The 72,089-nt window shown below is 34.6% G+C and overlaps 4 protein-coding genes across 5 annotated transcripts; all 4 read right to left on the reverse strand.

The window, feature by feature from the left end:
- Positions 1 to 21,364: 21,364 nt before the first annotated feature.
- On the reverse strand, positions 21,365 to 23,067 carry LOC122293201 (dof zinc finger protein DOF3.6-like). The gene is made up of 2 exons (XM_043101704.1): positions 22,779 to 23,067; positions 21,365 to 22,615 (listed from the first exon to the last, which is right to left on the reverse strand). The coding sequence occupies exons 1-2, from the start codon at positions 22,827 to 22,829 to the stop codon at positions 21,740 to 21,742; spliced, it is 927 nt and encodes a 308-aa protein (XP_042957638.1). The 5' UTR covers positions 22,830 to 23,067; the 3' UTR covers positions 21,365 to 21,739.
- A 19,290-nt stretch (positions 23,068 to 42,357) lies between these two features.
- LOC122293557 lies at positions 42,358 to 44,193 on the reverse strand. The gene has a single exon (XM_043102113.1). The coding sequence runs from the start codon at positions 44,191 to 44,193 to the stop codon at positions 42,358 to 42,360; it is 1,836 nt and encodes a 611-aa protein (XP_042958047.1).
- Positions 44,194 to 53,735: 9,542 nt separating this feature from the next.
- LOC122293903 lies at positions 53,736 to 56,671 on the reverse strand. 2 transcript variants are annotated; one of them, XR_006237390.1, is made up of 4 exons: positions 55,762 to 56,671; positions 55,437 to 55,623; positions 54,943 to 55,092; positions 53,736 to 53,911 (listed from the first exon to the last, which is right to left on the reverse strand). XR_006237390.1 is itself a non-coding variant. In XM_043102352.1 (3 exons), exons 1-3 carry the CDS (start codon positions 55,851 to 55,853, stop codon positions 55,021 to 55,023), a joined length of 351 nt encoding a protein of 116 aa, XP_042958286.1. In that variant the 5' UTR covers positions 55,854 to 56,670; the 3' UTR covers positions 54,735 to 55,020. The 2 variants fall into 2 exon arrangements, 1 of the variants encoding a protein (XP_042958286.1); XM_043102352.1 differs by lacking the exon at positions 53,736 to 53,911 and having other exon boundaries at positions 54,735 to 55,092; positions 55,762 to 56,670.
- A 5,690-nt stretch (positions 56,672 to 62,361) lies between these two features.
- Positions 62,362 to 64,080, reverse strand: LOC122294765. The gene has a single exon (XM_043103700.1). The coding sequence runs from the start codon at positions 63,511 to 63,513 to the stop codon at positions 62,599 to 62,601; it is 915 nt and encodes a 304-aa protein (XP_042959634.1). The 5' UTR covers positions 63,514 to 64,080; the 3' UTR covers positions 62,362 to 62,598.
- Between the last annotated feature and the right edge of the window lie 8,009 nt (positions 64,081 to 72,089).

Genomic DNA, 72,089 nt, shown 5'->3' on the forward strand with positions numbered 1-72,089 from the left:
TCTCACCATCGGGTAGAGCCACTACCATAGACTTCAGCAACGGTTCCGTGACCAAATTACACACCCGAGCAAACGTGGAAGATACAAACGACTGTGAAGCACCGGAATCAAACAAAGTACAAGCATAAAACTCATACAAACGGACTCTTCCTAAACCAAACACACCAACCCATGAAATCCAAAAAGCAAAGAATAAACCACATACACCAAAAATTAAATCCAACTTAAAATTAAATTAAATTAATCCATACCTGTAATTACTCCAGCATCATGGGTCGCTGGTGCCTCATCATCCACTTCTCCGGGTGTGACAGCATAAACCCGGGCTTGCACTGCTTGTCTCGGGTTGGTTCTTCCACCGTGTCTACCTCAACGGCTTCCTTGAACTCTGATAGAGCAATCCCGAGCGATATGTCCCCCTTGGCCGCACCGGTAACACTGGGGTCCGCTACTCATCCGGCACTCGCCCTCATGAGCTCTATTACAAGCTCCACAAATAGGCACCCGTCCTCCCATACGAACACCTGAGGACGTTTGAGGTCGAGTTCTGGTCCGCTGAACAAACTTCTGGGGCGAACCCGAACTGCTTCCTTCACCAGAAAAACTCCACCTCTTATGCCCTGGAGGGGAGCCCACACTTAGATTATTTTCCCGCTCCACAATGGTGGCCACATCCACTAATTCCTGAAAAGTGGATATCCGATGGCTGACCACCATACGGCGTATGTCATGGCGTAGCCCCTCCTGAAAACGATCTGCTCGCATCTCCTCAGTGGCGACAAGGTGAGGAGCAAATCGCTCAAGTTCTATGAACCTCCGGGCGTATTGTTCCACTGTCGCGCCCTCTTGGACCAGATTTGAGAACTCTCTTGCCTTTTGCTTCCTTACCGATGCGGGAAAGAAGCGGTCATTGAACTCCTTCTTGAAACGCTGCCAGGTCACCGCAGCGAAAGATCCCAGTTCAGATTCCAGCATCACCCTCTTGGTATCCCACCAATCAGAAGCAGTTCCTTGCAAGAGATAACTGGCGTAGAGTACTTGTTGTGCCTCCGTGCATCCACACACCTCAAAGGTTTTCTCCAGATCTTTGATCCATTTTCCAGCCTGAAGTGGATCCTCATTTCCAGTGAAGTGTGGAGTCCTATGCGCCAGGAAGCGCTCATAGGTGCATCCGGCTTGCACCATGCTACTGGACCCTCCTGGATACATCAAAGGCCCTCCCTAATATGGCCAAGGACCTCCTGGTTGTGGCCAAAACCCTCCTTGTTGTGGACAAGGCCCTCCTGATGGTGGACAAGGCCCTCCTGATGGTGGCCAGGGACCCCCTTGTTGTGGCCAAGGTCCTTGTTGTGGCTAAGGCCCTGTCTGTTGAGACCTCACACTCTGCTGCATAAATTCCGTCATCTGTCGTATTGCTTCGGCTATGGAGTCATCCCGGGAGGTATAGTCCCGTGGTTCCTGGGTAGACTTCCTTGGTCTCCCCATTTTCCTGCCACAACACCACACTTGACCCTCCTTTAAGAAAACAAATAAAACCATCATAAAACCAACAAAAACAAAACCAACACCACACAGCAAGAAACAAAAGAAACCAGCTTGCAAAAACATAACCAAATAAATACAAACAAACAAACAAGCTCAAACAAATAAAACAAATAAAACAACTGTACTTAACATAATTTTCAAAACACAACTTTAAAAAGCATTCTGGTACTGCCTACGGGACATGTGGTTTTACGCAGAGCCAAACCGCTCTGATACCACCTGTGACGCCTCCAAATCCCCACGCCCGAACACGGGAAAATCGAGAAGTCCGGATGGTGACAACCCGGGTCACCATCCTATCGACGGGTGCCAAGTGTGTGCAAGGCAACATAAGTGTACAAAGAAACACGCAGTGGATAACGAAAGTCATAACTAAGTACCAGAATTTTTCTTAACGTAATACAAGCTGTTTAAAACATACATAAATAAAATATTACAAAAACACAAATACAGTTTTAAACCAAATATAAAGCATAGCATCAGCAACCCGGTGGAGCCGCATCCTCGGGCTCAGCCTCCTCCTCTTCGTCCTCCAACTCTGCACCAAAAGCTACGGAACCAAAAATGGTACCGCAGGTAAGTAAAACCCAAACACTACCAGATAAAAACACATAGAACTCAAACAATATGCATGAAACATGCCCAATGCACAAAGCCCATAAAACACGATTTTTCCACACACGCCAAAAAACCCATTTGGCCCAAAAACACATCCTTCCAGAAAAACAAGCCAAAAGTCACATTTGGCCTTTATCCGACTCAAACCAAAATCCATTTTATCCGTATGCACCATGACCTCCCCTAGGGGTCATCCGCACACCCTGGCTCCAGTGCCACACCGCAAAGTACCACTACGCATGTGACACCTAACGAGCGATGCCCAGTTCAGCGCCCCACGCGTTCGTAGCCAAGCATCCTCTAGCCCTCACCAGCGAAGGGCCACGGAGTCGGTGCGTAGAGCGATGCCCGGTTCCGCGCCCAGCGCGTTCGTAGCCAAGCAACCCCTAGCCCCCGCTCCCGTCGTCTAGCGACAACCCAGGGGACATCACTCAGTTTATTCCGCTCCCGAGTGACCAGAGGAGCTCCACCGGGATAATACCCAATCTCGGTTTGGGGTCGTGATACACACGCACCCGTAAGACCACTTACGCCAATACACAGGCTTTTCACACTATTTCACAAACACACGTGCATGCACCATGCAATGCCATAACAATGCATAATAAAATAATCCAACAACATAAATCAAGTAAACAGGCAACTCCATCCTCCATCCATCCGACCCCCGAACTCCTCGGACTCAGTCCGGAATCAACCAACCAACAGCAGATAAAATAAATTGAATGAACAATATATATTTAAATCTGAAAATAGGGTTTGAAAAATACTTACAGCGCTATATGGCAATTTTAGAAAACACGAGGCGTTGCAAACAGCGGCGAAAAAGCAACGCCACAGTGAAAATTCACTGTGGCCGTGGGTTGTGAAAAACCCACTTTTGAACGGGGACAAACTAGGGCTTGGGATTGATAGGGAATGGTCTAGGGATGATTGTGAAGCTATTGGAAGTGGTGGTTGGCCGTGGGTGGTGGCAGAAACGGCGATGGGAGGTCGGATTTCCCAAAAAGGAAAGCTAGCTCGTGGGAGCTGTTCCGGTGGTCGTTGGTGGCCGGAAATAGGTGGGTTAGTACGGCAAGGGACCGGTGATGAAGTGGTGAAGAAATGAGGGGCGGAGGTGGAGCGACGGCGGCGGATCGAAGCCAAAGCCGTGCGGGCTTCAAAGGGATTTTCCGGCCAAACGGCCGGCCGGTTGGGGGTGAGTTTCAGTGGGGAGGTGCGCCGGAGGGAGACGAACCGAACAGTACCGGCGGTGAGCCGCACGGTGGCCGGACGGCGGTAGATCCGGGGTGAGAGGCTTCCGGCGTGAGGGAGAGAGAAGAGAGAGAGAGGCCGAGGGGGTCGACGCGGGGAGAGAGAGGGAAAAAAAAAGAAAAGAAAGAAAAAAGAAAAAAGAAAGGAAAAAGAAAGAAGGAAAAAGAGAAAAAGAAAAAAGAAAAGGAAAAAGGAAAAGAGATGTAGGGAAAAGACGAGGTCTAATCCTCAGTCCGGGAAAAACAACACTAAACCGCCACGAAGGTATTAAAAACTGTAAACAACTAAAAGAAATAAAACACAACATCCATTAAATTAAAAACAATTTTAAAATGCAAATAAATTAAAATAAATAACTAAAATATTAATTAAAATAAAGACAACTATTTCAGCGAAAATACACTCAAAAGCGGGTCATCACAGTTTTCATGCACCAAATCAGAACATATTGTTCCTTCTAGCATCTACCCTCCATTTGTGAATGCACAGTAGCCACCTGCGAGTAGGAACGACCAACACATGCACCTCTGTTTTGCTGCCTAAAAACAGAGCTTTTTGACTCAAAGCGCACTACCCTGAAGCCACTGGCCCGCTGGTTGCTACTGCTGCAAACGATGCCTCTGACAACAGTAGACGCTAGAGGACAAGCTCCCACCTTTGGACGTTGCCTTGGGTGACCCAGTCCGTAACTCCCCGTCCATACTTGGTGTGTAGGTCCTCTCTCTCTCTCTCTCTCTCTCTCTCTCTCTCTCTCTCTCTCTCTCTCTCTCTCTCTCTCTCTCTCTCTCTCTCTCTCTCTCTCTCTCTCTCTCTCTCTCTCTGTGTTTAGTTTTCTTGGTCATCACTTTCTCTCTCTATATCTCAGCCGCACCACTCTTTTGCACCGCCAACATCCACATCGATCCAGCTCCATCGCACTCTACTTATTTCCGAACTATGTCACTTGTTTTAGTTGGGGTAAGTTGCCGCACGGTCTCTTGCTTAAGTTTTGTTTCCTGCTACTTTATGTTGTGTTTGGCTCTTTCAAGCATGTGTTAATAAAATCACAGTCATGCCTTTTTATTTCATGGTAAATCTGATTCTTGGGATGGGCCTTTTTATTAAAGGGGTTTTATATTATGTTCGGCTTAACTCGGGATAGGTTTATTTTGATGTTAAGGTTAGATTATATTTCAAAAGCTTGTTAAGGTGTTTTGGACAGATATTTCTCAGAATTTTTTCAAATTCATTTTAAAAAATTCTGAGAAATATAGAGAAAGATAGTGATCTAATAGCATATGGTTTCCAAGCTGTAAGAACTACCCATAAATTTTTTGACATGATGTAGATGGAGGTCTACTGGGCGCTTCTTGTAATTATGGGAAGACCTCCATAAATCATGGAGAGCTATCCATTTGTCAAAGCAACATTTGCTTTGGTATGGCTATGACAGAAAGGTATGATCAGCTTTAATTGTGCTATTTTTTATTTATTTTTTAAAATTTATTTATTTGTAATGTACAACTTAATTCATGCAAGCCTAAATAAAGAAGATCCTGTAGGCTTCACCCTACAATGTTATTTTCATGGTGATTTAATGAAACTGCCTCCAAAGATATCCTGAATTTGCAGCATTATGAGCATCTTCCACTGATTTAAATTCGGAGTTTACTACCCTACTCTGTGTGGGTGTGTGTGATATTATAACAAACATAAAGAGTGCAAATCTAATTGTGTAAGAAGGCAAATGCATATATAAGCAACAAGTTTTGGCAACTTTTCTGTGCGCTTGTATTGTCACCTAGAAATAAGTCTTTTAAATTATGTTTTTAGTACTATTAAATGAACACAATGGCCTTTTTAACACTGACTTTGCATGCATTATGTGTAAGCTTCCTCATCTTCACTAACTTTTGTGATGAATTAAATTATGACATTAATGGATTCAGTGGCTTCCCATTTCCTCTACTTCTATGTGGCCTTTCCCTGTGATTCATTACCATGGTGCTATTGTTGTGGCTTAATTTGCGATATGAAGGGATTGCATCTTGATGCTTCTTCAAATTTTCCCTCCCTTCGTTTGTACTCATTTATTTATTTGGATAGTTGCCTCATCTTCAACAACTTTTGTGATGAATTAAATTATGACATTAATGGATTCAGTGGCTTCCCATTTCCTCTACTACTGTGTGGCCTTTCCCTTTGATTCATTACCATGGTGCTATTGGTGTGGCTTAATTTGTGATATGAAGGGATTGCATCTTAATGCTTCTCCAGATTTTCCCTCCCTTGGTTTGTACTCATTTCTTTATTTATTTAATTGGCAGAATGGAATGCACTAATTTTGTCCAGCTGTATGGTCAAAGCATAGACAAGGGATTGAAAAAAATGTAAAAGCAAGATTACATAACTCATTGTGTAGTTATCGAGTAACATCGAGGTTAAAAATATTACTCCCATGATTATCACATTTTGTTTCAACATATATTATTCTCTCTATTAATTTAGTATAACTTTTTGATATTTTCCAAGCTCAACAGTTGCATAACAATTTCAAAGAACTATTAGATAAATGTGAAGAACTACTCATGAAAGAAATGCTCCTAAAGCTAATGACAAACACAACGTGAAGAAGAAGAATTATCCATGGAGAACTTTCATATGCTTTGATTTGTAATTTTTTTTATTATATGAACAATGGCCCAATATATCATATTTATTATTAATTAATATATTATATTTTTTTTATTGTGGGATATCATATTATTGGTATGTCCTAAATTTTGTTAATTAATGCAAAGCACCGGTAACATATATGTAGTGGTGTTTATATTAATGTCATTAATTTAAAAAATGTGCCAGCATTAACAATAAACTGCAATACAAAAAAAAAAAAGAAAAAAAAAAGGCTCATGTTGGCGTTTAGATAAACACCATTAATGAATTCAATTTGCTGCTAACGTATTATTAGTGGCATTTAAATAAATGCCGCTAATTTATATGATGCACTAGCAACGTAACATGTCGGCGTTTATGTTAACGCCATTATTTTAAAAATTGGCGTTGTTTAGATAAATGCCGTTAATAAATTTGCCGAAGTACTATTAGTGGCATTTAAAGAAATGCCGCCAAATTATATGATGAGTTGACAGTTGACTTGTGGCGGCGTTTAGATAATCATTGCGAAATTAGGTCATTGGTGGCGTTTAGATAAACGTCATTAAATGATTCAATGTGACGCCGCCAAAATACTATTAGTGGCATTTAAATAAATGCTGCCAATTTATATGATAAGTCAGCAAATTACTAATAGCGGCATTTATCGTAATGCCGTTATTTAAAAAAGTGGTGACAGTATAATAAACGTCATTAACAAATTCAATGTGCTGCCGCCAATATACTATTAGTGGTATTTAAATAAATGCCGCCAATTTAACTGATGGGTCGATAATGTAGTAGCAGTGGCGTTTGTGGTAACGCCGCTAGTATATGCCAGGCGATGGCAATGATAAAGTAGAGGCATTTCGAAAAATGCTGTTAATATTAGGTATTGTGGCGGTGTTTCAAGAAATGTCGTTAAATTGTATACAAACACCACTAATAAGATTTACAAATACCAGCGTCTGAGCAAATGCCGGAACAATGAAAATAACGACCCTCCATTACCGACGGACAGTTACGCCATTAGAAAAACGCCGCGAATTAATTAGCGGCATTTTTTTGGATAGTTGTCGGCGTATAACCAACGCTGCAAATCTGTCTTTTTTAGTAGTGATATATATTCATGGGCCGAGAAACTTACGAACTACATACTCGAAAAATGTAAGAAAATGCTAAACCAAAATTGTAATTGACTAACACATGACTTTTAACTGAATATATATGCCATATAGATAATAGAATCCCAAAATATCCACTTTGGACAATTCAAGAATTGTAACCAAACATTCTTTAAGAGAATATTTGACCACAACTCTCAACGGGTCTAAGGTTTAACTGCATATAAAATAACTAAAAAATCCAATAACTCAGTTGTAAACATAACAATTGTTATAATCACATTCTAAATCACAAATACATTACAAAATTACATTACAAGTATACATGATAGGCCCTTAAAGATTTTGAAGTAGACCCTATAATTATTTACTTAAATATTTTATAAGTATAAAATGAAGTGTTAATCAATTTAATTAGAGTACTTAAATATTTTTAATTATAAATTATAATTCTTTAATTAAATATTTTATAAGTATATTTTAATTAGAGTGCTTAAATAATTTTTAATTATACATTATAATTCTTTAATTAAATATTGTATAAGTATATTTTAAGTGTTAATCATTTTAATTAGAATACTTAAATATTTTCAAATATTTAATTATAATTCTTTAATTAAATATTTTATAATTATATTTTAAGTATTAATCTATTTAATTAGAGTACTTAAATATTTTCACTAATACATTATAATTCTTTAATTAAATATTTTAGAAGAATATTTTAAGTATTAATCTATTTAATTAGTGTACTTAAATATTTTCAATTATACATTATAATTCTTTAATTAAATATTTTATAAGAATATTTTAATTAGAGTACTTAAATATTTTTAATTATACATTATAATTCTTTAATTAAATATTTTATAAGTATATTTTAAGTGTTAATCATTTTAATTAGAGTACTTAAATATTTTCAAATATTTAATTATAATTTTTTAATTAAATATTTTATAATTATATTTTAAGTATTAATCTATTTAATTAGAGTACTTAAATCAATTATATATTATAATTATATTTTATAATTACATTATAAATATCTATTTAATTGATACTGTTCGAACAAACACTCCAAATGTTCGAACGAAATTCTGGTCGAGTTAGATTCCGAACGGGATTCAGAGTGTTCGAATGGGACCAAGCCAGAAATCAGTCACGAAACAAAGCAAAAAACTGAACCACAAAATATAATTTTTACATACATGATGACATATTTCAATACAATACATTGAAAACTATATGATTATCCCTAAATATGATTATTAAATAACTTAGAAAACTATAAAAAACTTACCTCTAATTTTTGCAATCCAATAAAAATATCAATCCACAATACCTATATATGCATAAAACATATTAAACCTCTATTCTATCTCAGGAATCAATGCAACAAATATCAAGTTAAGTGTAAATGAAAAAACATATTACCTTTTGGGCTTGTCTTTTCTCTCTCAAGAATTTCTTTTCTCTTACTTCTTTCAAGCTCTCTCTCTCTCCACAACACTCTCTCAAAGCCTTCTGTCATGCTCTCTCTCTCTCTCTCTCTCGAACTTCAATCTGAGTGAAAATGAAATGAAAGGACCGGGTTAATAATATGTGAATTTCCGTTCGAATGGATTTTTTAAAAGTTCGAACGCGAAAATAAAAAAACAGCGAATTTTTCCCACGATATTTTCCAATTCGAATTAATAATATTAGAGTTCGAAAAAAAAAAGAATATTCTCCAACATATACCGATAATTTGGCACAAATTTTCCCTCCAAACAAAAAAAATTTGTTCGAACAGACTTTATCTCTATTCGAATTATTTTTATATTCGTTCAAACAGATAATTATAGCAATATATAAATATACACGTAATGCACCCAATATTATTATTAGTATATGTTAAAACTATATATACTATATAATACTAAGTGTCACTAATAGCATAATACTAAGTTTCTTATCAATCTATAATATTAAGTATTACTAATAGTATAATTTATTATTTAGTATCACTAATAGTGTTATAATTAGTGTCACTATAAGTATAATACTAAGTATCACCAATAGTATAATACTAAGTGATATTATAGTACAGATAGCATAAATATATGAAAACTAATAGTACTATAATACTTTATAATATATTATAAGTACTTAATTTATTACTAATATACAAAGTAAATATATTAAATATATGTATTTTATACTTATATTTAATGCAATGTTTTACTATATACGTAATATATTACTTTATAATGCAATACTTTATACAATACTATTTTACACTCATCTAATGCATAATATATATAGTATTATATATATACTAGTTACTTATAATATATATAGGTTTTTAATTAAATACTCTATACTATATAATTTAGTTATCTAATATATATTATATATATATACTAGTCCAGAAATTTTTTATTAGTACTAATTAGTATTATATACTAGTATTAGTAATATAAAGCATATAGTTTTACCTCTTGCACTTATATATATTTTTTCTCATTATTATATAATTCATTCGAACTTATACCCTTTCCGTTCGAATGAAATTACGTTATATAAGTCACGATACAGTTTCTTCTCCATTCATTTCGTGTATCCTCTCATTTGAACTATCGGATCAAATCCTCTACCGTTCGCAGCCACAACGCCGCCACCAACTCCGACCAAGTCCTTAAATCTCCTAGAACAAGAGGTATGGATTAAATGGTTGTTATTTTTAATAGTTGTTTCGTTGGTTTTGGGGGGGTCGGATTTTGAATCAATCCGACCCCATTTTGTTGTTTTGGGGCCAAATGACACAAAAGCAATCGGTAGAAATGATAGGGCTTCACTCTTAAATCATTTCTACCAATTAAAATCTTAGATTATGGTGAAAAATTGAATTGTAGATTCGGGACTGAGTCGACTCAGCCATGTCTGTTTGGCTCAGTTCTGTTCGAATGAGCCTAAATTCCATTCGAATGACCTTGAAATTCCATTCGAATGAAGTTTTATGAGGTCATTCAAATGACTTTAAATTCTATTTAAATGGACTTTAACGTCATTCGAATGGAATTTTAGGCCATTCAAATTGAATTTTAAACATTCGAACTAAAGATAATATTTGGCAGCCCTTATTTTAGGATTTGAATCCATTCGAATAAGCAGTTGCCAAACACTGTAGCACAACATCATCATTCCTCTAATTCACTTTAATTAGATTTCATAATGATTTTGTAGATCAACAGTATACTAATGGCAAGCAACAGCGGAAGAAAACGTTCCCGACCCCAGACAGGCCAAAGTAACGAAGTAGCTCCTTTTCAGCTGGCCGTGAGGCCTATACTAGTTGAGCGGGAGATTATTCTAGATGACTTCCGTGATCTTACTTGGAAGGGATGAAGCATTCATGACATCATCACCGATCGTGGGTGGACCCCGATTTGTCGGCATAGGGGCACAGCATATCCTGAGATGGTTGGTGAGTTTTACCGTGCTATGGGAGAGCAGTCTGGTGATACTCTGTGCTACAACTTAGTAGTTTGGGGAGTGAATATTATCTTCTCTCCTCTCGTTATTGCTGAATTTCTTGATCTATGACGGAAGCTCAGTGCATATCCTGCAGCAGCAGCAGCGAGAGCAGCGACTGCACCATCTGGGGAGGACACACCAGTCGTATCCTCATCTCCAGCGCTGGATGTGGAGACTATAGAGCTGGATGTTGTCTTGGATGATAGTGAGAGTGGCGAACAGAGTCACGCTATTCGAGTGGAGGTAGTTTACCATTTGTACTGTTGATATCTAACCTCCTACTCCAATCAGGGGTTACAGTAACTTCGACTAAGAGGAGGTCACCATAGATGTGGCTCGTTAACAAGATCACATTCAACAAGAGCAATGGTCACTTGCCGAAGACTCATGCAGTATAGGATCAACCTTTGCCTACTGATCCAGCTTCTACTTCTGCTACCCCTGTTAAGAGATAGCCTGCTAGGGCTACTCTAGATGAGGTACGAGTTATATTAGTGGAGCACCACCAACTTATATTGAAGGGCTTCATTCAGCCCATCATGGAGAAGTTTAAGGACCTGGAATGACACTTACATACCTTACAAGAGGATTTTGATTTACTTAACAAATAGATATTGTTAGTTATTATTTTACTTTTTTTATGTTATATAAAATAACTAACTCCTTTTGGGATGTAATTAATGTATGGTTTTTATTGTTAGTGTTTGCTAACCTCTTTATTGTTAATTATATTTTCTTTTCATTATACTTAATATTCACAATAATAGAAAAAATGACACTATCTTTAAAGTAATATTTATTTAACTAAAATATTTTTAAATAAATTACAAAAAATTAATTTATGAATTCGTAAATATTTTAATTCATTGTAAATCATAATATATAATATATAGACATTTTTATTTACTTTGAAAATGAGATAAAAAATTAATAGAAAAAATATGTATTATTACAATTTTAACAATATATTATTACAATTAAATAATACCGTTCGAACAAGGTAATACTCATTCGAACCAATTATATTGCATTTGAATAGATTAACTATTTGTTCGAATTAAATTTTATTAGTTCGAATGGTTTAGAATTTTGGAGAAAATCTAATTCGTCCCAGAATCTCTGGTTCGAACTAATATGTATTAGTTCAAATGGATTTATAAGGTTCTCAATGTTTTAAGATGAAATTTAAATTTCGTCTCTAAAAAGTATTTTTAGGGGCGAAATTTATTTCCTCCCTAACAACTTTCGTCCCTAAAAATTAAATTTCGTGTAGTGAATAATGTAGAGCATTTTTAAAATCGCACCGTCACATCCACACCATAGAAATGGGGTAACAGAACATATGAATCAAATTTTTGAGGAGAGCCTGTAGTATGTTTTTGGGTTTGCTAGGCTTGTCTACAGAGATTTGGGTCAAGCAATCAACATAGCTTGCTGTATATTGGGTGAACTATTCTTCTTTCACAACGTTTGCTGTCTTCCACAATGAATGAGAGTAGGGTTATAACAAGAATGTGGAGTTGCTGGGAAAGCTTCATAATAGAGTGCAATTGTTACTCTAGATTATACTATAAAAAAGAAGCATGATTTTGATTGTCATTGGTGAATAGTAAAAGCAAGTCTATAGTTTTGTCATGTATATAGAGGAGGCAGTTTGGACACCTTCAGGATATGCTCATATAGATTTTGTAGTGCTCTTACTATGGCAAAAAATATTTGTTGTTAGCCTTCGTGTGTATTCGGAAGCCGTTGTTCAAGTAAGTCTTCTATATCGTAGTGTGTTTGTCTTTGTTTGAAGAGATTCAGATTCTTTATTAGGACCATGCCTCTGATTTGGTCAAGTTGTCTATGGAATTGAATTTTTTTTATGGAAATTGAGTTCTTCAAGGATAGACATTGTATTTTGTTTAGGATTTATGAAGGAGTCTTTTTTTTAACTTCTCGGTGTGGAATTTACTTATTTTGTTCAGGCTTGACGGAATTCAACCCACAGTATAGATTTGTTGAAATGGTGGCTTGATTTCATATTGAAAACATCATTCCAGAAACTTGGCTTAAGCAAACTTCATACAGATTGTTCACTCAACATGCTTGGCAATCTGCTCAAGCGAATGTTCAAAAAACCTAATTCCTCGGCCGTTTTATATATAAATATGTTTTTGTAAAGGTGAGTGCAGCCAAAAAATAGAGTCCTTTTGTGATATTGGAGAGTTCATTAGGTGTATTGAGGCTTTGGAATTGAGAAGTGATTTCTAATACCTCTTTTGTACTCCATTTTTATAGTGATTCCTTGAGATTGAGTCCACCAGTGGATGCAGGTTATCATTTGAAATTGAATCACTTAAATCTTAGTGTCTTTGTGTACTTGCTGATTTCTATTTCTGTCTTGACTCTAATTTGTTTCCGCTATTACTTTCTCTACTTTCTCTACATCTAGTTCGTCTCTAGATCTCCACTCGATCCCAACAGTGAGCATGCCGTTAGAGATTATATTTGTTGAAGAATGTGATTGCTGAAAATTTTGATAATTAAGAAAAATATGTATTTTGTTGTTCTCTTATGCATGCTTGCTTAATTAATTTGTCCATTATTATATATATATATATTTTTTCAAAATTATTTTATCATAGTCAATCAGGATTACTTTTGTTCATGTATGAGCTAAAGCAACCATTTTGCTTTCAAGAACAACGGAAGTATATATATATATATATATAGCTCCGAACTGCTCCTACGTACTCATATGATGCTAGTTTCTTATCTAATCATGGCTTGCTATCATTCTTGGTTCACTTTCCTCGTTTATTTTTTTATTAAAGTTTGCTACACTGCTTGCAGGTCCTACAGAGGGAGAAAATTATGAATAAATTTCATGAGGTGACATATGAGAATCTTGACATATCAGAGAAGTGAAGGAATACGTAGACTCCTACATTTCTAGTATCATGTCTTTTGGATACGTGATTACTGAGGATCTCTACATAATAGTTATGTTTCTTCTTTATTTATATTTCATATTAATTAGTTTACGTACGATCCATTACCTTGATATTATATATATGCCTGATAGTGACCTTAACTGATTCGAAAGTTCAAAGAAAACACAAATAACAACTTCAAAAGATCAGCTTTTGTTGAAACTTACTGAACTCATTTGGTAAGTCGTTCAAAAAGGGAGTCTCGCAGATCTCTTTGTTTAGTAGTATTGATGTTTTTGTATTTTCCTATGTTCCGCTTTAACTCTTTCTATGTCCAGGTTGAGCTTGATCTTGCTCAGTTCAAAAGAGTTAAAGGAAGGTTGATGCTCTCGATGTTGAATTGTTTAAGGATCTCTTTCCCTTTACAACAAGAGTAATATGCAGCAACTGATCCAGCTGTCCTAATGAGATTGGCTGAAAAAAGTTATAATTGGTGGGAATATTAGCTGACCTTACATAAGACACTAGCGCATAGCATGAGATGATTGCTGCCGGTAAAGGCGATCTTGGGAGAACATTGAGAAGATGTCAATGCTACTGATCAAGAATATCAAGGATTTTGTGCAAATAGAAAATCCTGACATGGATGCTCCTTCAAGAGAAAAAGATCTTTCTCCAAGTTGTAGTGGACAAGCATCCAATGAAAAATAATCATCATGCCCTAGTGGTACCTGAGGATTTTCACTGTCAAACATCCCTGGAGTCTATGAACGTGAAGTCTTTTTCTAAACTTTATCTTACACAGATGTGAGATGGTTGCTTGTATTGAGAATATTTAGGAAAAAACATTAGATGGAAGGAACTATAAAAGGGATGATTTACAAGAGGATTTGTAGGGATTACAAAGATTCGAAAAATGTTCTATAGATGGTGTACAAACGAACTCCTAGAGTTATAGTGTGTGAGTTGTTGAGGTATCATTCCCCCTCAAACAAGGTCGTGGGGTGAGGTCAAGTTTGTTGCATAGGTGATGGAACGGCAACTTTGCAAAAGGCTTCGTGAAGTTGTTTGTGAGATGGTGCTAAGAAGGAACAAATTTTGTTTGAAGAGATCAAGTGCCACCTTTTCACATACATAATGGAAGTTTAGCTCAATATGCTTACAATGGCTGTGAAATACTGGGTTTACAGTCATGTGTAGGGCGTTAATATTATCACAATGCAAAATAGGGAGTGAAGTAGGGGAATGCCAAGGTCATGAAGCAAGGAGGAGAGCCAAGTAAGCTCTGCTGCAATGGAGGCCATAGATCAGTATTTGGCCTTAACACTTGAATGAGCTATGGTTGGTTGCTTTTTGTATAGAAGCCAATGGTGGAGCAACGAGTGGTGGGGCAACCAACCTTGACTGCACCAAAAAAGGCATATAGGTCCAAAGTGTTGGAGGAGAGAATGTGGAGACCACAGTTAGCCATACAATGCACGTAGAGTAAAATACGCTTAACAAGCTTGAAATCTTCAACCATTGGTGCATGCATAATTTACATAGTAAGAAAGATCTAGCAGTGTGAATGTTAGGTACTGAGACCCACCAACCAAGCTGCGATAGTGAGTAGGACCTTTTTTGAATGTTAGGTAACTCTAGGAGTTTGTTTAACATGTCGACCTTAGCACCCTTAATCCTAGTTAGTGTAAGCTGATGATTATATTTTTTGGAAAAATTTTACGGATTATTTCTTTTCCGCTTAAGATTCAAATTTTGGGTTTAGCTAGAATTATTGGAAGAGTTCTAGTATTTTATTTTAGGACTTACTACCAAAGAGGCCAATAGTGGTATGACACTTGGCATTATTAGTGGGCTAGGTAAAAAGGGCTAAGTATGGAAGGATTTAGAGGTAAGCTCAAGAGTATTTAATTAAGGGCCCTTAATCACTAAGGATGTGATGGGTTTAGTAACAATTGCCATAAGCCTAGAACCATTTGGATTTAAAAGGTTTTAGGCCCTTCTTAAAAAACCTTAGAAATTAAGCCCAATGTGTAGTAGACTTGAAACCTTTGGGCCTAACTTCCTAAGAATCAAGGCTTTTGACCCAACCTTAGAAAAACATGATATTTGGACCCAAAATTGGGAGGATCTTGAGGTCTTATATGTGCCCTCAAATCTAGACATAAGGTCCATTCAATAATCCATACCAAAGCCTACATCCAAGACTTGCACAAATGACCCAACAAGCACAACCCATAAGGCCTTAAACACTTGCCTTTCATTTTATCCTTCTAAACAAATCCCACATACAACATATCATTAGTTTCCCTCAAGTCCAAGATGTGCCACACCTCCCTAGAGTTCCCACCTAACCATGGTTAAACTTCTAACTTGAGTTAAGATGCACTAGTCATCTCACACATGATTAGTAACCTCTAAACAATGTTTTTAGCTTAATTTTTTTAGTTTATTTTTCACATTTATAATTTGAATTTTTTGGATTCTATTATTGATTTGCATTGTTCTTAGACTAACTTAGAAGATTAGGCTTGACCCAATACAAGTCATGAAGAGCCAAGCCATATCAATGCCCAAATCACCACTAATCGGCACCTAGGTGCAACTTCATGTATATTGCACAAAATCAGCCCCTAGCCCATGCCATTTCCACCATTTTCTCAAGGGAAATTACACCAATCACACCTCACCACATCACCTATGGTTTAGTTTTAGCAATGGACGAAATACCTCCAAGAAACCAAACCAAAACCTAACCATTTCCTTAGGAAATCTAGTTGGAACCAAACCGAATACCCTTAGTTGCTTCAAGAAATTTTTCGCTCTCATCTCCACACGGCACCACCCCTTCCCTCCTATCCCTAAAAATTCACTCAAGCACTCGTAAACATGTTGACCAATTTTTCCCCAAGGAAATGCCAAAGCTGATTGCCATTGGCACTAGATATCACTCAGTTACCAACTCATTTAACTTCCTTCCTATTTTCTGATCATGTATGATCACATGGCAATCAATCTAGCCCTCTTTCCTCACTCGAAAATGCTTCAAATGAAGTTCTCATAACTGCAAAAAAAAAGTCCAAAGAGATGAGACAAATAAGTGATGAAAGCTGGCCAATTTGAAGACCCCTACCCGATGGCATTATGGCATGACCTCACTATGCAATCCTTTGCATTTTATTTTTATTTCTACATCATGGCAGAACGTGCACCCACATAACAGAAGGCAGCACCTAAAAATGTAGAAATGATGAGATTTGAATACTATTCACCTATACAAGTGATGACACAAGCTGAAACTTGCATCATCACACTCCACTGCCCACATCAACCAATCCCAAGCCCCTTCTTCATCTAAAGCCTATAAATATCTCCCTTACCTCCTCATTTCCCCACACCACTCCTCCAAACCTTCTTTTGAGTCTTGAAAGCATTTCTCCTCTTAGTGTGCAAAGAGAGTAAAACCAAGAGAGTTTGTTGGAGTTTTTGGTAGAGGTTGTGTTGGAGCTTTAAAGGGCCACGAATTTTGTAAGTAACCTTGACCTGATCTTTTTTTATTATTAAGCATAGCATGTTAGGCTTTAAATTATGGCAAGGGAATGAAGTACTTTGGTTGAGTTTAATTGAGGATTACCATGCTATGTTCAAAACTGGGTTGAATGGGAAGTATTGAATGCATAAATTGTTTTGGGTTGAATTTTTAGCTATGACATGCCATAATATAATTTTTTATGATTCAGTAGGTAATTTCTTAGGATGAGTTTTGAATGTTTAAATTTGAAGTTGAAAGCATGCCATGATAGGTTTTAAATTCATATCTTGTGTTGATCATCAAGTATGTTCCGGTTTTGCTTAGTTTAAGCTTAATTCATGAAGTTTTGATTAATTTGCTTAGACTTGAATAATGAGCAATTAGAAAAGAGATGTGATTGGGATAAGAATGAAAATGCATGATTAAGTTAGGTTTTAAAACATCTCTTAATAAAGAAAGCTAGAAATATCATACATATACTTAACGGATGCTTTAGTGGTAATTTGGACTTAATCCATTCTTAAATATTGGGATGAACTTATAGGACTTAAACTTAAGATTTTAAACTGACTAAGATTATATTCAAGATTGCATTAGACGAAATTTGAAACATGCATGCATCCATAGAGATTTTAAATTGCAATCATACATGGGTTAAAGGGTTGCATGCCACGGAGTGGGTGTAATTAAGCGTACTTACGCCTACCGCCTCCAAAAAGTACGTTGGCTTGGTTAAATATACAGTGCCAGGGGCTTATCTCTGCTGCTTTTTTTTTTTTTTTTATTTACCAATAGGACAAGACCACATGTAACTGGATCATGTGAAGATTCCTAGACCATGCAATTGCCACTAAACAGACTTTTCGGTACTACTTTGGGCGGCTGTCGACGCTCTCAGTCTCAGTGCGCCTGCAAAAAGATTTAGCTAGCCAGCCAGCTCACACAAAATACTGCCGCGTCCAATCTAAACATCGGTTTGCCAATATTGAAGAAAAAAATAGAAATTCTCAGCATGTTTTTTGCTTTGAAACTGTGGAAGAAAAAGGAAGAACCAGCAGAGAGTGCCGCCACTACAGTTGTACAGATCTTGCTTCGAGGGCTTTCTTGACACTTATAAGGATCCATGCATGGCTGTGTGCCTTTTGTCACCTGCTAGCATACAATATCTGCAGATGATGAATTAAGCTTACTTTGGATTGTATAAACAAATATGATTTGGATTGTGTATATATATGGTTTGTGGATGGTACTACGTACGGACTTCTGATCAACAGTACGTACAAATTAATTTGCCTTTTTTCGAAGAGATTTATTTTAAATGCAACATGCACCGTAAGTTAAGCAGACCTAATAAATTAGAATTCACATCCCCACAACAGTACTTGTGGCAAAGGACCAAACTCAAATTGCCGACTTATAAATTAGGATCAAATTCAAAGCAAATGGCGGCTTCGAAATCATGATCTCATGTTGGAGTAAATAATTTAGGACGTGCTAGCTGCAAGTTGCTTTTAGCTTTTGCTTGGTTAATATTATAATAATTATAACTTTCAATATGGAAATATTTCAATCAACAGGTGTTAATAAACTAATTATTATTAGGCTTTGGGTCGAGAGTACTTGAGCTTGAAAATGAAGTTTCCCAACTTGATTCGAGCTCAAAAGCTGGAAAGTCGAAAGGCCTTGACTCGGTCAGACTTCCAAGCAAGCACTTTTTCTTTTCTTTTCTTTTCTGTTGTTTTCTTTTTTGCAATCAAGCTAGCTGGGGTTAACGTCTCTATGTCTATAATCCATATATATATATATATATATTGGAGGAATTTGCCACATAAATAAAGGGATAAACAACATGTTTGTGGATATATATATCTACTTCGTGTGGTTGAACAAAATAATCACGTGCTTGTCTTAATTTGATTGGTTATTGGGTCTTCTTTTTTGGGAATAAAGTAAGCCGTTCAAGAGGTCCTCCATGCAAAACTGTGCAACCAAAAAAAAGGGAGAAAATTAAAAATAAAGCAAGAAGATGATGAAGAAGAAAAAGGAGAAGAAGACGACGACAATGACGAAGACAGGCAAGGAAAGACAGAAATGCAAATTCGGGTCCACCTTTTACGTGGAAACAAGGGCACAGGAGTATTAACCCTAAGAACATTGTTTATCAGATTCCATAGACATACACAGAGAAAGAGAGAGAAAAGAAGAAAAGGAAAGAAAAGAAAAGAAAAGTAAAGAAAAGAAAGAAAAAGAAAAAAGTTACGCACTTCTTAACTGACACAACATTTCACGACTATCCATGTGCTCGTCAACATGAAACAGAAATGAAGCATGAATTTCTGAACCCCTTCTTTGATCGATCGTTCTTCTTCGTACAAGTGCATGGATCCTCTTTATACCTTTTCTTAATTTTCTTTTTTCTTTACCAATCATTTACATTATTATTTTTCGGAATTACAGGGGACTGCTTTCGCTCCATCCTCCTTGCCATTACCGAGAGAAGAGGGGGGGGGGGGGGGGGGGGGGGGGGGGGGGGTTGTGTTTGAGTTGAGAACTTTTGATGTGTGGCTGGACACTGTTTTGATTTCTTTATACATTCTAGCCGGGCAGCCTTGGTCCTTGCAAAAGCAAATCCATGCATCGATGATATATTCCTTTTCTTTTTATAAGATTATCGAGTGCCAAACCCAGCTGGATTTGAATACTATCGTTCGGAATTTCTGGTGTGGATCGAAGAACTGCACGCACTCATTTCTAGATCAAATTTGAAGGGCATTGGAGGTAGAGGCGGCATTCCTTATAAAGAAAACGAAGCTTAATTTCTAAAGAAGTCATAATTATTTTGACCATGAAGTCCTCCTTCGATCGTGAATAGTTTTTTAAATGAACGAGAGAAGTACTACAACAGAATTATACACTGCATGAGAGATATATAATATATAAAAAGCCAACCTATTACTTGAACTAAACAACTTAAAGTACTACAGCTCTTAGCTGTCAAAGCCTATTCTTGCGGAGCCATGCACGATGCTACTTTGTTCTTCTAACGAATTCGAGAATACTTAGATTGTTTGGTTGAAAATGGCAGTTCATGGTTTTGAGTGATTTTTTTGGCATTTTCTAAGATTGTACGTTGTCTTTCATTTCATCATTGATTCTAGCACAAACAAATTGTAAGTACGTCCCATCTTTTCATTCTTAGCATATTATCACAAGATTTTTTCTGGTGGGATATTATAGCAAATCATTAGAGTAGTACTCTTATAGTTGTGTATGAATTAATTATGATGATCTCTCTCTCTCTCTCTCTCTCTCTCTCTCTCTCTCTCTCTCTCTCTCTCTCTCTCTCTCTCTCTGTGATACACATGCCCATGTTTCTGAGTAAACCGTTTTCTTGGGAAGATGACATCTTCAAAAATAAAAAGTGAAAAGAAATAACATACGAACCTCGTAAAAACCAGAGAGTACGGAAGGTTACTTGAATCTAAAACTTGCCAAAACTAGCTAGAGGCCGGGTGCATAAAATGTGGTAAGATTGAATCCATGTCTTTCAGAGATGTGCAGGAAACATCACTACTTTTTTTTGGTCATTAATAAGATAGAGAGACACCGTTGCTATTCGCTGGTCATGATCGATCAGGACCTAATTGGATGCTGGATTAATTGCACCTTTTGGTGGAAGCTGGATCGAATATTACAAACGAGTGAGAGAGAGTTGCCGAGCATATATAATCAGTAACAAAACATGCAATTAAGTACGTACTAAGACTGACCAACATTAACGTATCACATGGAAGAAACTCTAATGCAACTTTAACGTCTTCTAATTCATGAAGTAGTCATGTAGATGAAGATGGCACGGACAGATCACATAGACATCGAGCACAATGCAGATAAAAGTTCTTAATTAGACTTTCCCATGTTACCGCTTCATGATGAGAAATGACCAATGCAAAGACAATAAATAATGCCAAATCTCAGTCTAAATGCAAGTGTGGAACACATACACAGGTAATACTAAGCAAATTAAGCTAATTATTGTGGCCTAATCTCTAAATATCTGCGCATGCACTTCACGTAGTCGGATCAATCGATTGCCGTAAATATATGTGAGGGTTTTTCTTGCCCAAACTGCTGGTTATATGTACTGTTCTCGAAGTTTCTTACTCTTAACGCATGCAATTTCGATCCGTTCATGATCATGCTTGTGCATGAGGGAATGGAACTGGGAAATACATTGCCATCTATAGGATTAAAAAAAGCTCATAGTCATGTTATATATAACAACAAACCCAAAAACTCACACAGACAATGCTTCTGCAAGCAAGACCATACAATACAGAAGGTTATAAAAGCACACTCGCTAGCTAACAAACAAAGCATATGAATACGAATTCTACCATTTTCTTGGTTCTTCATACAGCATGAGATCAAGTTTCCTCAATCAGCCTCCGCAATTTCATCATTTTAATATTGGCGTTTGGAGCTTGCAATACAAATATTTTCAGTGGAAAATCTAACCCTTCTTTAATATAGATCCCGGATTAAAATGCACTGTAGCTTCATGATGACCTTATTTATAGCGAAAGGAAACATGGGAACTACAGCAGATGGCCGGCCGAAGAAGAGTGAAGACCTGATAAATCTGTCCATGAATTTCCACCCCAGTTCAGACCTGATGGATTTTTCCCTTGTCTTTCTTCCATTTTCATCACTGGAGGCAGCTGAGAAACCCTAGAATTTGACATCATGATCCTTGGCTCATTATCTCCAGCTAAAGTTGATTCAACACCTTCACTTTGAATTGGGTATAAACCTGTCGGTGACTCAAAGCCACCCAAGAAAGGGATTGGCTGGAAACGCCACTGATCCACTCCACTAGATAAAATTGTGCTGCTTCCACCAGAACTACTTCCAATCTGATACCCTAAATCAGTCTGCGCCTGGATGTCACTGAAGTTTAGGCCAATATTTCCCATACCATAGCGGGTAAAATTCTGTAAGGAGGACATGAAGGGTAACGGTGGAGATTGCTGTGGAAAATGACCAATTAACTCTGAGGTACAGGCAGAGGGAGTTGCATTATTGTTAGAGTTGGAACCCGATTGCCTCTCACCGGCAGCCGGAGGTTTATTGCGATTGCTTTTGTTTTTCTTGTTTCTACGACAACCTCCACCCACTGGAACATTCCTAAGGGCACCCCCTTTGGTCCAGTAACGCCGACATGTCTTGCAGAAGTGACGGGGCTGAGAGAGGTTGTAATTATTGAAGTAGCAAAACTTAGTATTGGTGGATTCACACCTTGGACACTTGAGAGGCGCTGTTTCTGGGTGTGGTATCTTGGATAACCTGGCTCGATCAGCCATTGAACCAGGCCTGAGGGAGCCAGCAGCACCATGACCACCGGCATGATGGGTTGGCGGGGGCAGCTCATGTGGAACGTTTTGACTGTCACTTCCTTGTTGATGATTTGGTTGCTGCAAAATAATAAACTGATCAGGTAATCGAGAATCATAAACAACAAATATATCGTATATTCAAGAAGCTAGCTAGATCGGTAGAGAATAGGAATAATTATCTTTTTAATTTGCTTTTTTTGGGGGTTCGGAAGATGTGGATGAAATTTGAAGAAAACCTTACCTGATGCCAATTGTGAGGATCTAAATAGAGTGGAACAGACGAGAAAACCATGGTTCTTGATCTTTTTTTCTTTTATAAAGCTTAATGGGTCTTTTGGAAATATGGTGGAGAATCACACCAAGGGAATACCAGAGCCAAGAAAGAAAGGGAAAAGAGAATTAAAGAGGAGGCCGAAGAGGAAAGCTTAGAGAGGCTTTTGCTTACTTTGCTCTTATTCTCTCATTCTCAGCTCTTTTTGTTTTATTGTATCTTTAGGGTTTTAGTGGACGAAGTTTCTTAACATATAAGCTTCTCTGATGCTGGGAGTACTGTAATTTAGTGCTCAAAAAAAAAATCAGTGGCTCCCTGTGAGAGAGAGAGAGACTAAAGCAGTTTGCCACTGACTATCTGGATGAAGTGGTGGGATCATGTAATAAAAAAAAAATACATAATCTGGGACCAGCACTTAGATGAAAATAAGGAAGATGCCTTGCAACAAGATCATCAATCTTTGTATAAAGCTTACATAGAAACATTATCATATGTTTCAATATTATTTTTCAAAACCACTTATAAATGCAATAATATCGCCACATAGATAACCATTTTACCTAACTAGCTATATACGTACCAAAATTTTTTTGTCGTGATGATCAATTTAAACCTAGCACTTCTACTAAATAACAAGCACGTATCCACTGATCATAGATTCATAAAGAACCGCGGGGACCGGGTTTGTTGTCTCTCTCCTTTATTTGTTGGAAATAAAAATAAAAATAAAATAAAATAAACAATAATGGTTTTGTAATCATGATTTATAAATTAAGGGAACCCTAGTCAAAGTTTTTCTCAACTCTCAACATGATTTCTTCTCAACGAATGACCATCAAAGTCATGCTTGCACGCATGCATGCAACACATGCAAGTGGACAAATATTATAATACTAGCAAATTGGATTAATTGATCTCTAAGTTTTAAGTAATGTGTGTGTATATATATATATATCCTCGTCAACTTTTTATAAACTCGTAACATGATCTTGATGTACGTACGTAGTTGCTTTTCACCTTTAACATTAAATCATGAAATAAAAAAATTGGGAAATATATCGACATATAATGTTGTCATTCTTATTTGTTTTGTTTCGGTCCGATCCTTCTTTTGTTACGTAGTAGTACTCTTTTTCTCTTGAACCTTGCTTTTTAAAGACAGAGACCTCCAAATTGAGTTGGTAGTAAATAATGAATTCCTTTGTGGCCACACGGGGCGGCACAGGTGGTCATGATGGAGGAGGACCGGGATATATAATCGAAAAGAACCAAAACATGAAGCTAGCTAGCGGCACCACTATGATATTCTTCATCAATAAGGAATCTAGTTAATTCCGGATCGAACATCATGAGTAATTCCACGAAACTGCATATATAGTTATTTCAGGATTATGATCCTAATCAAGAGGGAAAGAAAAGAGTACGTAACGTACACACAAAGAAATGAATATGTATGCATCTATAAATAATAAAAAAAAAAAAAGGAATTTTAATTTCCCTTATAATAATTGGTAAACACGTCGTACATATACAGTTCTACGCAGTACTTTAACGTCTTAATAATTAATTAGAGGGAACGCGTATAGTAAAACCCCTGATTGGAAAGGTCATATCTCTCGACATATATATTAATTAATATGAGCCAACATATATCTCAAAACACATCTTTTAAGATTACATATCGCCAAAAATCTTTGAAAAAAAAAAGTAACTTTATTTTTAAGATAGCTAAGCGAGGTAGCTAGCTTTGTTACGAAGCTTTTAAGTATGAGTAGACAATAAAGTAGATGTTATCCCTTTCGGTAATGCCTGCATACGGAGGCCGCCCCGGCTACGATAAGATAGATCTTAGAGCAAAGCTTATTATAAGCTTTAATTGGCTGGCCACACACACACACATTATAACATTAATGGTCATGAAACCTGTCCATGAATGTGATTGCCCGACTGTATGGAGTACTACGTTGTACGAATGGTGAATAGACACCCTCAAGTATTTTATCATTTGACGACATATCACAAGATCGTTCTTAAATCAGTTGTGAGGAGCGATATTATGATATGTCCACGTATCAAACTCATGACATTTAGATCTAATACCAGTACTTCTTAGACCATAAGTTGCGCACAATATATAATGACACGTAAACCTAGACAATCAAGATTTTTATGGTAGAAAATACTCTAGCCACAAAGGGATCGATTATATAAAAGTAATCTCACAAATTGACATGACTTGATATAGTTCGTCAGATTATAATTTATTTTTATTGTAAAGTAGATCTAACAAGTCAGATGAAACCATGTCAGTTTGTAAGATTGTTTTTGTGTAATTCCTTTGTAAATGTAACAGTATTCTTTTTATGGCATTCGACATTATATCTTTCATACCGTATTTTAAAACAGTCGTAGAGACTAATATTATTGTGGACGTGATCCAATAGCGATGATATTGTCTATGAATGCCTTGAAAGTTAATTCTTTCAGTCCGCCTTACATAATTTGAAATGACATTAATTACATTTTTTTTTATTATTCATTTGAAATTTTTTAAATCGATTTACATGAAAACAAATTGTCGTTCAAGATAGTTTATGTGTGTAAGTACTCCCAGATTATATGATTGTGGATAGGTAGACAATGGTGAATAAAATCTCACATTATTTAGGAATAATAAATCATAGATCTCCACTTTAATGAGAGTAGATTATCTTTGTCTCCTCAAAAAGATGAGCTAGTTGAATTTTAAATTAAAGGTGTATTATTAGTTGTCAAGTCTCTAATGTCCCTAATTTCAAAGTCTTTTTTGAGGCAGTAGGCTTCTTTTAAAATGACTAACTGTTCAACTAATAAAAATCTAGTTGGTTGCATTGTGACTTTTGAGTCCTTATTAACGTATGGTTCTATATGTTTTATTTTATTATATATTTTTAAATTTTTGCTGTCGCTTACAAGTCGGTATTTAAACATATTATTTGTTATGAGACATATATTAGTTATAAATAAAAAATAAAAGAAATAAAAATATAAAAACACCAAATTTATTTATGCTAATTTATGTGATATACTTTTACATAATAAAGGCGTGTTCACTACAAAAAAAACTACTTATTTGTAGTTAGTTATTTTCTATTAAAATGATTATTTTCTACTAAAATTAGTCTATTTTTATTACAAATAGTCATGTTCGTCGCAAATAACTCGTAAATCAACTATGTTAACAAATAAACTTAAAAATCCAAACTGAAAAGAAAGAGATCCCAAAAATTAAAATTATCTACAACGTTACGTATCAATGGATGAAATACGAGAAAAGTTATAATCTATTACTATTTTATTTTATTTTTCTATAATTTTGTTATTTAACCGTTAAGAAAACATTTTTAAATAAATTTATGATTCTTTCTAAATATTTAATTAAGATATTTAAAAAATATAATAAAAAGATTCATTTTACACTTATGGATAAGAACGCGACTCAGTGGCCCTAGCAACACACTTCATGGAAATTAGAAAGCAGCACCATAAAGCGGAAATTCTTGCTGCCACGTCAGCCACTTTTGGGCCCTACTATAATATTTTCAAAAAGTAAGCCGATTCCTAAACATATAGCCTTCAAGCCAATTCCTAAACATAGCCTTCCGATCGAATATATTCTTCCATATTGACGGTGGAAAAGCATGCACATGACCACCATTATTCATGCATGCATGCGTCATCATCTCTTTAATTTGCATACACACACACACACATATATATATATATATATATATAATAAATTAAGTTTGGTCTACTCTAAACATAAATTCATGGCTCGATCCGTAAATACTCATGAGGCAAAACATGCATGATAGGGATTGGTGGTGGAAACCATATATGGAGTGTAAATTTAATTTCTAGAATCTCTATGCATGTAATCAAGAAGCTCATGAATAAAGAAAAACAAAAGTTTGAATGTTAATTAGTACGCCCGTGTATTTTAGGGCCACATGATTCGAGATAGCTCGTAATTATTCTGTCTTTTGTTGTCTGATTTGAATACATCATGCAATTTATAAAAATAAATTTATAAATTAACATAATTTTTTGTGATATATTAAATCTAATTTATAATAAAATTAATTGACTTTAGAATCTAAAATATAACATGCAAGTGATCACGTTAATTTATTATAAGCTTAATTTTATAGAACTTTTTAGACTTTGTGGTTAAACTATTTTTTATAAGAAAAATTTAGTTATAAGCATAATTATGCACTAATCTGCGTATCAATTTAATGTAATTGATCAAAAAGTAGATTTTACTGAAAACGATATTAATTTAAATTTAAAATATAAAGAAATCAGTATTGATACACAAATTAATACGCGACTTTATTTGTATGTAGTAAAACTTTTTTTTATAATATATTACATAAACAATATTTATACACTGGTATACATATGAGAGACACAAACGAATGATATGTAATTAAATAATGTTAGATATAAGTTTCATATAAATTTTTTATAAAAAAGTAGATTTTATTAATAAATAATAGTTTTTTTATATATTTTTTTTTATGTAGAATACTTCTTAGTTAAAAGTGGATGATTGATTTAGATGATTATTTAATTGTATAATGGATGGAAATTGGTGGTGTTGGAATCTAATTCCCTGACCTATTTGTTTCGACAGTAGTACTGTACGTATAGATGCCGTTTGCTAATTTGCATGCGAAAAGCTATTCTTCACGTATGGAAAGTAAGCAAACTTGCAGCCTTAACTTACGCTTTCATGTGTCTCTTTTCATCTCTTTCCATCTCCACTGTCACACTGACACCGCACACATCACCCATATGCAATAGATTGGGCTGTACGTGCATGGACACGCTCTTTATTATTTAAATGAAATGATTGAAAAACGCGTAGAACACGTATATAATTGGTGTTCTTTTTTTACGTACCTCCAATATACAGCATCGATTAATATTTGATGAGACAGATGTACAGATATCATGATGGGACCCCAATTGTCGGCTTTTTTTTGGTTGTGGAACAAACTTGTATATATACATCTTCGTCCGTTAGAAAGATCTTATTTGCCTTCTATTTACAATGATACCATGATGCTCGATGTTAGTATTATCCTTTCTAACAAAACTATTTAAAATATATTATAATTTTCTTTTAGGGGAAATTGTCCTAGTTTATTTATCTTAAAAAAAAAAACTTATGTTTATAATCGGATATATTTTAAGATATATATCTTCATATCAATTATATGATATCATAAATAAAAATAATATATTTGGAGCTCCATTAATATATTATTATCTTTTGTGATTGGTCTAGTCTTTATTATAGTCGATATTTTTCATAGACAAACGTACAAAAAATAACACTCTCTGTCTAAACAAATCAGCCTTAACCTTTACAAATAAACGTCTAAGAAATGAACTATTTTTTTATTTTAATTAAAACAAAAAAGAAAATAGTAAGATAAATGTGAAAAATGGTAGATTATAGTTTGAACTAATTCCAGTAGAGTTTGGAATCTGTGATAGCCTATGAAAGTACCACGCTTATCTCTTTTCAACTACAAATATCAAATATGAAAGATTTGATACATGGTGGCTTAAAAACCATGCACAATGATTTTCACAAAACCACAACTTTCTTCCAAATGATTTTCAACTTATGAATCTATTTATATTGCGTGTTTCTCTCGAAAGTTGCTAAAAAGTTGTAGATCAGTCTTTCCAGCCTTGAAGGAAGCAAAATAAAACTAAGTAAAAGAAATTTTGATAGACAAGATGGGTAAATGGAGGAAGGAGACTACCTCCTCCTTCTATAACAAAAATCAAATTTGGAACTCTTAATTTTTTACGAGACAGAGGGAAGGAGGTGCCTAAGGTTTTTCCAGAATTTCTCTCCTTGCATATCATATTAATTATATAATAATATTATTGTAAAATAATATTTAAAATCTTAAAATGTACAATTAAGTCTCACACGTTTCATTTGATAAAAAATAGATAAATTTAAAATTTACATAAAAAAAAAAAAGTTATTTTTTAACTAGTATAACCCATGCATATTTTTTTCAAAAGGAGTTCATAAAACTTGCACTCTCTAAAACTATGTAGCACTACTAACGTGCAAATTAAAGCAACTACATGCAAATTCGTAGTCAAAACATGATTATTTACGTGGACATAATTAATATAGGGAACTAGGATTGGTATTTACATATGAAGAAATTATTTTAAGGATTCCAAATTAATACCAATTATACGAAATCTAAATTCCATATTAAATTATTAAATATTAGGCATGCAATCATGCACATCATGACATGCATCAGGACTAAAATAATTTGATTAATGGTTTTTGACGCATGATTACATGAATTTGCGAACATAGATATAAATTCATGTGTCAGGGCGAGGATTATTAATGAATCTTACGTACGTATTTTTTTGCCATATACACACAATTCAATACAAAATCAAATGGTCAAAAAGACATCTGCATGGATCGAATCTGTCTAATTAATTATAAGCTCAAAGTAACATACATGCATGGATGCATGCCTATTAATCTAGGGTCTTGTCGAAAGCATTGTGTAAGATTGTTTTAAAGTTAACACAGGCAACATTAATGGTAGTCCGTAATTGCGATCATGTGTTGGAGAACTCGTGCGTGCGTGCACAAGTACATGCATGCTACGTACGTGTAGGATGTATTTTTGGAGTATAAATAAATAATTAATTTTGTCACTTTTTATCCATTTAAATTTTTAAAAGAATGTGCGATATTGTATATATGACCTCATGTGCATGGACCTCTCATTGGCCCACGAGACAAGTTGGGCCTTAATACCTCTAGGCCGCTTTTGTTATGTGAGTTCCTTTGGTGTTGACTAGTTAAAGGATCGATTACTTAATTACTAGTGCTTCAACCTGGATTAGTGTATCGAGCTATGCCTTTCGGTAATCGATGGTACTTTTAATTTGATATGCAATATCACGAAGTTTAGGTTTTCTCAAGGGAATGAGATATCGAGTTCCTGGTGTTGGCATCATTTCTTTGCTGCTATTATCTTAGAGCTTTTAGTTTAAATTTCTAGACTAGGACTATTCACTCCATCCGACCTGAAAAAGTACTTTTACGACCCAACTCAAGTTGATTATGATTTATTTATTTATATTTATCAAAACCCTCACCCTAACAGTTTAAATCATCCTTACCTTCAGTCAGGAAGAGAATGAGAGAGCGAGCGAGAGAGACACGGATTGAGTGAGTGAGAGATAAGAGATAATGAGAGAGAGAGAGAGAGAGAGAGAGAGAGAGACTGAGCTACGAGATTGAGATAGAGCCTTAGCTCGAGGTAGGGCTAAAAACCGATGCGTCGGCGTCAGTTTCAGCGCCAAACTGAAACCCCACCGACGTGGGAGAGGGTTGCTTCCAATTGGCCAAAATCAATCGATTAGGGGAGAGAAAACTGATGCCATCGGTCTAGACTGCGTCGGCGTGGTCTTCGGTCTACCGTCGGCATCTCTGTGACGAAGGAGGGAAGTCGCGCCGTCGTTTGCCATGAAATTATTAATCTGGGAAGACAATTGCAGAAAACCTAAGCTGAGGAAGAAGGAGGGGCTGGGGACGATGAAGAATCGCATTTTGGAACGACGCGTTTGGCCGTTCCTTTATATTTCTTTTCTGTTTTCTGGATCTAAAACGACGTCGTTTCAATATTTTATGAGTGAAACGACGTCGTTTCTATATGTAATAAAATGAAAAATATATATATTTGAACCGGTTGGCCGGTTCAACAGTTTTTCGCATGGAAGAACCGAAACCGAACAAGCCGATATTAGTTTCTATATATTTAACTCGACTGCTGACCGGTTCTTCGTCGGTTTCGACCGGTTTCGACAGCCGGTTTCCGTGGGTGGAGGTCGATTCCTCAATTTGGTGTACAGCCCTAGCTCGAAGGAGTGACAAGACTGAGAGATGGATGGGCGTTGCGAGACTGATTGAGTGAGGGAGCTACGAGAATGAGAGAGGCCAGAACACTAGGGTTGGAAGACATATTCAACAAAATGGGTAAACAATGCCGTTTCAAATCGTGTATAAGGTAATTTGGGTCTCACTTTCGGGTATCGAGTAATACATAAATAGTCCTAAACCATATCGGAACCAAATCAAAATTTCCCATTTCCAACCCATCCTGTTTCAGGTTGGATATTTTTGGGCCAGAAAATTCAATCGGTTTAGATATGAGCTTAAATGAACAGTCTCATTTCTAGTTTTATATGGGTATATTTTATTTCGAAAAAGTAAATTACTCTTTCTGATTCTAGTATATACTTAGATATTTCTTCATTCTCTATTAATAAAAATGAAATTTTTGAAAGATTTGGCTTTGATGATGTAATAATTAATATTGTTCTTTTGTGTTTTTACACTTTAACTTTACTAATTAAGTAATAAGTTTTAGGCATGAGCAGTACTTTTTTAAAAGCTTCTAGGCCTTACCACAGTTGAGGCCACAATGCCACAAGCCAGTGACAACAGAAGACGCTAGAGAACAAGCATCCATCTTCAGATGCTGCCCAGATGACATACAACACCACTATCCCCTAGCCCACATCATTTTTCCTCTCGGTTACACGCAAACACGGTATCTACATAAGTCTCTCTCTCCCCTTCTAAGTTAAACACTATCTCTCTCACCCTAGTAAACGTTTGTCTCTCAGTTCATCCTTTACAGTGGATGTTATGTTCGATCTTAAATTTCGCATGGGGTCTCTAGAGTACTTTTGCTTCACTACAAGGAATTTGATTTTTTGCAGCGCTCAAAACCGTTGCTAAACCTACTGAAAAACGCTGTAAAAACTCAATTGCAGCGTTGAATAGTTCCTTGCACATTCGACACCGTAAACCCTTCTTTGTTGATCAATAGCAACGTATACAAAAAAACGCTGCAATTAATCCTATTTGCAGCGTTTCCAGTTCGTTGTAAATACCAAATCATAACGCTGATAAAGGTGTTAACATTCATTGTAGAAAGCGCTGTAAAAACTCCACAGCAACGACACTACTCCTTGCAAATGTGAAAATAAACGCTGCAAATACTAAAGATAACAGCAGCATTAGGTGTTAATGTTGCAATTAATCAATATTACAACGCTTTAAAATCGCTGTAATTGAAAATAAAACGCATTCATTCATTTAAATCAGTTATTTTAATTAAATCTGAAATTTAGTGACTGACTTGACTAATTTAATTTTCCAAAGACCATGATCCATTGTCTAAATTATATAATTGTGTTAATATCAAAAACTACAGTTAATTACTATTGGACACAATTCAATCAGTACCTATCGTAAGTAACGACCACACTTTTCAATCAATCATTAAGTAATTAAATATTTTGGTTTCATAATAGGAAATCCAAATATTCCCTTATATGCACTGATGAATATATTGGATCAAATTATAAAGCATCACTTTCATGTAATATAATAAATCAAACACATTCATTCATCTAAATCCGGTTGGAAATTCACATTAATGTAGTTATGGGCTATACATTGGGGTGGACCAATTGGAACCAAGAGCCTACAACTTACAAATTACAGAATATATAGAACACTGCAGTGTTTCTAAACATGGAATGAAACTCTTAACATTCATTTAGCTATTTTCACAATGTCCTCAACCTTTGTGATAAGTAACGAATTAGTAAACTAAGTGCACCTGGGCATTGTTCCAGAGATAGAACAACTTCATCACACCTGCTTCATAACGGGGGAATTCATTATCACATTTTTTTCCAGAGGCCTCACTCTTCAATGATGGACCTGGCAGTGATAAATATTCATGACTACTCATATGATTGCAAATCAGTATGTATAGCAGCACCTAGGTTAAATAGTATATCACCAAAAAATACTACTTAAGCTTTCAATGGATTGAAGCTTGATACCTAAAATTTTTTATGCAACTTATCACATTATATTATGCCAATTAATAATTTTAACATTCTTTGTAACTACACTATCACAGATTTGGACATAACCATTATAACAAAAAAATTAAAGGAAAAATATATATTTGAGACATAAAAAATTTCTGACATAGACATAGTTATTGAAGAGGCGCATAAATTTAGAAAGCTTCGTTAGTCACATCTTAAACATTGTAATGTTTAAAAAAAATCCACTAATCTGAAACAGTGTTTGGAAGGGATCTTCTCAATGATATCTCATTGATTCTGGTCTTAATATGTTAAACAATCCCATTTTGTTGCAAGAAAGGAGAAACCATGCCAGGAGAAAATATATGTGTATGATATATTTCTGTGAAAAGCCATTATAACCTGCGGCATATGTATAAAGACAATGGCTCTGTTTATATTCTTATCTTTGCCACCTATTTAATGCAACTGAGAGGATTTAAGGAATTCTAGTGTCAGAGATGGAATAAGCTTCCATGCATGCCTCTAACAGCATAAACAACTTACAAAATATTTTAGAACCTAATACCTACACTAACAAATGATCTATGGTAATTATCACTTCTTTTGAAGAACTCTGTATCTTCTTTGACAGCGAAGTGATATGTATCTATTGAGTAAGTACAAAAAGCCTGCCTTGGAATCCAATATGCAAGTATCCGTTAGCAAATCAGCATTACTGATCTCCGTGGAACACCTCAAAGTATCCCTTGAATATTGTTTGTTAGTTTGATTTAGTTAGCTGTGACAGAAAGGCCTCTTCCCTTTCTTGAGGCCAAATTATATGCAGCAGAACCTGAGCCTCTTTATTTAGACCATTGTTGTCTCTGCATTACCCAAAATGAGCCCATAGATTCTCCCTCTTTCTTTTTAATCATGGTTTAGTGGAGTACAATTCAGTTATAATGAACCTAGATCCTTCTAAATAACTGTTGTAATTTAGAAGATTCAGTTAAGCAGTCTACTGAAACTGTAAGTTCTTGAGTTAGCTAAAATGGGTATTAACTGGGTATTTTTGGAAGCTGAGAACTCAAACTCAGATCTTGGAGGTTACTGCAATTTAGCATGTAAATCACAGAGGCCTGTTGTAACCTGCACTATCAAAATGGGTTCTCTACTTCACAAAGAACCCATTAGTGGCTTGTTTAGCATACAGCCACATCTAAGAGAAGAAGTGTTAGCAACTGCAAGTCCCAGTGTCCACTATTTTGCATTAAAACTGGTATTCTAAAGTAGTATCTGCGCATGGTGATACTACTATAAACACTAACCTGAGTCTAAACAACATCCATCACAACTTCACCATCTCCAAGTAGTTTAATTAGCATATAGCCATAATCAACTCTAGTTACATGCACTACCAAAGACCCAAAGCAAAACTGAATATTGGATTTTGTAACCAATATTCAGTTTCTGCCCACTGACATCCAAATAATTATCATTTTCCCGAAATGCTGCCCACTTGATTTTATAAGAGAGATAGACCCAGGGAGAGAGATGGAGAGAGATACATGCAATATATCTCAATAGATTTTTCAGCCAATCTTGGTAATTTCCTTAACAGATTTGGCCAAACTAGGTACTAAGTTTGGCCAATGTGTTTCCTTCAATAGCAGTTCATCCACTAGTCTCCAATAAAAGCATTTAGGTAATTTTTATATTGCAACATGATTTTATCATTTGGATTCTGCACAGTTGAAAGACTCACCCTAATCTCTACAAGTTTTATGCGAAAGATTAAAGAAACACATGTGATAAAAACCCAACATGTTAAGGTTTGTATGTTAGCAAGGCTTTACCTTTTGTCAAGAGAGATCTAAGTAACCCAACTTAGACAGTTGAATAGCTAACTACTTGTTCTACACAAAATGTCAACATCCTTATTAAGTTAGAATCTACAATTTGAACTCCACAAAACATCCCTAACACTTCGCTAGCAACCCTCATCCACATTCACATATACTCAATATAGAACAGCACTTCAGTACTCAGTTCACAAATATTGCAATATAAACCTCAATCACTATGTCTGGAAAGAATGTCTTTTTTATATTGTATATAGTTCTCAAATATAGGTACAATGCCAGATTTCAGTTTGATATGGACATACCTCTTCGCCTGCAGAGTTTTAGTGCTTCATCTCTTTTTAAGTTCTAAAATCTGCAATTGATCCACAATTTATGTCCAGATTTGGACTTCATTAAATAGAGCATACAATCTATTTAATCAAAGACAATAATACTCCCACCAGTTCACTAACGTTGATGCTCTTTCATTAAATATCCATTAAATGCCATAAAATGTAGGTGCTTAAAACTCATGTAGCTTGTAATGGTGCACAAAGAATTCAAAGAATCTCCATTTGTTGTTCTTTTTGTTTTTTAGAAGGGTAAAATCAAATTCTAATTTTTGGGACATGAGTGTCCTCCCAGATCACTCTCAGCAAACATTCCAAGAATCTTTATGCTAACAAAACAGAAATTAGATTACTGCCATATTAGGCCAATTTAGTATGTTGGAAACTCTTATCTAGTATTAGAGTCCAACCTCCCAGATTTCCAGAGTTTTGAGTAAAAGTTTACAGCTCAAATTTCACCTTCTTAGTAACACTTGATATAACCTACTGATATCAAGCCTTCCTTATGGAAGCTAGAACTAGTTTAAAGGCATCTTCTATGTGACTGAGTCATGCTGACAATTAAAATCTTTCATTACACTAAAGAGTTGGAGAAGCCCCCACCCAATTTAACTAAAGAAGGGTATATAAAAGTTGACCACCCAAACTGCATTTATATTTGATGTTCAATCTAATATAAAAAGCATTGTGATTATCTAAAAAACCTGTAGCAGTAAATTTTTTACTACCCTCAATATCAAGAAGCTCCATTGTCTAATCTACCTTATTATTTAGTACTCGATCCTGCAACAGGTTCTCTTCAAATATAGGAATCATTAAGCTGGTCTATAGTTAATACATACTGCATGAGGCAAATCTCCAGCTGAACTGAATTATGACATCCACACATATATATATATATATATATGTGGACTCATAATTCTCTGAGAAGCTGACAGCTGGAGTGTTTTCCCAGCAAGTCTTTGCATGAAAAATTCACCAAGGTAAGAATAGGTAAATAACGATTGAAACCACTTACACGAGCAGAAATTTGGATAAGATTTTCAAACTTCTAACTAAAAAATGATGTATCCATGCCTATACATCAGAACTCAAATATGAATCTTATTGCTAAATATAATTTAGCTGAAAATAATTATAACAAAAAGTGGTTTTAATTTCTTTGCAACTATTGGCTATGGTCACAATCTCAGTACACAATATGCTTTATCTTAATACAATCTATCATAATGAAGTGACTTGATTCAATCTCCTTATGGTATTCCATTTCCATATGGGGGTTATATGGTAAGAGAGATTGTGAGGAAATACACATTGAAGATGGAGTTATCTATAGACCATCTTTGCCTACTTCATGCACAGAGAGTGTAATTAGTTAATTGACCCAAAATCAATTATAAAGATGATGGAGGAGAACAATGTGATTTCATCACCTTATGTAGCTTGCCCATCCATTTCACTGATCCCCCAATCTTAGGACATGAATGGCCCCTATAGTTTCTAACAAAATTAAATTATAAACATCATCAAAAACACAACCACATAAGTTATAAATAATGTGTAATTATACATATGACGTATCTAGTGTAATTTATTGAGATTTTAGTGAAATCAATAACAAAGCCATGTGAACCAAGTTGACATGTAAACAGTAATAATTTAAAGGATCAATTCTTGTGCGTTTACCATACCTCAAGAGATATGAGACCCCAATCACTCCAACTGAAATGGATGCAAGATCCTGTCCATGTGCTGCAAACCAAGCATCATCTTTCCTACTACAAAACCAAAATACATGAATATAGAGGAGCCACAACCTCTCTACTATAAATATATTGAAAAGTAATTACAGAATCATGCATTTTCCTGACAACAAGTTATGGATTTGAACACAGTGTTTCTAACAGAATTTGAGAATTATGCCCAAATCTCAAATCATTAATAAAGTGAGAACGATGGTAGCCTTAATGAAGGCTGTGTGATATACAAGAAGAATTAATGTTGCAATGTTGCATATAAAGACAAATGTAAAATGCATATTATTGTACCTTAACCTTCACCACTTTCAACTATGCTAATTGATAGCCACTAATCCAACTAGTATATGCTATGATGTATGACAAGGAATGAAATGCTTACTTAACTTCAAGAATTAGTTCCATCTACTGCACTGAGTATAATCTTGATGATACTTCTTGTTGAGGGGTGCTGCAACATTCTGCTATCGAAACTACCAGTCACAATCCCATAAACCCCCTCAAGTGCCCAATGCCTCCCACAACACAAAAGTAGTGATCTTAGCTCCATATATATATTATATGTGATTATATAATATATGTGTGTTGTCATATATTTATATACCACCCAACATCTCCCACTACCAAAAAGTGCCCAAACTACTCAAAAAATTCCTTGTAATTATTTTGACATCGATGCTCACGGAGTCTCTCTACGAGACTGGAGAGACTCCGTGTAGGACGGGAAATTCAGGAAAAATGACTGCATCAGCTTATCTGTTTCATTTTGCCTCTCACGAAGTCTTTGCACTTCATCCTGAATGGCATCAAGTTGCGTCTTGTACTTCTCAGCATCTTTCCGGTAATTCTCAGCATCTTTCTTGTAATTATCGGCATCTTGTCTATGTTTCTCAACCAATGCAAGGTACTCTTTTTCTCTTTGGATGTCCCGTTGTCTTGTCGACTCCGGGATGACCATCTCTCCTAGCCCCCTTGAGTATCCTGGTCTAGAGCCAAGGACCTCCCTAAATACACTTGCAGCTGCTTCGTTGGTGCGTTCCTCAGGCGCGAGACCATCCAGCTTCCCAACCATCTCATTCTGCACGTGTAAATTTTAAAATCGTTATCGGTAAGTCATGTTGTGACATATGAATAAATCATGTTCAAATACCAAGCTGGAAACCATCCTTTACAACCATAAAAATAGCCTAACACAATTGAGAAATACTCACATATGTGGCTTCAGTTGCTGAGGTGACAAATTTTCCTTGCTTCTTTGACCAATGAGTCTCCTTATAGAACTCCACCAAGTTCGCATTCGCAGCCCGCTACATAGTCAGTAATTTTGTCAGGTATATGTTCAATACGGAACATTTAACATATATCCTTCTATTCTTATGCACATATGTTTGGTTAACCACACATACACATCAATACGAAACAAATGCATGTCTTGTGAATCAACATGTACATTTCTTAATGGGTGCAATTGTCATTTATCCATTTTTTATGCAAGTAAAAAAATGGATTGAATAAGCTCATTTGTGGCCACTCCCGTGCCTCACTAACAAATTCAGATTTTAATTTAAGCGGTCATTCTAACCAATTTCAACATCGTATGTTAAATAAGTTGTCCCCAACTGGAGTATGCCACATTCTAATTTATCATACGTTAAAACAAATGTGTATATGGCATGGACCTCAAATTTGTACCAGCAATGTTGTAATTTATTTATGAAACTACCTTTAATGCATTACAAGTACTAGAGAAGGGGGTACCCAACATGTTTCTAAATTTTATATAAAACCCTTAAAAATGTATAATGGAAGTCGTGGACCAGTAATAATTGCACCAAATGAATTGTGATAGAAAGCTTATTGGAGCATGGGTTCTGACATCAACCCATTCTGAAAAAGAATACATACCTTCTCCTCCAAAATCCTAACAAAGGATTTCCGGCCTGCTGTGTGGTTGATGGTTAACGCTTTTCTATTCTCCCGGTTTTGTCTTGACATTTTCTATCATTAAAACCCAATGTCAGCTTACCCAATACCACATAATAAACAGACCATGTAAAATGGCGGGAGAATTGTGCCTCCAGTTTTATATTTTGAATAACCATTATATACCTTAAATTCGTCGCTTCCCCACCTCCGACACAAGGTAACCCAAACATTCAAGTCAACCATCGAACAACCAGAAGCCAATGCTTCTTCGTGGCTGTTATATGATTCGTATTTTTTGTGTAATTGGTGATGGAATGCATTGAACCTCTTACGCAGCTGCTTGAGGACGGTCAACCTATGATTCTCCAGATCCCAATCCAACAAAAAATCACCCTACATGAATACACATCACGTTAACATCATCTTGTATTGTACGCCCACTCCAATTAACCACCATGAAAGGCATCATACGTTACCTTCACACGGTCGGCCAGCTCATCCTTTTGTGCTTGTGGCACATCGGTCCATCTCGCATAGCTCATGTCGCAATGCTGTTTTATTAGTTGCGTAACCCGTGCCGTGAATATGGATGAGTTGGTACAGCACGGTGCCGTTTCGCCATCATTAATCTTCAAGATCAATTTTCCGTTCCTTCTCATCTTCTCGAACTCAATACATTTAGCAGGCCCACGTCTCCGTCTGGTCTGTTCCTGGTTTGTTGCGGGCCTTGTGGGGGCAACCGCATCTGTATTACAAGATAACAAAATGGAAATTTCAGTCTTCATCAACTTTTGTTGTTTATACATGTCCTGGCAGTTTTTTTGTGAAAATAGAACAGAAATATAGTCATCGTACCGATATTCGCTCCGTTCGGTGGAGTGACAACTGTACCCACATTGTCTCCGTTAGGTGGGGTCACAACCGAAACAAGATTGTCCCTGTTAGGTGGTGGTTCTCTTACGGGTGACAGAACTCGGCTCGGCTCGGGTGGGGGCATTTGAATGGGACAAGGAGGCTCCCATGGATGACTGGGAGGCTGAGTTGAATCATCCGAGCCTGACTGATCTTCATTTGAACGGCTGTGGTATGAAGCAATACGACAGCCTCGTGGGACATGGCGTGCTCTAGATGAGTATGGTCCAAATCGACGGCCACGGAAACCTCGGCCAGCCCCTCTTCCTCGGGAACTACCTTCCATCGTGTCACCTGCATTTATTTACAACACAATTTAAGTTAGGACGAATATCCAACCGACATATCAGTTGCATGGGATCCACATTAAATAAAAATGCCCAAAAAATTCACAATTCTCTTTTTTATACGACTAATATCTACTACATATATTCTATTGCTATATTTTGTGTAATACACATATATAGCAATCCATCATGATTCAGTATTCAAACAATATTGAATATTAATGATGCATGAATGTTTAATTGTTGAATATTTTTCCCACAAACACTTCAAATGAAGATGCCATGCATGGAAAAGGGCCTTCTTTGCCAACTATAAGAAAGTACACAATTGTCGAGATATTTACCTCCGGGGTTGATCCTCCTCATTTCTTGCATATTTCAGTTGGGAATAGTCAACTTTTTACAGTTATCGTCTGTGTGGTTCTTAAGACCTGGTTACTGGTCATATAACAACAATAAGCCCACATTGTATAATGAATATCATGTATATATATATGTAGTACGCATGATTTATATTTAATTTCGCTATGGACTTGGAGCCAATTAAAAAATACAACAGCAGAGAAAAATATATGATATCAATTAAAATATACAAAATGATTAACAAAATAAGCATATACAAAGGTTTGAGAGGAAACAAAACCAGTAGCTGTTAAATTCCTATTTAACCTACTTCACCTCATTCCATACACATGCATGCACAAGCTAGTAATTACAAATTACATTAATGCATTGCTAATAATTCTTTCATTATAGATGCCCCTGATCATTCATAGTGTGGGCATTACGCATCTGTAGGCGATCTAACAAAAAACCCAAATATCAAATATTCCATTACTTGGTCCAAATGGTGAATCAAAACTAACTGTGTCATTATAACTTAGTTCATCTGAAACATACATGTCTTACGAAATACTTTATATTGTCCATATAAAGATTACAAAAAAGGTAAACTCAATATTGCAAACAAAGCAACGATTTTAGCTGGAGGAATAGGCTGATAGCGACTCCTCGTCTGTGAAAAGCTCCTCCTCATCTAAAGATTCCCCATCACCAGTTACCTCTCCTGAACCAGAAGCACTCATGCCATCATCAATAAACTCTGTCGACCTTACATTTTGACATGCCGAACTTGTCAGTTCTCGTGCATCAATCAAAATAGGTTCTATATCATTCCTATTCAATGGAGCTGACACTGGACATGCATCTCACTGCAATGGTGCATAATCATATGACTCCTCAGTTTCTTGATATGCATCATCATCACTTGATGATGATGATTCATTATCTTCTGACAATCTTGGCACCAATGGAATATCATATACATTCCTGTTCGTGTACTTTTGCACCACAAACCATCTCCCTTTTGCCCTGATATCTCTGATGTAAAAACACTGGGCAGCCTGGCATGCCAACACAAATGGTTCGTTCTTATACCAAGTCCTGTCCATGTTGATACTGGTCATATGGTTATCAACTCGTACCCCTTGTCTTGGATCACCAACGTCAAACCAATCACACATGAACAAGTACACCCTACGCCAACCCATGTAGTGTAACTCCACGATCTCATTAATAACACTGTAAAAGTCCACATTATTAGTACTTTCGTCTCTAGTTACCAACACCCCTGAATTTTGTGTACGCCGCCGAAGTTCACGTTGTTTCGTATGGAACCTGTTGCCATTTATAATGCAAGCAGCATAGGATGCAACCCACCATTCAGGACCGCAAGCTAACGCATATAGATCATCGGTAACACTAACTGGGTTAGTGTTACGTTGGTCCTGAACCTACAACAATACATAGTAGTAATGTTATCACTTATTGTTTTTCCAACTTAATCAGGAAGGATCGGGTTCATCTAACTAGGGAGGGAAGAAGCTAACTTACACGTTTCTTCAACCAAGTTGGAAATTCAGATTGATGTGTTCGATCGATCGAAATTTGGTTGTGCACCTTACATTTCTGATAGTGCTCCCTACATTTGGAGATCACAAAATCGCGGATCATTATATGTAAGATTCGCTAAGGACATACAACATAAATAAGTTGTCCCCATAAAGCCATAAAAAATTATGTTTGCTGTTTAGAGATAATGAATGCTTACTCTAGGTAGGGTCCAATCTCAATGCAGTTGTTGAGGACGTACCAAGTTGCTTCCGTTAGGAGTTTATCTGATAATTGCCAGTGGGAAGCTGTACCCATGGGACGAACTTTCTGGTTGAAGACTTTGAACCCATCTATATTCTCAGCTTCACCATCAATGTTGCGGTCCGTTCGACAAAATTTCGTCTCAACATCTTGTAAATACAATGAGCAAAATGTCAGGAATTCACGATGAATGTAGGCTTCGGCTATTGAGCCTTCTGGGCGGGTTTTATTCTTAACATACCGCTTGAACTTGCCAAGATACCTCTCAAATGGATACATCCACCTGTATTGTACTGGACCCCCAAGTAGGGCCTCGCGAGGTAAGTGGACAGCTAGGTGGACCATGATATCAAAAAATGATGGAGGAAATATCATCTCCAATTTGCATAAAATTGTAGCAATATCAGTTTGGAACTGAGATATTTGGTCCACACCAAGGTTCGGGCACACAACCCCTTGAAGAAGGAGCACAATTCAGTCAAGGCCAATGCAATATCCCTCCGTAAAAACCCCCCAACAGCAATAGAAAGTAGTCTTTGCATGAAAACATGACAGTCATGGCTTTTCAACCCTGAGATTCTACAATCTCGTACAGAAACACAATGCGAAATATTCGAAGCGAAGCCATCTGGAAATTTTACATCGGCCAGCCATGAACAAAATTGCTTCCTTTCGTCACCGTGTAATGTATACGATGTATGTGGCATTGTAACACGTTCACCTTCATACTTCAAATGTAATTCTTTTCTGAATCCAAAAATCTCCAAGTCACGTCGAGAATTGATATTATCTTTACTTTTACCAGGCATGTTCATTAAAGTGCACAATATGTTATCGAAAACATTCTTTTCAATATGCATGACATTTAAATTATGTCGAAGACGCAGGGTTACCCAATATGGTAGCTTGAAGAAAATGCTAGATTTTGTCCAGTTCAACTCTTCAATAGTGCGTTTTCTCTTTCGATGAGATTTACCAAATTGCACATCCCCAAGCATCAGCAGCTGAGATAAAACATCAGATCCGTCTAATTTCCTTGGTGGTGGTCGATGATCTTCTTTACCATTAAACAAATGTTTTCTCGTTCGCCACATGTGCTCGGGAGGCAAGAAACGACGATGTCCCATGTAACAATGTTTTCGACCATACTTCAACCACTGTGATTCTGTGCCGTCATTACAAGATGGACAAGCCAATTTTCCTTTTGTTGACCACCCAGAAAGAATTCCATATGCTGGAAAGTCATTGATAGTCCACATTAAAGCAGCGTGCAACATGAACGTTTCCTTTGTGGAGGCATCATACGTAGGTACCCCATGTTCCCAAAATTCAAGCAGTTCATCGACTAACGGTTGCAAAAACACATCAATGTCATTACCTGCAGATCTTGGCCCAGGAATAATGAGAGATGTCATGAAGAATTGGTCCTTCACGCACAACCACGGCGGCAAGTTATACGGAACCAATATTACTGGCCAAATGCTATACGGTTTAGCCATATTGTTGAAAGGATTGAAACCGTCACTTGCCAAACCAAGTCTTACATTGCGAGCATCCTGTGCGAACCAACTATGGTCGTCATCAAATCTCTTCCAGGACTCTGCGTCTGTAGGATGTCTCATACATGACTCATCAGTTGGTCGTTGCTCTTTATGCCATCTCATATCACGTGCTATATTTGCGGACATGAAGAGACGTTGCAATCTTGGCTTCAAAGGAAAATGCCTCAACACTTTTTGAGGGATAAGACGAGCCCCGTGTGTATTAGGCACCCACCTTGAAGCTTTGCAGATAGGACATTCATTAAGAGCAGCATTTCCCTTCCAGAATAAGATGCAATCATTGGGACATGCATGAATTTTGTGATAATTCATGCCCAGACCCCGCTCCAATGACCGGGACTCCTCATATGAATGTGGCAATTCAGCATCAGGAAAGGCAGACCGCAACAGGTTAAGCAGCATATCAAACGACTTTATTAACCAGCCACCGAGTGTCTTGATGTGTAACAACTTAACAATGAAGGAAAGTTTTGAGAACTTTGTACAGCCTCCAAAAAGTGGACGTCGGGCATCCTCCAGTAGCTGCTCAAAAGATGAACTTGCGGAGGGATCTGGTATTGATCCACCAGTTGGCAATGGATTATGATGATCTTGGGGAACATCAGCAAATGTGCCTGCCCGAATGTCATCTAACATATGGTCCATGTCATCAATGTACTCATCGGCATAATCAGCAATACTATCATCGTCTTCGTCATTGTAACTTCGTGTTTCCTCCTCCCCATGAAAGATCCACTGGGTATAATTTGGATTGATCCCTTTCATGAACAAGTGAGTCTCCACATCAAATATTGGCAAGAAGATTAGATTACAGCATGAACAGCATGGACATCGGATGCGATCACTTCCTCGGGAATGGTTTCGTGCCAAGTTAAGGAAAGTGTTAACCCCCTCGGCATATGCAGGTGAGCGAAATCTATCGGTCAAGTTCATCCAACTTTTGTCCATCTAAAATAGTTGAAATCGGCATATTAGGACATCGGATAATATGTAGGGTTCAATTTAGCTATACGAAAGATGGGTAAAGAATTTGAGAAAGTGAATTGGTGAGGAAAATGTGGCTGACGAGTCGTAGCCACATGTAGTGGATCAGAAGAGAAGAAGAAGGTGATGATACTAACCGGGGTTGTCATGCAGATCGGTGAGGATTGATGAAGGTTGTGTTGAACAGTTTGGTGTGTATATGTCAGGAGTATTATAGTGCTGCAGAATACGTCATCTTGTTATATAACATGGTACTAATTGGGAAATTTGTTGGTATATGGCAGACTAATGCATATAAAGATGCTAACAAGAGTTGAAAGTAGTTGGAAGTTATCAAAGCATGTAGTTGGTATACTTCAAGTACCATCATTTACATATAAGAAAAACAATGATACAATCCCATAAATTGCATCAGGTTGATATGAAATACACTTGTAAATGATGGTACTTAGTTCACATGAGTATGTGAACCAGCCAATGTGATTTTGTGATTTCTTAACGTGATTACTAACTTTGTTCCGCAATTTATGTGATTATGAGCCACTGTGATTCTATAATATTGACAACGTCGGTTTTGATGATGTACTCAATATAGATTTTTGGCTTATAATGTTTTCAATAGCCCAAAAGTTGTTCCAGGTGTATTTAGCTTACACCTGAGCACATTTGTGTTGTCTTGTATAATGTTGTGTTATTTATATGCTGGTCCTTGTTGTTCACTGGTTACTAACTTTTCTGAGTTAGTAATACATTTGTCCTTTACAGGTTTGCAGCTTATTTTGATAACGATTTTAGGGTTCTCCCTTAGACACCATGTGTAGTGCAAGGGGGTTTTCGTATCCCCGATTTACTTAGGAATAGTATTTGTTATATATTATGTTGGGTAAAATATATTTTCACAATGCAATTGTACCTAGTGAGAAAAAGAAATACTTAGGACAAGTATTTCTTTTTGTCAACTTACAAATAATTATTACTGTTTTTGGAGTGTTACATGAAGGGGCTCTTTTCCCAAGTGTAGGTGACAAAATATTCAGGCAATTTAGCATTTTTATTAAGAATAGGAAGGGTCCAATCACCCCAATCACTACACGTGAAGCATCAACCACTCATGCTTATCTAACTCTTGTAAAAGGAGAGACGTGTGTGTATAGTTGAGATGGAGGCTCTAGATAAGTAATTAAGGAGTAAGAATTGCTCACTGCATTTATATTTGGATTCAGATAAGCATACTAGTATAAGTATGCTTCAGTATTCTGAAACTAATATGTTCTACAGAAGAGAGTTTGAGTAGGATTACGAAATAATTAATTAATATCTATTCATGTTTTAAAACTAGTGACCTGGACTAGCAGTTCAAATTGAAAAAAGCAGGACAAATGATGTCACTTTCCTGTTGTAAACTTAGCAGCATGTCTGACTTAAAACTTGAGAGGGATTAATGTAACTACTCCATATGCAAGCAGCTATAGTTTACTAGAATGACAGCATCAAGTGAAAAAAATTGCATGTACTCATGTAAATTAAACTACTGAATAATATTCATGACTTGTGGCAGATACATAAATATAAATATACATTATATTTATGTAAAGGGTAGCTTGGGTTTAATATAATATGTTTGCATACAAGGAAATACGTTAACAGAATTTGTCAGTTCAGATCAATATGTCACAAATTATCCTCTTTCATACTCAATGTCCTAACTAGATACACATGAATTAAAATAAACACCATATTTGTATTTGGAAATTTCTTATAGATCAAGAAGATAACAACTTATTTTCTTACCTAAAATCATGAAACATATCAGGTATACTACAACAGGTAAGGGGGTTCATAGGGGGTCGTCATTTCTTTCTTCTAAAAATGAATGATCATTCTAACCATGAAGTTTACGCGCAAGTTGTGCAGGAAATAGAAAGCATACAAAGAAAAGGGAAAATAACCAACATTGGGGTTGTGGTTGGGGGAGGGGGAAGTCTTACTACAACTACATTCCTGTTTAGTCATAGATTAAAAAAAATCTATGAAAGTTAGTAATTAATTAGATATTGGTGATCATGTTTTCAATGGTTATTAATTATGTAGATATTGGTGATCAAAAAATTTCCTCACATAGATTATATAACATCAGATTTCAGTTAGTATAATGAATCTTACATATGGTTAAGGAACCAGCATGATGTCATGAGAAATGTGTATCTCGGGATATATTAATGATCTATATAATATCAAGATCAAGGTGCAAGTTAATACTCAAACACACGTATGTATGCTGCATTTGAAGAATCTCCATTTCTTTTGTTTATCACAATGAGAAGTAATGACAGTCAAATTCGTGAGTTTTCCCGACAAAGATGGATTGAATAAAAGAAAATAAACATTGATTACCTGAGTATTAGATTCAGTAACAGACCCAGTATAGGAGGAATCTGCGCATTCTTTCAAGTACCTGTCAGAGAGAGATTCAGCATTATAAAATATTAAAAACAAATATAGGTACGTAGTTGGAAAGAGAGATTATAACATATTATCAACTTCTATATGTAGGTGCATGTTGGACGAGATTATATATTGATAAAACCCAAAAAACTGTGACTTGAATTGACAATGATTTATATATAGGGAGCGATCTAATAATCACAACATTCAAATTTGGACCTATCAATGTTCTGCAGGGAGTTTACTAAGGTTATTTATAAACACTTGAATTTATAATAACTGAGGCCAAATATTGCATAATATTACAAGTCCAAAAGGATTAGTCCCTTAAGCACATTATAGTATGTAGCAAACTCAGATTAAACCAGAGTTATTTTAGTGGAACACTAAGGCCTACAGTATGGGAGATGCACTATCTAGATGAGACCTATCTTTCTCATTTACTCACTTTATTGGTGCAGGATTTGCAAACACTAATTCCAAGCTAGTTAATTGTTCAGAATCCATTTTGTACCTCTAACCTTCACACTCTAATTATCTAAAGTTCGGTCCACGACTCAAGAGATCACCAAATCCTGCATACACAAAGAAGAATTAGTTATCACCAAACTAAGGTTATCAAATACAAAAATAAAATAAAATCAAACTGCTAGAGTTTTAGAAAGCAATTTGCAAAGAATTTCTTTGCAGTATCACAGATAAGTAAAAGTACTTAGAGGTTTGACTCAACTCTAAGACGTAGAATTGAAGAGAGATAGATACATGATTCATACACAGCTGATCTAAAGGACAGGGAAAGGAATATGGCCTTTTGAATAGCTCAAGGTCCATAAGATACTTGGGAAAACAGCTCAAATTACTTTAAGCTGATTTGGACATAACCAATGGGTATTCCTAAATCTAATTGGATGATGGAATATGCATTATCCCTGATCATTAAATACTTACAGAATATAAGTTAGAAGAAAGGGGCAGTGAATTATACAAGGAAAAGGAAGTGTTTCAGGAAAAATAAACACAAGAAATAAATAATTATAAATGACAAAATCCAGAGCACCACATAGACAAAAGGTAAATATACAAACAACAAATCAAAATTTAAGATAGGGCTTTAAGACCATACACAACTTAGCTAGCTAGCAAACATGGCTCTTTTTCGTCAAACCTCTTTATTTAAATTTTGAAAGGAGAGACTGCATGCAAATGATGGTACGCCAACTCCAAGAAAATCAAACCAGCTAACACATCCACGAGTATACATACTAAGCTATACGTAAACATCCAACCCTAGCTATATAGCAGAAAAGTTTTACAGATATTCATCCAATATAAGTATATTATTTAAAGTACTTCACCAAGCCCGAGTGTCAATCTGATCTATGTCAATATTCTTAGTACTAATTTCAAGTACTATCTGATGAAGGTTACATATATATACATATATATATGCCTATATATAGTTCTCTTATTAATAAATTAAATAAAGATATAAAATTCAGACAAAATAGTTTCAGGCAGATACACAGACTGTGTCCTATTGGATAAATTTATAGGCATACACGAGATTGGATATGATACATGGATATACACTAATCTGCTAGATAAGAACATCCTTACAAATATAAACTCTAGTTATTGACTTGCAAATATTAATTTCCAGATTTGGTTGTTGCTGTTAAGTAAAGGATTTATGTTACTTTGACATAAATCAAGACCAAGGATTTGGTGGAGTACAACTTATCTTAATCAGTTATTGGATTTAGTTGTAAAAAAGGGGTTGCTATTGATATTCCTGACTCGTCTGAAGAAGGGGCAAAGACATTATCTGTTGTGGGGAAAGAACTTATGCAACTAACAGTAAAAAAAAGAAGGTATTAGTTTAAACAAAGTTTAAGTCATTTTCCCGACATATATATTCTCACAAGAGCCATGACAAAAGTCCTCAACCATACGTTGAATATGTTGCATAAAAAAATGTGAACTTTTGTTATGCAAGTCAGTTATTGAGTGCATACATGCCCACTTGAGGGACCACCTTTAACACTTTCATGCATGCCTAGCCAAGAGCATTCACATGAGAAAGATAGGCTACCATTATCTAATGATCTAAAGCACTCGATTTTTGTTTCACATTTGAAGAAACATTTAAAGCACCAAAGATGATGGGGGGAATTGAGGACACAAGGCTCTAAAAGTCTAAATAGTGAATTTAGACAGGATGGTCCAGGGAAAATAATACTAAAATTGTAAATGTGCTGGCTCTTTGTCTAATGGTGGCTGCGCATAAGGCCCTAGTGCAGAGAGATCTGAACTGACAAACTTCTAATGCATGGTATTGGATGGATGCAATGTTAAGTAGAGATATAAATCATTGGTGGTGATTCTGGTACCCAAAATACGGCCTGCTAGCGTTACTTGACACAAAAACATATGGGAGATGAGAAAAAGTGGAAACTGAATTTAATTTTATAACCTTGCAATTGCTGCTTCATGACAGGGGGGAATTCTGGAATTTATCAGTATATAGATAGTGAGAAAGGACTCAAATCTGGTTTGCATTTAGACATTATATGCCATAAATTCAGTTTTTGTGAAAGAAACTTCAGTTGTAATTGAAATTCCTCAGGACATGCTCCCTTCAATATATATATTCTAATTTCATGTAATATAATTGAAATCTTGACTTAGTACACTAACAAGGTATAATTATTGTAATAATGAGACAGCAAAGCAAGAGGGACCAAAAATTGCAAACTATATTTAAGTTAGAATGTATGCCCCTGCATCTTAAGATTAAAGCCAACTAATATCTTAAAATTATAACAATAGAGATGGAGAGAGATGAGTGGCTTTAATCTCAAAAAAAGCCAGGATTGACAGTAAGGCCAATCAGGTTCACATATAGCCATATCAGTCTCCATGAGTTAGTCACAGTAGCATCCATCTTTGACAGTGGTATTGCATAAAATAAAAGAAGAAAAGACAGAATGTACATGAAACACCTTGATAAATCACAAAAATTTAGTATATGACAAAGGAAAGATGTAGAAACAGATATATATGCGAGAGAGAAATCTTGGTAATTAATTTGCTGAACCATTATAAAAGGGTAACAATCTAATGAAAAAGAAAATGAAAGAGGAAATTGCAAATAACTACAGTTTCTAACATACTAGACCAGTCATTAATTACAGCCTAATTAATATATTTTGGTTTAGATTTATATAGACTGATCATTTCAATTTCTGCACCAAAATGACTAAGATGCTGCTGCCATGTTCAATGGTCCCCACGGCAGAATCATCACAGGGAGCATCAGTATGCTTTATGACTATTGGACACAAACTTTTACAACTAGTTTTGCAAACCTTTTGTACTAGCACCAGAATGCAGTTAAAAATTTATATGAAAAGCAGAGAGGTGAGGGCTGTGGTATATGTATATAGAATGAAGACTATAAAGGAGAAAATTTAGTAGGTTAAGTCACCTAAATTAGGGTCGTGAAAATCACTGGGTTGCACCCACCAGCCATCAGGCAGGATAGTGATGGATTATCACATTTTATCATACATGTTGACTTGGGCCAATGGACAGCCACAGCTCAAATGAATATAATAAATTAACCTAGACCCCACTTTCAATTCAAACTACTACAAGTAACCCTTGCAAGAAAAGGATAGAAAACTCTGTATCATTCAATTTAGGGTATAAGAAATTAAATGCAGTGTCTGTATGCAGTTTGTCTCGAGCTCCCCTATCACACAATTGATTTCTCCCCTAACAGAGTCATACCCACTATGAACCTACGTTGAATATGTAACATAAAATAGATGTCCAAGCATTCTAAAATGTAATCATATATCCCACGTAAGGGTTGGTTTAGATTTTCATGCCTAGGCACATTCACATTGGAAGAAGCAAACTTTTAAGCATCTAAGTTTAACAGAATATACAATCAGCAGAACCAATTTTTCTAGGCTATTCAAAACCTATCTTCACATTGGATAACTAGTCATCTAATTAGGGATTTCAACATTTTGAAAATTATGCTAATCAGAGGACACACAGGTACAAATTATCACCCAAGCTCTTTTCAGCAACAATACCCTCGTCAACCCGTAGCCAAAATGCAGATAACTCATCACAAAAATGGTGCAAGAAACGAGATGCTTTCAGATTCAAACAGTTTGGCAAATAGTCTACAAACAAAAAGCTCACATTTTTGTAAACCAACGAGAGCGGATGAAGGGGGAGAGAGAGTTTCAATCGTTGCAGAGATACCTGTGGTGACGTTGGAGTTGACCGTGCCTTCCGCGGAAGGCAAATGGAGTGGAGGAGAAACTAGGGCTCGGGCCGTAATCGACAATGAAGGTAGATGCTACGCCGTGTGTATCAGGTTCGTTTCCTGGGCATTGAAGGTAGGTACAATCTATTTGATCGTCGAAATGGAGAAGGAGCTCGGTAACAGAGTGGGGTAGTGTGATTTCGGGGGGAAAATCTAAAAGTGTTGCTGTAAGTTGGCGCCGAGATGCATTAGCAACGATAGTAGCTGCTGTAATAAAATCCTTCCTATTGCAACGCCTAGTTTCGCTGTAATAAAGGAAAAAAACGTTGTAAATATAAGATTAAGTGACCGGCCAATTTTAAAGCGGGCTATTACAACAAAATCAAGCAAGGAGTTATAAAACGTTGCAAAAAGTCATCAATTGCAGCGATTTTTTTTCCAACAAAATAAAAAACGCTGCAAAAAGCCAAATTCCTTGTAGTGCTTCCTCTTGGTCATGCATGCCTAGAATTTTATCTTTTTACAAAAGTGCCACTAAGCCTTTCTATGTGTAGCCTTCCTGTGAAACCATGAAGTTTGTTTTACGTAATTACTGTTATGTCCTTGAATATATAATCAATGGACGAGTTATTTTTTTCATTGACTCGAATGTTAGTTAAACCATGTTTTGTGTGGAGTCTTGGCTCGATGGAGTATCATGGATTTAATGAGTATATTTTGGTGTCAAGATCACGTGTTTGCATGAACAATATTATAATACCAATTTACGGAGTAATATGATGATCTTAGGATTTACTCGTCTAAGTATTTGGAGAAAATTATGTGAAAATTTAAGTATTTAGTCGAAATGGCATTTCTAGGTTCGAGGATTTTGATGTTAGGGGAAAATAGATTCTTTCACTCTCGGACTTTAATTATGAAATATGTGTACAATTGAAAATTCACACAAGTTATGCAACTATTTTATAAGTGATGATTGATATTCATTCAGCACAGTTATAGAAAAATTCAAAAAAGTTAAAAAGTCCAAGTAAATGGGATTCCTATGCTAGGCTTTGCATAAATAAAAAAATGAACTGAGGTAGATTTGTGAAAAATTATGCATGTTATGTTTTGAAAAGAAATATGAAAACAATCTCAGTTATGTATACTGCATTACTCATGAAATCTGTATAAAAGATAAAATATTTTCTGTCATGACTAGTGTAGATATGAGCAAAAAGTTTAATATTTTATTTTTGAACTGTGAAAAAAAAAGCGAATATGAAATCTAAAAATTTGTGCATGTTTTGTAAAGATGTTCTGAATCTGTTTTGAATATGTGAATATGCTCTGAATCTGTTTTGGTATGTGAAGATGATATGATTTTGTTCACGACTCTGTTTTGATATGATTTGGTATCTGAAAACCTTTAGCATGACATTTTGATTTTGTATCTAATTCTATTTCTAGTTTTGATTCGATAATTATGATTCAGTTATCTAGTTGGTATCGACATCTCTGTTTTTGAGTGTGCACACTTTAGAAGCAAAGTGGTTTTTCTATTGGTCTTTTCTATGTGCATACTCAAGACTCTGAGAATGAATAAAGGAAAAATTCACATTATGATACTGGCTGATTTGGCCACCGGAGATAGCATAACCCTACCATGGGGTTAAATATAGTCTTAATTTTGATATAATATGATATGATAAGATGATGATGTTCAGCCATGCTATGCCAAAGGGTTTTTGAATATGAACATTTTGAAATGTCACTCTGAGAATAACATGTTTTTGGGATCTACATTTTGAAACTGAAATGTTTTGTTCTATATTCTAAACTCTACGAAAAGGCTCATGCTTACTTACTAGTATATGTTCTCTACTTACTGAGTTGTTAATAACTCACCCCTCATCTCCGCAATATTTTTCATATGATTTAAATGTTTCAATTGAGGATCAAGATTAGGAAACATGAGCGAATTATTTAAGTACAGTGGATTAAGCGCAAAAAAATGCCATGGTTATTGGATAATGCTATTCAATACATTTGTCATGTTCGGAAAACGTGGTACGTTGAAAGATTGGCATTTATATTAAGATTTTGTAGTTTTTTAGTTAATTATTTTGGAATACTTGATTTAAAACATTGAGATCTATATGTAATTGAGAATTTGGAGCTCATACCCGAATGGTGAAATATGATTTTAAGTGACAAGAAATATCTCTCCATACACTTAATCATTACAAGTTTCTCAAACTTCTAAACAAAATAAAAAAAATAAAATTAATCTTTTTAAATCTCAAAATAAAAATTATATTCTAATTGGATTTTAATTTTATAATATTTTATTTAACTTTTTCTCTCTCTTTTTCTAAACCCCATAAAATATCTTAATTCAAATAATTTCATTACTATTTACAAATTATTTTACTATTATTTATAAATTTATCATCTCATCTTATCTTAATATTAAAATGAGGCCTAATCCTAAATGCTAAGAAACTCTTATTTCATATAGAATGGATATGGTTGATTCGGAAGCAAAAAAGCTTGAAAAACCAGAAACTTTGCAAAGAACCCATGGTACTGTTTTCTACATCCCTTTTCGCTTCTGTCTCTTTAATTGGCACCAATGATATTTGCCAGTTCAAGGAGCAGTGGAAACTGAAAAAGTATTGCCACCAAACCAGTAAGTACCAAAGCAAGTAATTAATTGACAAAGCATGGAAGTTAAACAGTGGTCGATGGAGGACCTTTTCATCAGATCCTAACGTGCGCTACAGACAAGATGGGATGCTTCTAATTTTTTACCACTATATGTGTGTGTGACATTCAATCATGCATGCATAAGGATCAGTTCAATTTGCCAATATTGGGACCCATAAAAGCAAGTTGGGGAGAAAGGCACTAAAAGGTACAAGCCACTACAAATTGGACAAGTATCTAGTCGTTCATATCCAACGAACTTAGAAAAACAAAGTAATTATTAGATATTCTCAGAACACGAATACATGGTGTTTTTATCCTATCACAGCATGCCACGTAAAGTGGAATTAGTACATGACCTATTCTTATCCTAAAATAGGGGCAGCATCATGGTCAAGCACCCATGTCCACGGTGCTCGAGCTCCATCTCCATGTATGCATTACCCTGTTTCTTAAGTCAGTACAAAGCTAGATTTTATTTTATTTATTTATTTAATTTAATTTAGCTCAATAAGGAAGACTTTATTCGTTAGAACATGACAAGAGCCAGATGGGTCAATAGAACTGCGAAACACCAGGCAACACAAATACAAACTGGGTCATAAGGTACATGCATGGTTCCCACAAAAGATCAATAATATTCAAATACAAACTGGGTCATAAGGTCTGGTCCGTATCCGGATACTGAAATATATACCCTATATAGAACTTGTTTTGCTATAATTCCCACTTGACATCGATTGGGGTATTGTCATTTTGCAATCAAAGGAAAAGAAAGAAAGAAAGAAAAGGACAGCGTTCTCATGTCATGTTCATATCAAAGCAATTGCCATACAAACCCTGTGATGTAACATTCTGTCATTTATCATAATACTAGTAGTTTGCTTTCCACTTGTTTCTTTTGAATGTTATTGAGATCTTTAATTATTCTTAAGACATTCAAATGATTAAAACATTCTCTGATTCGACAAAGAAAATAGTTCCTTCACCTGCTAAACCTCTGCAGCTGCTGAAGTTGAAAAATCAGACATTGCTTGAACACTCTTCTCTTTACAAAAATACCAAAACTACTTCCTTCCTCTATTAAGCCTCTGCAGGTGGTAATTAATACTTCCCCACGACTTCCTTTTATTGCTTGTCTGCAACAAATGAATCAGAACTTTAAAAGAAGGAAAACACTGCTCCCACCGAGGAGTACCTACCAAAATTTTGTACCGAATTGCTTTTTATTTTTTTTCACTTAATGGTTAAGGAAGTATTTTTTAATGAGTTTATAATTTTTTTTTAAATATTAAGGGGTTTAAAAAAAATTTTGAAAAAAAAAAAAGAGTTTTACACGGTCGGTAGAAATCCTCGGTGGAATCCTAGAAAAAATACACGATGAGTATTTAGAAACAAGTACAAAAGTATGAAATAAAGTATTTGAGGAATAAACACCAACGGAAGCAGCAGAAGCTACATTAAACTATAAAACTTGTATCACCTGAGAATCCGTGCAGGCGCTCAAGAGTTCCTTTTGCCGAAGACATTTATCATTGTCATTGTGGCTGAGAGCCAAGCAGTTGAGAAATGTAATCATTTCCTTCATGCAAGGTTTGTGAAGAGAGCCAAATTTCTTTGGGTTAATATGCAGCGAACCAGCTTTCCGACCAATTATTATATGCTTAAAACTACATATTATGCCCAGCCAAGATAACGTTAGATTCAACCACTTTTTGTAAAAATAACGCAAAGAACCACAATGAAAACAGACACAAAATGAATTTCAACTGTCAAGAAATGATAGCATAAAGAGAAAAGATCACAACCAATGTGAAACTTCTGACATTTCAAGGAAAGTTACTGGATACACCCCTCGTTGCGGAAGAAAAGAGCACACATCATTGGTCAATTCAGCCATATACCCAATAAAGAATCCCAAAGACGTGAAAAGTAATCAATATGAAGTTCCCTTGCAATTTCACTTCCATGGAAGTCAATTTACACATACACAGAGACATCTGATGCCAGACAATAAGAAAAGTCTTAATGGATGTTACATTCTAGCACAAAAGGCAAGCCATAGCGATTTTCTGCAGCAAGATGCAGGGCCAGGATACTCGGTGAAAACTAAACTATCCAATAGCATATTGAATTCAACCATCTATGTCAGCAAGATACATGGGGAAAGATGAAAAGTGAATCTGTCTCTAGATGAAAAAACAAATCTCAGACATAGTCTCTTAAGGCTTAGGCTGATCATAACACTTAATGATGTACTGATTCCCAGTCAAAGCTTCACAGCTAATACTTCCCAATAACTGATAGAATCCAGATCTGAATTAAAAGGTATTCCGGTAACAGTTCCCTATCTACAATGCATTATGCTAAAATTTGCAATCCATTTGATGTTCAGAGGCTGTCCACCAAATCACCCTCCAAGATAACCCATAAAACATAGAGATCAGGATGCAATTTTTCTTTACAAAAAATTCCGCAATGACCATCTTTTTTTAATATATATACGTACAGCATACATTAGCAATAAAGAAACTTTGTCGAACATATAAAATAACTCTAAAAAAGAATCGCAAGTCATTTCCTTGAGGAAAGATAGACTTTCGAGTTACAAGTCATTGATTAATACAGAGGCCCCCTAAATGCAAGAAATACTAGCAAAATAGTGACTTTTAGGGGCAGAAAGTGACATCGAGAAGAAGAAGTAAAAGAAGACGAACAAAGGAATTACCGAATTGGCGACTTTGACAGTAGAGAGAATAATTGGGATGCAATGCAGAGTACAGACGTAAGCCCAATTGATCTGCACCGTCTTTTTCTTTGTTTTTCTTTCCTTCCAAACACGCTCCTTTGTTAACTGGGCCCAAACTACGGGCCTAAATTACTGTGCAGTCGGAGACCACAGATTGCAGCATTGTACTACACGTAGATAATTTTTTATTTATACAAATTTTAAATAAATAAATTTCGCATAAGCCTTTATAATAAAATCGATCCTACTTAAAAATTGTCAGAGACTCAAAATAGTAATCTTGTACCCTCCAATTGCTACAGAGTTTTCTTTGAACACCCAAGTCATGCGATGTGACACTAGATGAGAATTAGTAACGACAATATGAAATATGAATCATAAATTTAATACGATCATGATATAAAATTAATAGGTTTTGATTTGATATTAATTAATTCAAGTTAAAATGAGATGATTCATTAAAACACAATTTATAAATAAGTCAATAACAAGTCAATTGACTTAATAACAAGTCAATTGACTTAAAATTAAATTTTTTTTATTATTAAGTTGTAATATTAGTATTTCTCAATATTCTTATATTTTTATTGTTGAAATTATAATTTTAGATCTATGCTCATATTTATTCTTGTATAGTTTGTAATATTAGTGTTGACGACATGTTTTGTATATTTTTGGACCTAACTCTCAGGCAGCTCGAGTCTTCAATTTGGATCCAGCAAACATGAAACAACTCCTACATTCGGTAGCTTGTGTGGCAACTGAGAGGAACCTCTTATGCCTAAGTCTGTACAGGTTGAAGAAAGAAATTCAAATATAGTTATTGCATGCAAAGTTTTTGTGAGTCCAACCCTCTTTTCGATGCTTAGGGGTTGCTTTTATACCTACATCTAGATTCAGAGACCCATGACCTATAACTAAGCGAAGGGTGTCTCTTGGTAGATCTTATTTAATTCAGTTTGATCTTCTGGTAAAATAATTAATGCAACATAACTTTCTAGTAATGCCAAAGTATAGAGTCTCATCGAGATGGTATGTTTCTCTCTTTCCTTGTTCGAACAACTTTTTGTATTCCCTAAGTCATGGCCCTCCCCAAACTCGACACCCGTATCCACCCATCTGGGTCAAGGGCCCTCAGGTAGGCTACCAAGGCACTCGGCGGGTGCAAGTCTTGCAGTGTTGGGTTCGGCTTCTTAGGCCTTTAGTGGTTTATGGGAAGCACTCTCATTACCTAGACTGGGCCTATATTTTTAGGCCTAAGGTTCCAAGGAAAATCTCCCTAACAATTAGTTTTATTATATATTAAAATTTTTAAAATATTAATATATATATTAAGATATTTTAGTTATTAATAAATATAAATTTTAATTTTTTTGTGAAATTATATTAATCAAGTTAAATGAATCATATATTTTAGTTCAACACATTTACATAAAACAAACAAATTTAAATGAATTGTGTCGTGTTAATATATTTTTAATTAATTATAAAATTAATCAAAACGAGGAACACAATACGATCAGTTATCTAAATAGATTGGGTTAAGGTTTAAAAATTTGATATGTTTAATTTAATGAGTTGAATTTATATTGACTTATATAATCAAATATTCATAACTTGACACAACACATGTACAAACACGATGGGAGTTCGTTCATGCTGGATGCCTGATGGTACCCATTTGAATTTTAGGGTTCATCTCATGCCCTCTTCATTCAAAACAGTCACGGGGAGTTTCACTCATTCAAATAGTTGGCATTGAAATTTTTCAATTTGTCGGTCCCACGAGCTTAGACGGATTGGAATGGATCTATTTTATATTTGTCATGATACTCCCCCTAACGTGTGGTAGGGTTCTCTTAATAAATGAGCTCAGAATATTTTAAAAAAAATTCTATTTAACAATTTTACAATACACATTTATTTTTATTTTTTATCTTTTTACTTTTTTTTCTCGATAGACATGTGGTGTAAGACTATTGAGTATAATAATTCAATATTTAATGGTAAGAAATGATTTTTACAGAGTGCCAAGCTCACACATTCTTTTTTAAAAAAATGTATGAATATAAGACCTACATAAAAAATATTATTTTTTTACAGTAGACTTCACTTTTTTTAAAGAAAATACACAAAACTTTCATGCTTCAAAAATATATCTAATATTATTCTTTAATTATATAGACGGAGTATAAAGTCAATATTCAAACTGAAAAATTCTATTATGATATTATATGAAATTATTACTTGTTTTAAAAATTTTCTTTATACATCACACTATTATTCCACTAAATAAGATGTAATATATTTATCACCATTAAATAATAATTTATTAAATATTTTTTTATAATTTAATAATGATAAACAAGTTACATATTACTTAATAAGATAAAAATAGAACGAAAATATGATATATATCATTATAAGATTTAAATAGTTTGAGAACATCTTAAAATAATTATGATTCCAACATATCCAAAGCATTCTTGCTAACTTGGATTTGGGCTTTCTTCCTTTAATTTTGGCAACAAAAACACCTCAATCACCAACCCTAAGTGTTAAATTGCTAATCATCCGAAATGACAGATAACCTTCTAAACTGTTGTCCTTTCTTTCGACATCTGTTGAAGGAATATCCGTACCACAAAAATGATTTGTTTCACCCACATTATCAAGATATCCCAACACATTATCTCCAAAACATCATAAAAATTCATGTGGCTTCAATCCAAAGCATAATATGCTTCTTCAACCCCTTCCCCATGTGAACTAGAATTATACTTAAACCAATTCTCATAAGAAAAATTTATTTATAATCTTGTTAATTAACATATCATTAATATGGAAATCCATCACATTAGATAAGATAGAAAAAATGAGTAGCATAAATGTATTAAATTATGCAATAAGCAATATGTTTCCATATCAACTTGTAAGTGATATAGTTGTACCAAAGTGTATGGATTGCTACTAAAATCAAAGTCATCGGTTTTTTTTCAACCGATCTTGAAAGTATACACGTCTTCATAAAGAAATTTCTCACAAGTATGTCTTGAATAATTCAAAAGAAAATTTTTTAACTCGATAGCTCAAGACTATCACTGTTTTTGAAAGGTGATACTCCATATCATTATCCTCAAAAAGTTGATTGGTGAGTTAAGTTAAGTTAAGATAAGATTTAAAAGTTAAATAAATTATTGTAAGAATATATATAATTTTTTAATATTATTTTTATTTTAAAATTTGAAAAAATTGAATAATTTATTATATTTTATTTAAAATTTTAAAAAAATTATAATAATTAGATGAGATAAATTGAGAGAGAGCATTCCACTCGAAGGTACCATCACACTACCGCACTCCGAAGACAAACCTTGCAAGTTATCCTCTCTAATCTTGTGCGCAACGTTAGTGGCAATCACTTTCACTCACTTTCATTCACTTACCCCAAAGCCAACACTATCTTGTATTAGTCCATAGTTTCGTGTTTAATGCCAGGTCGAGACAAAACTTTTGACTTCAAATTTTAAAATATCTAGTGATAGAAAAGATTAACCCATAAAACTCAAGACAGGCTGGAGTGGGATTAAGAGAGTATTTTATTTTATTCTATTTTATTATTATAATTTTTTTTAATTTTTATATAAAATATAATAAATAATTTAATTTTTTTAAATCTTAAAATAATAATAATATTAAAAAATAATATTTTAATAATATTTTATTTAACTTTTATCTAAAACTATCTTATATTATATTCCAAACAAAAATTTAATAATCCTCGAATTTTCATTACATCCAAACTTTCGGCTTAGCCAAGAGGGGTGGTATATGAAAAATTATATCTGCAAGCCACCGTGAAAGTATCCGCTCACGTGTCTGTATTTAATTTATAAGAAAATCTAATTTTAAATACAATTTTGAGTTATTTTTAAATGTCAAATTCATCTCAACTTATCTCAATCCAATCATTACTGATATTTACTATTTTTTTAATTTTTTATTTCTCAACTTATTTTATACATTCAAACATATATTTTAACTTAATTTATACATTTAAATAATTTCAATAGAATTGACAAAATATTAATATTTATACATCAATTCAAATTTTCTAAAATTACCTCAACGCGCAAACGGGGAGTCAGTGAAAAAAGGAGAAGAAAGGAGTTTGAGGAAATTGCAAAAGAAAGATAATATGATATCTAAGTGGGCTACGTAGGTCATACATTTCTTATCAAGGCGCAAGATTCTGGTACCCAACTTGTGAAGAAGGAAAAGAAAACAACAAAAGGTATCGTAATTTTTTTAATTCTTAAATTATTTTTGAGGTGGCCCCACAACCATTGGCATTTTGGAGGTGTTAAATGGAATGGGGCCCAACAGAAGCTGACTTCTAATTAGGTCTGGTCTCTGTTGTCACATGGAACCATGTTCATATCCCGGCTCTCAGACAGACACCTTGCCAAAACACAATGCCATCTGGCCTCCCTCCCATTTCAAATTATTTACGTTGGAACAGCACATTATCTTCTTTTTTGTTTTGTTTTCTTTTAAGCATTGTGGTTCGAAATTTGAATGGAAATTTGATACTTAAAGATTGGGGAAACTTTCGGCTGACTCCGTGATGACAATGACATTTCTTGTTGTTTAGGGCCTTAGGCTAAAAAATCACAACCTGCCCAGCATTCAAGTCCCTCTCTCACTTTTTTGTTGGCAAAAAGCAACTGTTAGATATGACATTAGGAACTAAGATTCAACGTTTTATTTGTGTGTTTTCTTCTAAATTCAGAGATGAGTTACTACAGTTTGCAATTTGAAGGCTTTTTGTTTATCTTTGTTAAGATAAATACAAATAAGTATAAATGATAATTTCGCATGATATCAAAATAGAGATCATAAATTCGGAACCCAACTCAATCTAATAATTTTAGTTAGAGAAAATGAATTCATTAGAAAGAAAATATTCAGCGTTCCCCTGGATTCCAGACCGAGTATCTGGGTATAGTAAGATAATATTTCTTATTCTGAGTTTGTCATCTTCAGTCATTTTAAGTGACTTCTAACATCGACCACTTGAATGATGTGAACATCGTTTTAAAAAAGAAAATACGCATGGAATAAACAATGTGTAAAACCGAGCCAAAGGGAGGAGTTTTTCAAAAAGTTGTTGGCAAGTTTGTAAGATTATTCAACTGTGAAAGTTTTCAACTGGCATTACCTGTACAGCATTTTGTGTTTAACGCGTTTCGTCCGCAAATCAAACTTTCCAAGTCTGATGTATTGTATTGCATAATACCAATACTCAATATTCTTCCTCATGCGCTGTAAAATTAACCAAGCAAATTCCACAGAACCGTGTGAAAGCTGTCCAAGAATATGATCAAAATGCATTCACAATGTTAACCTAGTAATGAGAGTCAGAATTATCCACTGAACAGGGGACCCTAAACATCACCTGTAATGCTTTTATGTGTTTGTGAAAGTAACCTCAGGAGAATGAAAAGCAGTGTCATCCAAACACTTAGACAGAGAATAGCAGTGCTCTTTTGGCAATGACATTCTGTAGGGCTGTAGCTTTATCATCCACATGCAAATGGACAATTTAGAGATTACCCCACTGGTTTCTCCACTGGAACTAACAAACAATGTAACAACATTTTGCAGGAAAATGTCAGTTTGCCATTGAATTCTCAAAGTACATGGGCACAAAAATATTGTACCAGATGATCATGGCTACCTTTCCCAAACAAACACAGTCACAGCAGAAGAAATAATAACCAAAAAGCTTTAAAAAGAAAACCTTTCTAGATTAATACAGAATTAATCATCTTAGAAAAATTAACAAACAGATTAAAGAACTAATAAAGACATATTTTTCGTGGTAATTAAATGTCTAATACACCATCGGTGCCTTTTCAAGTGGTCTGAATGTTGTAGGGGAAGAAGCCAGCGGAAGTACCTGAGAAGAACTTGAAGGATATTGTGATAGACTGTGATGAAGCTCCCTCTTTTCGTTATTCCCAGCAATAAATTTGAGAAAAGATCCTTCCTTGTCTTCTGTCGCCACTGTCGAATCGGACGGAAGTGAAGCCTCAGAATCCTGAACAGACCCAGAATTTTGAAGTGCCTTTTTCTCCGCTTCTTCCTTCCATCTTCTATAAAGTTTCTCCTCTGCATCCCTCAAGAACTTGAACGTTGGAGGGGGTGAAGATCTCAACCTGTTCAATTCTGCCTCTGCTGACGATTCAAAGAGAGGATTGAATCCATGGTGGTGGTAAGAATCCAAAGAGTTCAAAGGAGGAGCCTTTACTCGTGGGGAAGCCAGAGGAGTAAGGAATGGGGTGTCAACAGTCAGGATAAGTTCACTCAAGCTCCTTGTTCTTGACCCTTTTCTGCTTCTATCATCAGACTCCAAATCCTCCCTAGTTTCCTCTTTGATTGTGAAGAGAAATCTTGGAGGGCCTGCGAGATTGTGCAGCCTCATGAGCTCAGATTCCACACTTTCTTCCCCACAGGACTTGAGCAGAAAGTCCTTGCTAGAACCCAGCTCCGGGTCTGGTTCATGACCAGTGGCATCTTGGTCTCTCACACATTCTCGAGTGTTGCTGTTTTGCAAAGAAGAGGGTCTCTTCCAGCAGATAAATTGAAAGAGTTCCTTTGCATATTTTCCGTAATCATCCTCAATCTCTGCGCTCGTGATTCTCTTCTTCCTCCACCACAACAAATAGTAAAGCTCTGCGACAAAAGCCAGGAGGAGGCACCCAAACACCAGGCTCAAACTAATGCCTACACCACTGAAAGATTTCATCTTTGACAAGAATTTCACATCCCCCAGAAGTAACTGATCTTGGACGCAATTCAGCTCAAGATTCTCCCACTTCTTAAATATAAAATACAGAAGAAAGAAAAATAGAGGACAGAAATTGACACAACTTTTGTAAAAGTAGAACTCAAAGCCCACTACACCAACTCTGAAGAGAATTCACAAAAACCTAACCCAAGGACTCGAGAACCCTCCCTATTCTTTTGAAATTCAATACCAAGATCTTAAATGTTGCCTGAAACATAATACAAGAAAACCAGGCACTGTAAATATTCTGGGCATAAGGAACCTAACCTTCTAGCCTAAGAAATCACCAACACTAGGCAACCAATGAAAAACAAGAGCTTCGCTTATGTAGAATACAAAGATTGGAACACATTACACAGTGCAGTGAAAATCAGAGAGCGTAGACGAATTCTAAGATGATTTGTAATACAGCAATGAGTGGGGAAAGCGCTTTATACGATATCTTTTGGGTGCCATCGAAATGGTTGGAGAGAAGGCAGCAGCTCACATGGGTTTGCAAAAGCGTGTGTCCGATTTTAATCATAATGTAATGCAATATTAGTCGAAAAGCAGGTAAAAAGACGGATTAAAAACTTAAAACAATGATAAAAAATAATGGGTAGGGATCGCATCACCCACGCGGGCATCCACGTAACCTGATCTGATTAGAGAGGACAGCGCCAAAGGACACAACCGTCACCCATGAACGCTTAGCTGGGTTGGAGTTTTAATACTTTTTTTTTTTTTTTTTTTCTTCCAAGAGTTTTAATACTTTTCGTTTGGACGTACGTTTTGCAGTTTTACATTAGAAAAAGAGAAATGCTTCTCCCTAGTCACCGATTGAATTTTATTTATTTATTTATTTTTACTTAATAGTTAAGTAAATATTTTTTTAATAAATTTGTATTTTTTTATTTTTAAAAAAATATTTAATGGGTTTAAAAAATATTTAAAAAATAATATAAAAAATATAATTTTTTTGACTATTCAATAACTCTTATGTGGGAGTAGCACCGCTCTTAAAAATTTTAATAAGTAATCCTACTCCAAGCCTTAGTGGAGGGAAAAAATAAAAGAATAAAAATAAATATGTAATACATGACTAATGAATAGAAGAATTCTTTAAATTATCATGAGTTTTGTATATTGAGTTATTAAAATTTACACATAGCACATTTCAAACCACGTATGATTTGCAATTTGTTTCCTCGTTCAATTTCCACAGCAAAAATATACGGTTGTTCATCACATATTACATTTGTCATACATTTATAACCTAATGGTTTTTTTATCTTTTTTGTATATGATGAAAAAATATACTGACAATTGAGGATAAATACATAAACTAGTTAATAAATTTATATCTTGTATTTTTTTATACAATATATTAAATGTTTGAATTGTATTATATATAATTTTTATTAATATTAAAATGATTAATTTAAAATTATTATGAATATTTTGAATCAATTTGTTGAATCTTCATATTCATTTAATCAAGAAAAAATTTAATTGTAAATATAATTATGCATTAATATGTATATTAATCTAATGTGATTGGTCAAAAAGTAGATTTTATTGAAAACAGTGTTAATTTAAATTTTAAATATGAAAGAATTAGTATTGATACGCAGATTAGTACGCGACTTTACTTGTACATAACAAAACTCTTTATTTAATTATTACTCAATTCCAAATCTGATTTCAATTTTTTGAGAATTTCTATATTTTATATTATAGAATAATATTATATATAGTTATAAGATAAGCAAATCTCACATAAATATATATATATTTTTAAATAATCTTTTCATGGATAATCATTCATTCTCAATCAATCTTTGAGACAATAGTTACGAAGATACGAGAAGAAACAGGGAAGGGAGAAGAAGATGGTTCAAACCGAAAGTGCTCTTTGCCCTATGTCATAGTCTCCATTCAATTGTTGGCCTTGTTCTTTGCGCTATGTCATAGTCCTCATTTTCAGCATTTTGGGTCTTGAGCCTCGTGCCCTGTCAATTACGTCACATGCTCAGCAATCCTTCTCTCCATCTCCTCTGGATAAGATAAAATTTGATAAAATTAATTTTATAATTCAACATATATAATTTAACATATATCTAATTTTTAAATTTTTTTTATATTTAAAATATTTCTTTTTAATGTATAATGGGTGATCTTAAATTGATCTATGGTTTCAACAACTATAAAAGGAATAAAAAATAAACAATGGCTATATAGTCACACATGAGGATTTCGAAAGTGTAAAAAAATAATTATTTTTCTCTTTTTTTCCTATATATTTTTAATATTTTTAAATATTTTTTAAAAAAAATTTATAATATCATTGAAAAATATTTCATTAATTATTAAGTTAAAAAAAATTGCATTGTCTTAATCCCCAATTGGAATATCCCATACGTGGCTTTAGCATTTTTGAAAAATAAATAACGGGAAACTATGTTGAATATATATTTTTTTATACAAGGATGGGGGCAGGGCCTACTCTTCCATTATGCGCAATTGCCTAAAGCCCCTAGTGGGAGAAGAACAAAAACAAATTCTAAGTACAATTAATTAAAAAGAAAAAAGACTTAATTAAAAATAAATAAATTAACTCAATGAGAAAATATCAAAAGTATCAAAAAGATATTATGTAATTATTAGTTTTAAAATTATCTCCACATAATACATAATAATTATCTCACGTATTTTTTCTATAAAAATATACTTCTCTTTTGTTATTATTACTTTAATATATAATGTAAAAATTATAAATAGCAAAAATCTAATTTTTGAGTATTCATAAAAAGTTTTTATATTATCCTTTGAAGAGACAATGATCAAAATTTTTCCAAATGCATAGATTATTTATAGAACTTTATTGAAAATAATGATTATAATTGTTTCTAAAAGTCTAAAGCATATATTGTAAAATTAAATTAAATCAAATCCTCTCTAAACTGATAATTTTTTAAGAAAGATTAAGTCGGTTATAGTTGAAAATATAGTATAAAATTCTAATCAATAATTTACTTTGTAAAAATATAAGAATTATTTTGAAATAAAAAAGGTAATGTAAAAATTAAATTTATTATTATTTTTTTAAATGAAAAAATGCTCGGTCAAAATCTCCGCCTTAAACCCTACAACATATTGAATCGGCCTTGGGTGGAAGACTTCAAATTTATATTTTTTATTTAGACAATCGGGTCATATGGTATCAGGCCACTGGATTGATGACCACAATGTTAAATATTGAATCTTAGTAGATAATGCAAAATCCATTTTTTGATAATTTAAGGACGCAACGGGTGAGTTTTGATAAGTTGGAGAGTGCAAAATGTAAATTTTGATAAGTTGGGATTCCTCAAATGATGGACGGGACAATCCAATAAAGCTCCAACCGAAAACAGATGCAAAAGGCATAAATCTAACCAGTTTTATTACATATAAATACAGTTGTGCATCAATTTATTTATCAATATTGATTTATTTATATTTAAAATTTAAATTAATATTATTTTTAATAAAATTTATTTTTTAACTAATTATATCATATTAATACATAAATTAATACACAAGTAAACTTACAATTATATTTTTACTTCATTAAACCAAAAGATTAAAAAAAAAACACTGTTTTTAAAGACTTAGGAGGCTAATCTTAATAGTGTTAAGAACACGACAAAAAATGTGTCACTTTCGTGAAAATCAGGCAAAGCTACGGGAATATAAAAAAAAGTTTATAGCTTTTTCGAGGGAAATGGACACCCTTTTAAATTAGGAATAATGTTAGCCACAGTTGTTAGTGGTGTGTAAATGCAGTACATTTAAAAATAATAATATAAAATTTATTATTATAAAATTAATTTATTTTTATAAATTTTATATTTATTTTTTAAAAAAAATTATACAATATTTATGGATTCTATAATCATAAATATTATTTCTCTGAAATTAAAAAGTATAAATGTTACTGGTTTGGTGTCTGTGGGACCTTCATCGTGGTGCATATTGAAAAGGCAAGACCCCCGTTGCGTTAGGATCCATGTTGCAGTTAGCTGGGGCTGGCTGGTGCAGCACTGGACCCCTTGAATTGATTGCATACTATATCTTTAAATGCTGAGAAGTCTAATCAATATAGTTGTATATGATTTGGCTACATATTAATAATACGTGGATGTTAGGGAATTCTCTGGAAATATGGTTTATAGTTCAAATCTTATAACTTATAGTTTAAATGATAAATTTTATTATTTAAAAGTGTTATAAATCATCTTGAATTGTATGATCACATTTAAGTCGTCGTAATTGACCAAGTCAACCGTCATTATTGACCAAGTCGTAGTCGTCAATTAAGACTTTTATAACTCTATATATATGGGTGTTTCTAAGTTCATTTATAGAGATCAATAAGAAAATATTCTCTCTCATTCTCTATTAACCTATCTGAGCTCTCTCTCTGAAATTCTCTCTGGTTTTCATTAATTTCATAACAAAAAGTAATTTATTATTTAGTAATTATATGTTTAAAATATTTTTAAATATATTATATTTAGTTAGAAACGAATTTAAAAAAATACTTTCTAAAGTAAAAATAACGATTATTTTATTTTTTAAAGATTATGAAAATATTTTTAAAAATTTAAAATTTGTAATTATTTTAAAATTATATAAGTATTTTCGTTCATTAATAACTTTTAAAAAATTGGAACTACATTCAAGATTATACATAAAGGCACATACGTATATTTTAACTTATTTAAGATTTAAAAATAATTTAATATGTAACATATAACCAACTTAATTTATTTATTAAAAAACTTCTAAGATTATTTAAATATTTTTTAATACTTCTTACTCAACTCCAAACAAACCATGTGTATTCTACCAACATTGTTAGATTTTATTATTTAAATAAATATATTTGGGGTATTTCAAATGAAGATACTTATTTTCTTACATATATATATATATGTATATAATTTTGTGCATTACTGGAGAATATCAACTCTTTGAAGTAGGGGTGGTAGTCGCCCATGTGAGGGTGAGGACAGACCCCTCATCTACCCTACCCCGTTCGCTCCAATAGTGCCAATAGTCCATTGGGTCTAAAAATTATTTTTGGGTCTAAAAGTGGTCAAAAACACATTTTTAGATCCTAATTAAATTTAAATTTACAAATATAACCATAATTTAAAAACTAATAACATAACTTTTAAATTTGTTAGTATATATAACGTGTAAATTAATGTATCCTAATGTGACTTTTATATAAGAGACCAAAGTAATACAAGAGTCTCACTTAAGCAATGTGGAATTCTTGTATTACTTTGGCCTCATATATATATATATATATATTTGATACATTTGGAGGAGGGGGGTTTCAAACTCCAAATCTCCATTTTAAAAACTGAGGGTTATGTAAATCAAGCAACAAGTGTTTGACATGCCTCCTATATTGCTTAAACAATACAAGAGTTTTGTAAACAAGTGTTGTACATTACTTAATTAAGACTTTTGTATTACCTTGATCTCTTATATAAAAGTTATATTAAGTTACATTGTAACTTGCACAATATATTAAGTAAAAATTAAACTTAATACGTATTACTATATTTATATATAGTAAAATTAATAACATACATTTATAAATATGAATAAATATATATAAAATATATATCTTAGTAGGGTGGGGTTGCCTGCCACACCATATGGGAGCTACTGCCCTCCCCTACATTGTAGGAGATGAGAGAGCTACATAAGCCGTCTAGCAGCAGCAAAGCAACCGCATCATGCGCAATGACAAGGGCAATGAGCTTTAGGCACTATGAGCTAGGTGCATTTGGCAATTTGTACATACCATCGTCTGATGCAAATTATGATCATCAATAATAAGCAGGTTATTTAATGACCATTAATTACGAAAGATTTCAAGTCATTATGTTATAATTTATGGTTATTATACAAAATGTACTACTTTAGAACCACGAATCAGAGAGCTTCATTACATCTTCGAAACAATTTTGTTAATATTATATAGTGAAGAAATTTATAGGCCTAATTCATCTCTTAAAACTATATATTTTAAAGAGAGAGATTTACTCCAACCTTATAAACATGCCCAAGACCTTATCCACAGGTAATGTAGGATTTATTCCTCAACACCCTCTCTCACATGCAGGTCAGTATTTTTTCTGATCCTTATCACAGGATAAATAGTGTAGACCCCATTCGTCCTGTGGTAGGCTCTGATACTATGAAAAAATTTATGGGCCTGACTCATCTCTTAAAACTAGTTCAAAGAGAGAGATTTGCTCCAACTTTATAAACATTTCCAAGATCTTATTCACAGGTAATGTAGAATTTATTCCTCAACATATAGCATGTTAAAAGTGGAATAAATATTTTCTAAAAAGTTGTCGTTGCAATATTCAAGTCTTGGCGATCGAATTTTTATTTTCTACCTTTATAATTTTCTTATTTTCATTATATCTTCTTACAAATTTATATTCGAAATAATTTTGTCAATATTCTATAACACGTTAAAAGGAGATAAAGTAATTTTTTAAAAAAAATTGTAAATTATTTCTTCTTACAACTTGAGTACCAAAATTGAATTGAAGGAACGTTAACGTTACGTTGTATAAATTTGAAAGTACCTTTTTTGGACAGGGTGGAGGAATATACATGCATGACTCCTTAGCTTGAGCTTTTTCGTCCTGGCCCCCTTCCAAATTTTCAAATGTAGACGTTGAGGGACTTTGAAAAAAGTAGCACAAGCAATTACTTTTTTGAAGAAGTTGAAAGAGTTGTTTACGAGGGAATGCTACCTTTATATGGGTTTTTTGAATGGGATTTCCGAGCTATCTCTAGGTACGTACTTTTCCATTGAAAGAAACGAGATAGCTAGACAAGTGGTACTATATCAAGACTTCGAGAGTGACTTATTAAAGTAGTATTTTGGTAATGTTTGCTAATTATTTTGGTGTTTTGGGTGTGTATGCTTTGTGAATTATTATGCATGTGTTGCAAGGAAGCGCCAAAGGCTTGGATGTGGCAGTTCTATCAAGAAGTCGGCAAGCTGGTGAAGGGGGAGAATGGAGATGGTTACAAGATAATTTCGATATTAGGGGATTAGATGGGACTAAGGTAGGCTTGGCCACCATGACAATACCCCTGAGCAAGGAACAAAATTTTCAAATTTTTGCCATCAATGCTATGGATAGCATCTGGATGCTAAGAAATAAAGTTGTTCATGATCAGACTCTCATCTCTAATGTGGATAACTTTGTGTCTGGAACTCTCAAAATTTACAAAGAATATTGTAATGCGTGAGACAGTAAAAAAGTGAATGAAAGCTATTAATGGAGAACAGTACTTACAAGTCATTATACGATATTCTTTGATATAGCTATTAGAAGAACAGGTAGCACAGTAGCTGCAATTTGCCGATCAGAAGATGGTACTCTAGTGTTTGTAATCACAAAGCATATTGAAAGTCAAAATCCAAAATAGGGGAAAGCTACCACAATGTACATTGGAATAGTCGAAGCCCAGCTCAATCAAGTCAAAAAAAATTGTAATCGTAGGTGACCCACTAGTAGTATTGCAAGCAGTACAAGACCCTACTGATAAAAGCTCAAACTGGACCATACAATCCATAGTCAGCGACATTAGTAATACATTGCAACTCTTTAATTGAAAGCTGGAAAATTGGGAAAATACTTTGAGATCTAAATTGACGCATGCATTCCATTACACAGTAGACAGCATCCATGAATATGAATGGATGCATACCCCTCAACCTTTTTTCACCATGCCTTTTAGACTTCCATAATGCGAAGGACCGTCCTTTAAATTTTTAGTTGTTGTTGATAGTTTCTGCTTTGGTTTTTATCTATAAGATCTCTAAGACATTGTAGGTTTGATGGGGGGAAAAAAAAAAAAAAACACTAGTTAAATAATGTGCCAAATGAAGGTATGAATCATAAACATATAGCAAATCTACAAAATAGGAATTACTATTAATACTGTAAGAAAACTATTTATTTGTTCTCAGATATTTCTTTAATAAAACAATTATTTTTTGTTAAAATAAATTTATTCTCATCACAAATATTATTTTTGTCGAATAACAGGTCATAAATACTCATTTTTATTACAGCACAGGTATGATATATTTAGCTCACATACCTGTTAAAAGTACAGAAAAACTTGTGGGGATGGTGGTGTAGACCATGAGTATGGTAAAGGCAAGAGCATGGCTGCCAGTGGTGGATGGGGGGTTGAGGTTGAACCTTGATTCCCGAGCCAATAAATGGATTGAAATTGCTTTGATAGATGGAATTTTCGTTCTCCCAGCAAGGGAGGGACCAATACCCAATAAAAAGAAGAAAGACTCCTCACACTCCTAAAAGTGGTAGGATATTGCTAGTTTCCAATCATGTATATCTTTTTTTCATCTTTTTATGTTAATTTAAAATCAGTAGTATGTTAGTTTTCTAATGTGTATGCTTTGGTTTTCACAAGTAATATGACTCAAAAACAGA

This window comes from Carya illinoinensis, chromosome 14 (assembly GCF_018687715.1).
Source record: "Carya illinoinensis cultivar Pawnee chromosome 14, C.illinoinensisPawnee_v1, whole genome shotgun sequence".
Taxonomy (NCBI): domain Eukaryota; kingdom Viridiplantae; phylum Streptophyta; class Magnoliopsida; order Fagales; family Juglandaceae; genus Carya; species Carya illinoinensis.

Excerpts from the sequence above, each read along its gene's own strand:
- LOC122293903 (XM_043102352.1), bottom strand. The coding sequence starts at position 55,853 with ATGGCTGAATTGACCAATGATGTGTGCTCTTTTCTTCCGCAACGAGGG. Across the intron at positions 55,624-55,761 it reads ATGTCAGAAGTTTCACATTG|TTTTAAGCATATAATAATTG; the intron begins GTTGTGATCTTT and ends CATAATATGTAG. Across the intron at positions 55,093-55,436 it reads GCGCCTGCACGGATTCTCAG|ACAAGCAATAAAAGGAAGTC; the intron begins GTGATACAAGTT and ends CATTTGTTGCAG.
- LOC122294765 (XM_043103700.1), bottom strand. The coding sequence starts at position 63,513 with ATGAAATCTTTCAGTGGTGTAGGCATTAGTTTGAGCCTGGTGTTTGGG.
- LOC122293557 (XM_043102113.1), bottom strand. The coding sequence starts at position 44,193 with ATGGACCATATGTTAGATGACATTCGGGCAGGCACATTTGCTGATGTT.
- LOC122293201 (XM_043101704.1), bottom strand. The coding sequence starts at position 22,829 with ATGGTTTTCTCGTCTGTTCCACTCTATTTAGATCCTCACAATTGGCAT. Across the intron at positions 22,616-22,778 it reads ATCCTCACAATTGGCATCAG|CAACCAAATCATCAACAAGG; the intron begins GTAAGGTTTTCT and ends ATTATTTTGCAG.